Source organism: Coffea eugenioides, chromosome 2 (assembly GCF_003713205.1).
Source record: "Coffea eugenioides isolate CCC68of chromosome 2, Ceug_1.0, whole genome shotgun sequence".
In the NCBI taxonomy this organism is placed as follows: domain Eukaryota; kingdom Viridiplantae; phylum Streptophyta; class Magnoliopsida; order Gentianales; family Rubiaceae; genus Coffea; species Coffea eugenioides.
This window is the reverse complement of record NC_040036.1, coordinates 27,384,165-27,450,722: the sequence shown is the minus strand read 5'-3', so window position 1 is coordinate 27,450,722 and position 66,558 is coordinate 27,384,165. Positions and strand designations below refer to the sequence as shown.

Sequence of the window (66,558 nt, the reverse complement as noted above, 5' to 3'; positions counted from 1 at the left end):
TCCTTGTATCATTCTTGTAACAGAATGACAGACGGTTCAATTAATAGCTTATCCATGGCCAAGTGTTTGGTACAAATTACACGAGATAATGCAAAACTGAGCTCTCATGTTTACATGTCTGATGACTGCTTAGCAATAAGACAATGATAATGAACTCTTCAAATCCTAAATGCAGCAATTGTAAGTGAGATACACCACAATGGGACTAAATTAATTCACCATGCTTATGCCAGAAACCACTTAAAATTTGCTCATTCTAGTGGGAAGGTCAAGCCGCTCCAAATTAAACTTCCATGGCAGATTCTCAAAAAAATTCCACAATTGGACCATTGTTTTGTCCATAACTTAAGAGAGAGAGAGAGAGAGGGGATAAGGTAAAGATTTTGAAATGATACTTACCTCTTATCCACAAGGTCAGTTTTATTTCCAACAAGGACAATGATGACATCACTGCCTCTCTCAGTGCGAACCTCCTCAATCCACTTTGAAGTGTTCAGGAAGGACTGTCTGCCTAAACCCCCAAAACAGCCAAAACAGTTAGATAACATGACACAATGCAACAACAGTATACATATCTGCCAAAAACAATTTGACATAGGCGGTTTGGATTAAAAGTAAAGTGAATGAATAACCCATGTGCTTGGTAAAATTATTTTCCCATAATATTTGATTTGACATCAGGCTACCAATAAAGAAAAAGGAGCTCCAAATCTCTATAATCAACCCTTCTGTGCTAAAATCTAACACACAGCAATGTATTAAGCTCAGACAGCTAAAAAGTAAAACAAAAGAAAAGGCATACTTGCAACATCAAACACAATCACAGCAACTGAAGAGTCCCTAATATAGCTTGGAATGAGACTCCTAAATCTCTCTTGTCCAGCAGTATCCCTACACAAACATACAAGAAGAGATAACCCTTCAATTAGCAATTCAGTAAATGTTGGGGAAATAAAAAAGTCATTCCACTAGTCTTACTTTCAAACAGCACATAGCTCAAAATGAATTTCTCTAACCTTAAGCAAGTGAGTTTCAAATTGTATTTAATTACTATGCAGTATAAAAATGCAAATCCCCCCCCCCCAAACACACACACACACACAACTTGCACCAAAATTGCTGACCCTTTTTGAGTTGACAATGAAATTTTTCCAATATCCTTAGCACAATCCAGAAATTGCAGACAACCACTCTACGCACCAACCAAAATTTGACATGCAAATCATGAAAATTAGTATGAAACTAAGATGAAAAGTGTTATCTCAAAGCTTCACCACCCTTCCTTAGTACGTGAACAATTATTACCAGGAATTTATTACATTAGCAGAGCAAGAATGACAAAGCAACAGAACCATACTAATTTCATACAATTGCACACATGTGCAGGGTTTTTCCCCCTTCTCTCAGTTAAAACCACTTACCAGAGCTGCAGTCGAACAGTTCGATCTTCAAGATACATTGTCTTAGACAGAAAATCAATGCCAATTGTAGCCTGAATAGATATTTAAGATACAAATAAGAACCCATTTTAGAAATTTCAGGTTTGGAGGAAAGAATGTGAAACAGAATGAAGACTTCTATTTTAAGCAGAAATAGCAGACTTCAGATTGTGATTAAAAAGGCATTTCTATAACTTCTTCATGAGCTCAATACAATGGCAACCAAAAAATGCTTTCAAAAGAAAACTTGCGAGTAGGTAAATATCAAAATAACAAAGCAATAAAAGTATTGAATATCTAAAAGTTACTGTCTTCACAACTTAGTTCAAGGTAAGGGAACACTTTCTGAAGGGCTACATGGATACAAAGACTTGCCGAAAACAAAGCAAAAGATAAAGAGGAAGGTTCACAAGAATAAACTATACCAAAGTTATTTTAGAAAGTCCTACAACCGTAGGAGGTTATTTCCCGCCCACAAACGACCCCCCCCCCGGGGGGCCTGGGGTGAGAGCTCAAACTACGCCACTGCAGAGAATGTCTCTGCCCTTAGTGTGCAATTAGGCGGTCTGTGGACTTTTGTTGCTCTTTTCTTTTATCTACTCAACCTACGAAACATTGAGTTGCTATACTATTTTTTAAGAGTTTAAGTGATGGAACTTGCTATGACATGCAAATACAAGCCACCAAAATTTACAATCTCAAGTAGCCAAGACTTGTTGAGAGTCTATCTTGATAAAGGTGTACACAAATTAGCATTCTGTATTTTGGATGTAACATGCTTTTCAATTCATACTTGGTCCCACATTCCTAGCTCCACGTAAAATTCTTGGTAACAAAAGGTATGCCATGGCTTCAGATGTTAGGTGATCTCCTAATTCCTAGCTTTACATCAACTTACATCAGAAAAGCACAAAAATGCTTTTACAACCCCATGAGTTTGAAAAAAAGGAGCAAAATAAAAATGATAAGAAATGAATGAAACCTATAAACAAGGTTGACAGCACCAGTCAGAATGTGCAGTCCAAATATTGTACAGCAAGAAAATGGCACCACAAAACAGAAGGGCAAAAAGGAACCAGGGAAGCACTGCCGAAAATAGTAATGAAGAGTCTAATAAGAACAAAGGTTATCACAACGTGCAGATGATGAATAAAAAGAAAATCAACTGCAATAATAAGAAGACAATGCATGGTGTTCACAAACTCGTACAAGCCTGACTCCATGCAGTCTCACAATAGACAGATAGCCGAAAACTGAAATGTTTGACACAAGCAGGCAAAGAATGGATATGTTGTATCTATGTCAAAAACTATTCCATAGCAGCCCCAAACCTGATAAAGTAAAGTCAGCATAAATAATTAATCTAATACAACCAGTGTAACTGCAATTGTGCAAATCTTCAATTCAAGCATAACTGCTCAAGTGCTTGTTAGACTATCTCATCAGGCCTCCTCAAAAAAATCCAAAGAGTGTAACAGAGTGCCAATTCATATCGTAGTAATGATTGTTGCCATTGAAATCCTGAATCACACATCTAACAGCTTTGAAGACTAAGAAAGTACGACCAAAATTATGATATTACTTCAAGACCACTTCTACCTACAAGATTATCGAAATTCCAGTAGACTTGGCAATTCATGCATTATATTTTAGCAGTCGGATCCGATAAAGTTCTAATAATCTAACAAAAAAACATAATATAACTAAACCAGATCACGTATAAAGCTAATAAAACACGAGATCATCACTTTAATCATCAATTCCTGAAGTAAAAGAAAACCTTAACCAAGACAAAATATAATGCACTGCTTAAATCAGATCCAAAGAAAAAATTGATATACATGATAAGTCAGTTATTTAGGGAGAAAATAATTAGTACCTGATAGGTGTTATCGAACTTATCGTACATGAATCGAGTGATAATACTGGTTTTGCCGACGGATTGATCCCCTAGGAAAACTAGCTTGTACTTAGCCAAAGCCGAAACCGGAGCCATCAGTCTGATCTATGAAATTAATTAACCGAATCGGAAGACAGAGAACGGATCAGACGAAAATTTTCCGACGACTGAAGTTTGAGATCTCGCCGGAAAATGATCGGAGAAATCTGGCGGGATTCTAAGCTATAGGTTGTAGTAGGGGTTTGATAATAGGGGGACTCGGGAAGAGAGGAATTGGAGAAACTGGGGGAAAAAATGCACGGAGAAAGAAATCTTTCAATTGGAAGCTTTTGGGCTAAACAGAAACAAATGGTAAGGTGTTCCACATGACTTGACGACCATTAACGTGCTGGATTTTTCCTTTCAATTTTCCTTTTTTTTTTTTCTAGCAAACTCGTTAATCAAATTAAAATTATTAACTAATATCAGGGGTTGATGTGTTTTCTAGGAAACTTCAAGATCTAATTTGTTATAATGAGTTTGTAAAATTTTAGAGTTTGTGTAACGAGCGTCCATATCCGTTAACGTATATTTCAAATGTCATATTTTTAAAATTGTAAAATTAATTAAAGAAAGTAAATAAATACAATAGATGATAAATAAGATTAAATAGAGAAAGTATATAAACGTATGAGAAGATAATGATTGTTAGTATGTTTATATTAGATGGTACGTCAGGTAGGGATGTACGCGAGCCGAGCTACTCGCGAGTAGCTTGGTCAACGGCTTGGCTCGAATTCGAGTTGACCGAGTTCGAGTCGAGTTTCGAGTAGCTCGAATGACAATCGAGTCGAGTTTCGAGCCAAAATTTCCCGGCTCGAGGCTCGTCGAGTAGCTCAAAATTCACTTTACCAACCACTGACTCTGACTAATTTAGATTTAAACCCTCACTCCGTTACTCTCAGTCTCTCGTTCGTCGCCGACGCCGTTGCTCGCCGCATCTGTGAGACTCCATCACCATTGCCATCACCATCGCATCTGGTTACTGGTATGTCTACCTCTGCTCTAATGTAGTATGATTGATTACCGCATCTGGTTACTCTGAGTTTGTTAAAGGTTAAAGTTGGTGTCTTGGTAATTTTCGCCGCAACTCTTCTGGTATCCTTTGCTTGATAATTTGCTTTGTCGAACTTTCTTGGACTGTGCCTTGGTACTATAAAAATTATTTTTGAACTGTTCTCTAAATAGGGGTTTATTGACTGTTTATCCACCAAATGTTGCGTTAGATTTGTGTCGTTTTCTTCAAAACTTGGTATTCTGGCCGTAGTAAAACCAGCGTTAGTGTTAATTATTCTTAATCAAAAAGACGTTTTCTCACCACTGGTTCTGTCATGCTCATGGGGCCTCAGTGTTTAGCGTAGACATATTTCCCTGTGACAAAGTTGGGCGTACGTCCATGCTTCCATAGCAGTACTTAGCTACTTAAATAGTTTGTTTCTCTCCAGGACACTACATAAAATGGAATAAAACAGAGCATGATATGGTATAATTATTATTTAAGAAAAATTACAATGCTTTACTATTCTTGCTAAACTTACTGTAAATGCATATTATACAACCTCAATTTAGAAATGATATCACCAATTGTTCATGATTTTTTTTTTTTTAACAATATTCTGCCATTCATGAAGATAGTGTATTTTGCTTGCTAACAGGTCAGCTTTATTGTTTTACTACCAAACTTCTATATTTGAGTTATTGAGTATAAGTTAATTTATTCTTTTGGGAAGTTATGTAACTTTTTTTGTGTTTTTACCTCTATGCTTTTTGTAGGAAGCCAAGACAATCAAAGAATTCAACTTGCCAAAGCTTTGAAGATTTATGTTTCTAAATCTAGATTAGCTCATAATTTGGACCTTGTTAATTTATGAGACGTAACTTATTATGTATTGTGGAGTATGTTTATATTTTGAAGCCTTTTTCTTTCATTTGCCGAATGTATGACTATTGTGTGAGCAGGCTGGCCGCTGGCTATTGTGACATGCTAATGTGAGCAGGCTGGCCGCTGGCTAATGACATGCTAATGTGTAGGATAAATGTCTAGAAAACTTGTTTTTTGAGTGTGTCGTGTGTGGTATAAGGTTCAAAGGTTTTGCTTGTGGGTCCAGTTCTTTTGCTCTTTCCTCTGTGTAAAATGACAGCCTAATCAACAGCCTGGAAAGAGCTGTTGCAATTTGCTGTAAAAGGCTCCAGCCTCTGGGATTTCATTTTAATGGTGGTATTGAGGTCATCTTTGCTGGGTCAGGTTAGTGACAAGAGTTTTCAACTTCATTCTTCTATATCTTGTTCAAACACTTGTAATTCTGCTGGACTATGGTTCATTTCTAAACCAGGAATATATTTTTCTAACATGTTCTTGTTTAAAGCAGCTTTCTTTAGTTAGTAATTAGTGATATTTGTAGGGAAAATGAATTTCTGGATAGCTCTTGGCATTGGTTTCTTGAATTGAGCTTGTGGTAGTTGGGATATTGTGGCTGTTTGAGATATTGTGGTTGTTTGAGATAATTAGTGATATTGTGGTTGTTTGAGATAATTGTTTGTCTCTCAATTTGGTGGCTCAGCTCATGTTTTGCTGAGTTTTGGAATTTTGTGGGGAATTTTGGTTAGTTTGGGTACTTTCGCAGCTCACTTAGGAACTATGGTCAGAGGAATTAGAATTATCCATTTTTTGCTGCTCTTGTGGGCACCTACCGTTGATGGGTAATTGCTGAATTTGAAAGTTTCATGTCAAGCAATCCAGCAAGTGGGAATTTCCTTTTTTTCTTCTCTATTCTTCTTTGTGGTGAATCTAATTTTTAGGGGTGTTAAAGATGCTAACTGTGGGAGGTAGAATGTGGATACTTTTGGTTGTATTTGTATCGATGAATCATGGATTTTATGCCTTATTTACTCCAGCTGATAGCTACTTGCTTGCCTTTGAATCTTCCCAAAACGTCACCTTTGATCTCATTTTTTGGTCAAGTCGAGTAAAAAAACTTGATTAGACTCGACTTGATAAGGTTTGATTAAAGGTCGAGCCTTATCGAGTCGAGTATCGAGTCTAAAGGAAATTTCTCGAGTCAAGTTTCGAGTATCGATTTTTTGGACTCGATCGAGCTCGAGCCGAGTTCGAGCCTAGACATATATGAGTCGAGTCGATCTTGAGTATAGCAATACTCGAGCTTGACTTTGCTCGATTACATCCCTAATGTCAGGTGAATGTAGATATGTTAATAAATGCCTTGTGGACACCCGATGAAAAAGCTCATTTACTAATAGTTAAAATAGGATTGATGTGAGATAGGATTGATGAATGTGAGATAGTATAATTCTCATAATCAATGTGAGATAGGATTGATGAAACGGGAAGGGTAGAAGGCCTCTAAATTTTAAAATTTCAATCTTAACCAGATTACTTTTGTCACTTTATTTATTCATTATCTTATAAAAAAATCAAACATACCAAAACTAGTTAGTTTTACTAAATTCACATCTTGTAGTTTTGATGCAAAACTTTAGCTTAGAATTTAATTGCTTAACTTTCGATTTTATATTTAAGGAAATTTGTCAAATTGGTCCCTAATATTTTCACAAAATTTTTTAAAATTCCTAGCATTTAAAATCGGTCAGAATCGTCACTAACATATAAATTATGATCCATTTTGATCATAATACTTGTATTTGCTCATTTTCCGACTGAAAATAGCACGTCTCTCTCACTTAAGCATATTTTTAAAGGCAAAACCGAAAGACACCAGCACCTTAAATCCCTACAAGAACATCGGCTCCACTCCTTTCTCTATTGCCGGCACCACCTTAAATCGCCGTAGGACACTAGCAACCACCCTTTTCATCTGCAGGAAAGCCATCACCTTTCTAAAACAAATCCTTAGGTCAGCCTGAAATACAGGAGAGATGTACGAGTCCTTACCTACAAAGTTCCACTTTCCGCTCAATCCATCCCTCTCCAACCACCTATCTGGCCTGAATTCCGCCCAATCCGAACCCCACACCTCCTTTATTTGCATAGGGATGATAAGTCACACTGGTGCCCTTCCTAACAACTGTCCCATCGGGCAATACATCATCCTCTGTTACTTCTTTGGTATCTGTAGGAACCAATGGGTAGAGTCTCATGGTTTCGCAAAGTGAAGCATGCGTGTAAACCATGTCCTTAACTTCATCATATACTGGAGATTCAAACTTTTTTTTTTTTTTTTAATTTCTTCTATGATTTTCTTCTGAACATTTGGGTTGCCAAAGACTAACCAGAAGAATCATGTTAATGCGGCAGAGGTTGTGTCTCGGCCTGCCAAGATAAAGCTAATAACAATGTCAATGACGAATCTTCATCGGAGTGGCCTGAGCTTAAGAATCGTGACAAGAAATCAACTGAATCAATTGATGATTTTTCTTCCACTTCTACCTTATTTTCTTTAATGATCTGCTTGGCAAATTCCCGAACTTGATCAACAGCTTCCTTAAGTTCCCTCTCTGATCCAACATTCAGAGCCCGTTTAACCTTCCAAATAAAGGAAACAGGGGAATTGAATCTTTCAGTACTGATTCGCGTAGCATCTTCAAAAGCAACAGCAAATTCGGCCTTCGGCAGCTCAGTTTGCAGCTGAGTTTTGGATTTGCTGGTTGGTCTTTTAGGGGAAAAACTAAGGGTTTTTTGTGATTGTAATTTTAGGAGATGATGTTGAAAAGGGGTGTTTTTACTTTCAACCAAGAATGAATGATGTTTTTCGATTTTGTAATTAAAAATATGCCCACGTGAGAGAGGCGTGCTATTTTCAGTTGGAGAAATGAGCAAATACGAACATTACGATCAAAATAGATAATAATTTATATATTATGGATGATTTTGACTGATTTTAAATGTTAGGAACTAAAAATTTTTTTTATAAAAGTGTTAGGGACCAATTTGAAAAATTTCCCTTATATTTATGCTTGTTCACTTTCATACTTGTCACACAAAACCACAACATTGCTTAAAACTTGTTTCAACATTTATTTCTAAAAATGTAAATAGAAAATTAGTTGTAGTAAATAAGTCAAAATTTGATTTGGTGTATTTGTTAAAATGTGAGCTGTATCAGTCGGAGACTTGAAGTGATGATATACTCTCAATATGATAAACGAGGCCATTAACACATCTAAAGTCTTGCCTTTATGGATTTACTGTTTGATCATATTATTTATCATTTTATAGACCATAAGAAAATTTTCTCTTCATAACTACAAATATAAAAGAAGCCGATAACTCGAAGACAATAATGCTTAGGTGACAACAAAGCACAACATAATTGATAAAACGTTTGACTCCTAATTGATAGGTTATGGAATCCAAGGGGGTGATAAAGTTGAAATCTTAAAACTGAAATTTGAATTCTAAAATTTGAAGTCTAAATTTATTAAATTATTAAGTATTAGATCTGATATATTTGAGTGTATATTACATTAAGTGATAAATGAATAACTTATTACTTATTTTTTTGGAGTAAATTTTGCCTAAAAAATTCAGTATTACTTAATTAATTTAGATGTTCAATTATTTGTTGTCAAACGTATATAAACATGTTAAGATTTGAATTTATTAATTTTAAGTGTTAGATTAAATTATCAAACAAGGACAAATCTTATAAAAATGCTTTTTGGACAAATGATTGAGTGAAGCAATATCTGTACAAGTACAAAACATACAAAGATATATAAGTAATTAATGTAAAATAAAAATAACTAAAAATAACAGAACAAATTTTTTTTTGTATTTTTTGTGAATACGCTTTCATAATCACCTTTTTATCAAAACATACATTAAATTGTTACAATATATTTTTTTTAATAAAAATACTAAAAACTAGCAATTCAAACGGATAGTCAATTTACAGTCTGAGCCATAATAGACATCAGAAAACAGAACAAATTGACTATGCCACTAAAATTCTTATTACCAAAGAAAACCAAAATTCTAAGCCATTAAGATGTCTAACAGATTTCTTAATTTTTTGGTACCGGTTTATTCAATCACGGCGTAAATTTTCGGAACTTTCAAACAAACGCATAATACCAAAATAAAAAAAAGAAAATGTAAAAGAAAAAAGAAAAAGTTTTAAAAAAACAGAAATGAAACAAATTTGATTTTCCGATCCTTCGTATATAAGCAACTGAAAATTCAGTACCAGTCTCCAAACACGGAGAACGCGCCTTCCATTTTCTTCCTGCAGTACACAGAGTTCGCCATCCTCCGCCCTCCTCTCTCTCTCTCTCTCTGGAACGCTACCAGTAACAGGTACCATTACCACTCATATCTTTCTCTCTCTCTCTCTCTCCCTTATATCGTTCTCGGCTTCTCACGCCATTCCACGCTTTCACACAATCAAGCGCGCACTTTCTGTAATCGGTTCATGAACTCTAATTTTATCGGAATCGAATTTATTTGTGCAATGTACCTTAGTTAATCGTTGCGTTTTGTTGATTACTACTTTTTACGGTATTTGTGGTTGTTTTCCGAGGGAATGACGGAAAAGTAAGTGATTTTTTTTGTTCCGATTTTCTAATTTAGTGTTTCTGGCTTTTGCGATGATTAATTTTGGAACATAAGAATGATCAATTACTATCAGGATACTCCTTTATGTTTCGTATATTCTAAGGCTATCTGGTGTGAGAAGCTAGGTGATGACATATCTCGGAATAACTATTTTAGATGCTGATATTTTATTTATATATTTTTTGCGAGTTAATCAACGGTAGTGCACTATGTTGTCCTTGAATGTTTCTGCAATTTTTTAAAAACATCTTTAGCTATTAAATCAGCTTACTAATTGGCTGCTGATTCTAGCGGTTTGATTTTCAGGAACTATAAATTTAGTCTCTTAAATTGCTTGCTAATTGGTTGCTGTATTTCTGTTGTTTATTTTATTAAAAAGAAAACTAATAATTTATCCCCAAAATAATTGAGAAAACATAGAAATTTGTCATCTATACTCTGTAAAGCTTGTAGGAGGTTTTATGGGGTTACGTGTACTCGTGTATCTTCATATAGTATGTCCGACGACATCAGTGCAATTTTGTCGTTCTTTATAAATTAAAGTATGAGAAAATTGAAGAGTATATTAACAGATTAATAGGTTACCATTACAAGCATTGTCATTGTCTGCCTGATTCTTATCACGTAATGCATGGATTAATTGGTGGTCAGTTTTTGATTCCGAATGGGGATTGAAGCGGTGACTTTAGGGACTGTATAACCTAGAGCTATTTGCAAGCTCATGCTCATTAGAATTGTATATATTGGATTCCTTTGTGTAATTTGTTATTTCTTTTGTTATTTTTCTTGAAACTTTGTGTGGTTTCTGCAGCCAGAAGGAAGAAGTTGGTTGCTTAGCAAGATGGTGTCATTTGAAACAAGTGATTTGAGAAGTGAGTCAACAGAATATTCTATCTCCTTTCCATCTTGTTATAGTGATTGCTTTATGATTTGATACTGGTTTGAAGTATTTTTTTTCACATTGTGGTTCTTCATCATTTTTGGCTCTTGGACAGCATCAGTATGAGAGTTTTCTGTTATTCCTGCATTCATTGTAATCGGATTACCATTCTCCTGTGTGGCATAATTAATTCCATGCCTAAAATTTTGGTTGTGGTGGACAAAGAGAGTTATTTATTTTTACTCTAAACTAAACTTTTTTCAGATATTGTGTGAGTTGTATATTCTGAGGGGACAAAATATAGTTGCTTTATGGCCTCATTGTTCTTGCGAGAAGATATTTTTCTTTTCTCCTTGAGATTGTACATTCTGGTGAGCAACTGCCAGTTCACTCTTTTACTGGTAAGTAACTGGCTCTAAGAAGCGAAACTGTTGTTGAAGAATGTCAAAATACTTTATGTAAGCAAGACTTGTCCTTAGGGGGGTCACTTCAAGTGCAATGTTTCAATTTGCAGCAAGCTTGACCGTACTATTCAAAGACATGTGGTGCATGCTTTAAATGCAAGTTTTATTTGTTTTGGATCAGATTATGACCTGAAATTGGATATATTACAAGTTTGTTGATACAAAGGCCACCATAGGTGGAGCTTCATAATTGATTGGGATATTGAAAACAGAATATATATTTAAACACTTGGTAAAGCAAAGTGTATGCTGTTTGACTAGAAATATAATTTAATTCCTTGCATGTACTGTCTAACTGCGATTATAGTCTTTCACTTATTTGTGCTAACTAGACTAAAGTTTTATTTCAAACTTTGTGCTGTCAAGCTGTGAATCAATTCATTAATTGACAGATTGTTGATATTGCATTTGGCTTTTAATGGAGCTAGTGAGCTATTCAATATAACTTGTTTGCTAATCAAGAGGGTTGGGGGGGTGGGGGGAAGAGACCCCAGAGACAAAGATAGAGGTGGCAGACTGACTAGAAAACATAACATATATGGTTTGGGGAATTTGTCTTAATAGCAAATACAGGATTTAGAGGAAGAGCTCCTTGGTTATGTGGCATTTTTATTTTGAATCATAAACATAGATATCTAACTGAATTATTTGATGAAGGTTGTACATTCTGTTAATGCAGATTGGTTTTATGTTGGTTTTCATAACATTGATTGTTACCATCTTCCAATGATAATCATGACTTTTAAAAATTAATGACTTAAACTCTGAAGCCTCTGGAGGAGTTTATTGGCATTTTCTTTATGCTACTGCAGTACATTTGTTGGTTTATATTCTGATAAAGCTCTTTCCTTTTGTTGGTTTATATTCTGATAAAGCTCTTTCCTTTTGTTGGTTCTGGAACAAATTTTTGATCTGGATCATATTATTGAAGTGTAATCAGTTTGCATTAATAAGAATAACTTTTGATGGGCAGAAAGTTTAATTTGCAATTCTTCTCAGATTATGTTTTCATGCTACTTTTCTTCTGTCACTGATTACTTTTAACCTATTTTGCAATATTTCTTATGTTTACACCAATGGAACAGAAATTGGAATAGGATTGACTGGGTTTGGAGTGGTGTTCACTGCTGTTGGAGTATTGTACTTCTTTGACAAGGGACTTATTGCAATTGGAAATGTAAGAAAATCTCCCCTTTCAAACTTCTTTATCATGTTGATACTGCATTATGAACTTTTCAGTTTGTCTACCTCTACCTGCAGCTTTTCTAATGGTGGCCACTTTTCTCTGATGTTCAGATACTCTTCTTGTTAGGATTGACCTTGACCATTGGAGTTAAATCCACCCTATTATTTTTCACAAAGAGCCAAAATTTCAAGGTTACATCCTTTTTCCTCTCTCATTCTCTCCCCATCTCGTTCTTAGTATTCCTGGTCATAGTACTGATACTCTACATGCAAACAGGGTTCAATCTCATTTGGTGTTGGCTTCTTCTTTGTTATGATTGGGTGGCCTATGATTGGAATGATCGTGGAGACTTATGGTTTTTTTGTGCTCTTCAGGTATCAGTGATATACGATGCATGTTAGCTCACCTCAATCTTTAGTTTGGGTGCTGGGGAAGTTGATTAATAATTAATAATTTGAAAATCTTAATTTGCAGTGGTTTCTGGCCTACCCTTGCTATTTTCCTGCAGAGGTTACCAATTGTTGGTTGGTTCTTCAGTCAACCATTTGTGACATCGGTATGTTTAGCAACTTACAAATTGTTTGTGTTTCAACCCAGTAAGACCGGGTTGCAAAGCATATGCTTTTCCATGAATGTGTTTCCAAGCTTATTACGTGCCTCATATGCCAGAAAAGTTATATCTTCATGCATTATCTTCTATGTATCAGTTTGCCATTAATAGACTAAGAGTGAGGTTCATTTGACCAAATTTTTATGGTGCCATACTCTTGCGTTTGAATTTTCTCACAGTGTTATACTATCTGAAGTCAATTTTGAGATCAGAGGAACAAACGAAGTCGGGTTCTCAGAATGTATGTTCTCTTGCACTCGTATTTTCCTGGACTGAGGGCTAAGGACACTTTTTTTTATTTAATATCTGCAGTTCTTTGAACGTGGGAGACCTAAACGAGTGCCTGTTTGAAGATCCGAATCAAATGAATCATAAACATTGAATTGACTGGTTGCTGTATAGGGCTGCGTCTGCTGAAAATTCAACATCCTCCTAACTTTGTCCTTTCCAGTGCATTGTGGTTGACATGGCTGATTGACAAACTGGCTTTCACATGTAGAAAAAACTGTCAAAATCCTCCCTGGATTAGGGCCTTTGCTGTCTGATTTTGTATTTCACCATGGTTTGTCTGCATGCTTCAGCAGCGGTTAACTGGTAGAACTTGCTGTACAGTATTTGAGCGAAAATACTGGTTTTGTGGATGGATATAAAAACTGGCTTGTAATCTTTTTTGATTACAAAACAGGCAACTTATTGTGATTGTTTCATAGGGTAGAAATGCTTAGGGGATTGATTTTTGCAGATATGCGTAGAGGGTTAAAATGGAGAGGGGGGGGGGGGTTACGGCAAGTAATTTTGTCATATCCTTACACTGCATTAGTGCTTTTAGGTCCTGGTTTTACAAATAATAGCAGCATCATTTTCTTATCGTTTACACATTTTTATGTACCTATACATCACAAACATCTATCCACTAAAATGGAGAAAGGAAAATTATAAATATTGTTCTCGTTAGAGATCCAGTGCCCGACTACAATTTGTTCAGGCCACAATCGTGAAGAGTGACATGTCGAATTCGATATGTTTCCAACCTGAGATTCTACATAGCATCGCATACTTCAGCAAGTTGGCAAGCAGGCACTAGCAGTGCATTACGCCATTACTCGGGTAGGCTGCATGCAAAAGTCAAAAGAGCCGAAGAACTGGCTGAGATTTGCTTTTCATCTCACTTCTTTTTTGTTCGCTAATCTTGTTGAAATTGTTACACTTTCCTTTTTGAGAGTTGTTCCAAAATGTTTGCCACTTGTGATATGTAATTAATGTAAGTCCCACGTACTAAAAATGATGAGTCGTTTATCAAGTTAAAGAGAGAAGCGTGAGTTTCAACTTTCAATCAGGGGCGGATTTAAGTTGGGAACACTGGGGGCACGGGCCCCACTATCCTCCTTAAATTCTTATAATACTTATACAATTTTAATATAATTTCAAGTGTGCCCTCAGAGTTTTTTTAGAAAGGATGTGAAAGAATCACGTGATTTTTTAAGTTAGTTCATAAACTAAAATTCTAAAAAGATACGTGGGGCACAAATTCCATTTGAAACAAGCTAAAAAAAACCTTTTTCATTTTAACTAGTAAGTACTAATCATATCATTCACTCTCTTTGGGCTCCACTCCCCAATTTCCCTACCCTCCTCTGGTCCTCCATTTTTCCCCCACAACCAAGAGCCACTACCTTCTACAACCAAGCAGCTAGTTACTCTTTCTCTTGATCAATTCATTCAATCATATCATTCACTTCCTTTGTCCCCACATCCCAATTTTCCTTCCTTCCACTGGTCCCCCATTTTCCCTCCACAACTGAGAGTCATTCTTATTTCCACAACCAAATTAGTTATCAAAATATAAAAACTCGCAGTAAATTAGTTTATTTTTGAAATAAAATTATTATTACATTAATAATTTTGAATTTATCTTTTTATGTTTTTCATGGAATATATGCATCATTTGTATTTGTTGGTTTTTTTTTTTTTTTTGCTTAAAAAACTAGAAAAGGAGTAGGTAAAAAATTTTAGTGTTGCTTTTGCCCGCACTAAGAATTTTTTCTGGCTCCGCCCCTGGTAGGGATGGCAACGGGGCGGGGTTGGGGCGGGGGATCCCTCCCCCATCCCCCGCCCCGCTGCCTACAAACTCCCCCCGCCCCCACCCCGTCCCCTACCCCGCCCCGCTTCCCCCGCGGGGTTAATAAAATTTTTTCCCGTTGGGCTAATAAAATTTTATTATAGTTAAATTTTAATAAATAATCAAGTACTAAAATATCAACACATCATCAAGTTATTATTCATTTTAATTTTACAATTGAAACTCATAAAAACAATCAAACAAAAGTTATTTGAATACAATCCAACATGATGAAATAAATACAACTAAAATAGTTAAGTTTTCACTTTTGGTACAAATACAATCACTAATTCATTATTGTGTTTGTGCTTTTTTTTTGAGAAAAAAGTGTTATTCTATTAAGTGTAATTAGAAATTTAGTATAAATGTATTAGTAAATTTAGTATAACTAATTAATAAATTCTATTAGTAGACATGTCTAATTATTCGTATAATTGATAATATCAATTATATTACATACACTAATATACATTATATAATACATCTAACTAATAATATCATTATCATAAGTTTATAACTAATTAAATTACATATTATATATATTTTTTGCGGGTGGCGGGGCGGGGGCATACTCCCCCGCCCCCCGCCCCGTTTCTAAACGGGGGGATAAAATTCCCCCCTGCCCCCGCCCCCGCCCCACCCCCCGCCCTGAGAGCCCCCCGCGGGCGCTCGCCCCTATTGCCATCCCTAGCCCCTGGTCCCCGCCCCCCGCCCGGTTTCTAAACGGGGGGAAAAAATTCCCCCCCGCCCTGAGAGCCCCCCGCGGGGCGGTTGCCCGTGAGCACCCGCCCCTATTGCCATCCCTAGCCCCTGGTTTCAAATATGGACAACTCTTTGTACGTGCATGTAATGGCATGTGTAGTCATGCGTGCAAGGGAGTACAAGAACCTTACTGTCTCCTTGTAAAACTTTTTAATTCTAGCCACTAATTGAAAAAGACAAATATGAAAATTTGAGCAAATTTCTTTCCTTTTCATCAATCGTTGATAAAAAAAAAAACTCCAATTTCAAAACGCGTCAAACTTTTTGAGACGAAAGAAGTAACATTTAATAGCTATTGCTAATCACCTTGGCTGCACTAGTCGGCCAACTAGGAAAGTCTCCCTTCCAAATTACATCATCACGCAAGTTAACGTAAACTTGCCAGTGTATGACTAACTGCATTGCTTGTTCTCCTAAGCCATAGAAAAACAACGCATTCTAATTTGTGACTAGCTACATTACCAACTTGGTTGTGGCATGTTTGGTGGTTTAAAAAGTTCTTGAACCATTCTCGTTGCTAGATCGTTATCCTCGTATAGAGAAAAAGCTACATAGTTATCGATGCAACTCATTCCGAAAGTTAAAAATTGGTTAATTGCATGAACTCACCATTAAGCTGGGATGATTTTCTAGAGTACGTAGTTGTCCTTTTAATTACCTAGCGATTTAACAGTTCGATTTTATTAAACTAGCTAGGTTTTATAGTTTAAATTGAAATCACTAACAGATGTGACCTTACAAAGGTTCAACGAATGGACGGGTCTAGTCTCAAAATTGAAGTCACTGGACTCGATTTTCTTTAATGTGTATTGGCACTTTTAATTACATGTATTGAGTCTCAAATTTCATACATTCTTCTCCCCTAATATATATTTTTTTGGGTTTCCCTTCAAAACGTTCTCTTCAAATACTTATTCCAATCTTTTATTCCTTCGAGTCGTTATATTTCTTCTATTCAGCCTTGTATTTGAGAGATGTGACTAGGGATGGCAATGGCGGGTGCCCGCGAGGGGTAAAAATGGGGCGGGACGGGGGCAAAATATTTTCCCCCACCTTAAAACGGGGTGGGGGTGGGGCAACATACACCCGCCCCATCCCCCGCACAATTTTAAAAAAAAAATAAAAAAATATATATATATATATAACTCTAAATTTCCAATCTTGCATCCTCACTTACAAAGGCCAAAGCTGGTCTCACCGTCTCTGTACCAACAGGCAACACCGCAACAGCCGCACCACACCACCGCAAGCAACAAGCCAACAACTGAAAGAATTGGATCAGTTCCCTGCCTCCACAGTCCACACTTCAGCTTTCTCTTCAGTTTTTGTTTTTCCCTTTTGGTTTCCCCTCTACTTTTTAGAGTCAGCTGGAAATGCATACTTCTTCTCATACGTATGTTTGTATATGTTTCTCGTATGTTAAGATTTCTTTTGGACAGATGTCTTTCATTTCATTGATTCTTTTCCTTGTTGGATTTTGTCCTTATATTTCTGCCATATGGACCTTCTTTATTTATGTTTTTCCCAACGACGGCAGGCTTGCACAGCTCAATCTTCATGGAAAAGGAAAGACAACTACAGTCTAGTTCCATCAACGAGTCCAATTGATAAGCATTTCCATAAGCTGCGAGTATTCATAATTTAAGTTGTTAAATTGAACATTTATGATATGTCAACGCGGGGAAAACGGGACGGGAGTGGGGCAGAGGATGAGGGGCAAGGGGCGGGGGATGGGATTGGGGACAGGGAGAGTTATTTGATAATGGGGCGGTAGATGGGGGAAGGATCCCGCCCCATTGCCACCCCTAGATGTGACATTAAACATAAAAAAGAAGAACCAAAAAAGAAAAAAAAAAACACAGTTTGTGGATCAGTAAAAAAAAAAAGGAATTAAAACTGGTGTGGGTACAAAGTAAAAATATTATCTCGAAAATGTAGTAAGATGCAATAAAAGTTCTTCATACCCTGAAATTCCCAATTGGTCCTCGGCTCCCCATCACCCTCGCCTGAGCTCAAAATTCCCCGCAGTCAGCAACGAGAGTCCACAGTGTCGTCAGTGAGTGAGAGAAAAGCAGAGGAAGAAAAACTCACTTCCAGAAATGGCATCATCGGCATTGAGATCCAGCATTCTTCGTCACATCAGAATCCCAGTTTCACCAACCCTAACCCTAAATGGATCTACTAAACTCGGGTCCGTCCGATTTATGTCGTCGCACGACGATCACCTCGACAAGGAAGAAGTCATTGCTAGAGTCCTCGACGTTGTCAAGAGCTTCCCAAAAGTTGACCCTGCCAAGGTCTTTGTCCTCTCGTTTATTCTTCAATTTCTATCTTCCTTTGATGCTTTTAAGTTTCTCCTGAATTAGTGGTAACAGGCATAAAACGTGCAATGATTTATTTTATTGGCTATTAAGATGTTCCGGGTTTGACTTTGTTTAATCTAGTAACTGTTTTGTAAACATCTGTTTGTGGTGGTTGACAAATTTAAGGGATTTAAGGGTTGACAAATTTCATTGTTTATGGGTATCTGGGAGCTGGAATAGGATAGAGGAAGGTGGGTTTGGGAGATGTATACTTCTCATTCGTAGATAGCTATTTGCCGGTGTTGAATTGTTCTGGAATGTATACAGTTTATGACTACATATGGGCCTTATCAGGTTTAGTCTATGCAAGAATTTCTGTTATTTGAGTGGTGCTTCGTACGACGGCTTGAGAATGGCGAAAAAGTTTGTCGAAGCAATTAATTGTGAAGTTTGAAGTTTTTACATATAGCAAGTTCAGAAACTAGGCATTGAGGTGTTCTTTGTTAATGAAATGAAACAAGGACAGGCCGTTACAGACTCAGACACCGAGCTGGTTGCTCCTTTGGATAGATTTGCAGTAGTATAATAAGTTAGAAATTTCAACTTGGGATAATGAGTGTAGTATTGTGGGCTTTGAATTGGGATTCTTGAAACTTTGATTTTGAGCTGCTTTATCATTAATTGAAGTACAATCTTAACTATCATCTTCAGAAAAAATTTCTCTTCAATAGAATCTTCACGTGGTTTGATCTGCATTTGCTTGCTGCTAAATAGCGTGTCGTCAAAATCTGTATTGGGATAACATTTTGGCCTATACTCTTGGAGCTAATTTTTTGAAGATGTTTATTGAAATATCAGAAAAAAAAGGCTCCTACTTTAGCGATAATTGTAGAAAATCTGAATCAAGCATGGGCAGGGACTTGTAGCATTGGGAAAGCGAGTTTTGATATGCACTTGCACTGACAGTTGTTAGCGATATATTTTGGGTTTTTCTTCCCCTGCTACTTCGATTTGTGCTGAAATGACACTACAGGAATGTAACCCTCCCCCTCGGGTGGGCACCTAAGTAATGGCATTTAGATTAACCAGGTGTACATGAGTAGAAAGTTGCTGAACTTGAGGCTTCTTTAAGAAAGAGCAGTAGGCTCCCTGAAAGGGCTTGGGAGGTAGGAGTTTCGTGGTTCTTGGTTATGATATTTTTCTATGAGCAGCCTCTACTTGTCAGCTTTAGTGCATTGGGTGTGATTTGATGCAAGCTTATCCTTGCTGTTTATGCTGGGTTGCTTTTCCTGGTGAGAGGATCATACTCTAGCATGGGACTGCCTGTTGTTATTGTTGGGGATGTACTTCCTGTCTAATCCTTGGTGCTGCTAGTTGCTTTATAGTGCAACTATGAAACATCATTCCATCAGGTTTTTTATTATGAAGCGATCTGTTGTCTTTTATACTAAGAGTCAATTCAAAAGAATATCTATCAGCAACGTATTTGGATATGGGAGAACAAACAAAATTATCAGACTGCTGGTTTCTTTTTCTTCTTAATCTGTATGGTAAGCTGGTCATATGGCAACTTTTTGTGCTTGAGATGATGACATGGTAAGCTGGTCATAAGGTAGTTTGCTACCTTCTTGCTAGAAAGACGAGCATGTAATATTCAGATATATTGGGGCTTTTCTTTGTCTTAACACTGACATTTGTTTTGCTGATGTCCTTCACTTTAGTTCATCTACTACTATCTGTCGATCCTCTTGTATCTATCATTGAAAAGTATTGTTAAAACCTTCATAATTGGCTTAATTGTTCTTGTAACCAGTGTACATTCTGGGCTCCAATGAAGAAAGTTGTTTTCCTTGAAGCCCTCTAAACTAGTTTAAGACACCGGCACTCTATCAACTAAATGCTTTTGGGCGGTACAATTTGACGTAATTATAATGCATGATAGATGTACAGAACTCTTCTTCTTCATCAAAAGAAATGTCTATTTCAGTATTTGTAACGTCAATTGTGTGAAGTTTGATGTTTGTTGAGGAAATTGATTTTGCGCTGGCAAGAAGACAGGTCCTCTCAATAATAGGCTTCAATATAAAAGAATAAAGGAAACCAGTTTTCTGTTGGATCTAGAATGATGAATTGAAATTATGGCATATCTCATGCTGTTTCTTAAATTCATTGGAATAAGGAGCTGTTAATGTCAGATTTATGCATGTTGCTTGGAAAGTACACAGTCAATCTGTTGCAGGACCTTACATTATTGTCTCCATTCCTACGATTATCCATCAATTGTGTTTCCTGACAGCATATCATTTTATTTTGATTAGACAACAAAGGATTAGTTGAATGGAAATCGAAATAGTTGCTGACTTCTGCTTCTTGTGCTGCACCTGTACAGGTGACTCCTGATGTTCATTTTCAGAAAGATTTGGGATTAGATAGTTTAGACACTGTCGAGATCGTGATGGCACTGGAGGAAGAATTTAAGCTTGAGATCCCGGACAAGGAAGCCGATAAGATTGATTCCTGCCATCTTGCAATCGAATATGTCTATAACCACCCAATGGCTGGTTAAATTTTGCTACTTTCTTTTTGTTTTTGTCATTTTCTTTGAGAAGATGATGTTACATATTGCCCTCTCTTGGTTTGACTGGTTGGAATGTTGTAGAATTCTGTCACAGAACCGGTGGGGAATAAAGCAACTCTGATCAAACATAATTTCTTTTACAGGTTTGGGACTCCAACGTTTATTTTGAAACCAGATCGACCGGTCGAATCGCAAACCGGTCATGCGTTCGGTCCGATTTAATGAATAATTCAAAGATTCAATTGAATTGGTTAAATTCAATTAAGAACCGTTTGAACTAGTAAAAATGGGGAGGTTTAACCAGTTTTTATTAATTTTTTATTTTCTAAAACAAATTTTTTGGTTTTTTCAAAATTTTTAATACAAAAATAAATAAAAGTTATTAAACCTTTGAATCGGTTGAATTGTACATTAGAAAGTTTTTTTGGATCAACTTTTCGGTTCGAGTTTAAAGACATTGTTTAATTGGATCCACTCTTCAAGTCTAGAATGAGATGTGCCAGAGGCAACTTGTCAAATCTTAATGAATTTTGCAGTTGTCTTAGTACATTAATATGTTAGAAACACTCCCAACGATTTAATTGGCACTATTCCTTCTAAGGGTAGGTACGAATTCATGCTTTTACTTTTGGAAAATGATTTTTTTTACTAATTGTAAAAGGCTTCGAAGCAATAGATAGCACAATTTTTCTCCCAACCAAGAAATGCATATATGTTAAGTGCCCACCGCTAAAAATAGATTTTCATTACCAGTTTTATTTAACGATTTTCATTACCAGCTTTATTAGATGAATCAATTAGAATGGTAAGTTCCAATGCAATTCCAGCAAGCAAAGCATGTTAATATCGCATACTTCTATCCTCATCTTCATCATCTTGACGTGTTCTACAAGTGGTTTCTGTCAAACTGATTGAGGACACATATCTGCATTATGATAATTTTTCCAAAAAGTTCTGCTTTCTCTCTTTTATTTTCTCATTTCTTACTTCTATTCCTTTTTTTTCCATTAAAGCTTTTAATTATTTTTCAATTTGAATGAACTATTTCTAAACCATCATCATCAATCTCTATTGTCATCTATTGTTTTCCTAGACGATTGAAAAATCCCGAAGTTCTGAGACTAACACTCCATAATGCCCACATCACAAAATTAAAAGACTAGGCCTCCACTCCTCTCTTGCTTGAAAGGCTCTACCAGCGGCAGTGTTCAGTACCTAAAACTAAGACGACTTCAGTGGGGTTTTGTTTGGCTGAGGTTGACCAATATCCCTTTCGAATCAGAGCATGTGTTACAGTTGAAACTTTCCTAGAACTAAAGATACTACATTACTGTCTTCCAAGAACTTTATCAAATAGATCGTGGTGTGCTCCGGACAACCATTCTGCATCACTAAAGCTAGCTGTCAACGTTTAACCGATTTCCTCGTATTAATTTCGCCAAGTTTCGCAACTATGAATAAGTTCCTATAAACCACTGAGCTTTGGCTTAGTGGCACCGAAAAGGGATTAAGATTCTGTTTGATAATTCAATTCAACACTTAAATTTAATAGATTCAGATGTTAACACATTCAAATCGTTTGATAATAAAAATTTGAACATATGAATTAATTAATTGTCACTGAATTTTCTAGGCAAAATTTGCTCTCAAAATTAAGTGATAAACTATTCACTTATCACTGAATATGATATACACTTAAACGTATTAGATTCAATACTTAACAATTAATAACTTAATGAAATCAGATTTCAGCAGATTTCAGATTTCAGTTTTATCAAACACACCCTAAGTTAGGGTTCGAACTCCACCTGTAGTGAAAAATAATCCAAAACAGGTGTCAGAGCACACCTTTGGTCTAGTCAAGTTTGTATACCTGTTAGTCCTTTATACAGCTACAACCTCTTTAGGCTATTTTTTCCTACAGAATCTGATAGATTAGATTATACAAATGTTATCGTTGTTGGAAAAAAAGAATAGCTTCCTATAGCCGGATAAAATGAAGGGTAAATTATAAACAACCCTCCAATAGTTTGGTTTATTGTCATATGATTTTCCTAACGTTTCAAAATGCCCACTTCATCCATTTATGATTTCATGTAAAGTGAAAACTTGATATAAAATAACCTATGTAATATCATTGGTTAAAATACCAGTAGTATCCCTATCTAAATGCTAAATTAAACGACAATTTAAACACCTTGTATAAAACTATAGGGGAATTGTGTGGATAAATGCAAAAATCACAAGGGACTAAAGTGAATATTTATACAAAGTAAATATTTATGTAAATCATAGGAGGATTAAGTAGATATTATGATTTTATCACACACAGCTTTTTGCGACTAACGACATTAGTGAGGAACATTTAGGACTCCAGAATCAAATGAATTTGGATGTTAAGATTTCACTACTATGAGAGAGTACAATTAATTGACAAACTGTTTTTGCTATTTCGTGATAACTTTTTTGCCACCTCACTCAACAATACAAACATGCAATCATGTCATCTTATGCTTAGACAAAAGGTGCTTAGACATTACAGCAAAAATAAAATAGTACATTTTCATTATTTTGCATCATTATTTATCTCCTTAGTTTTGCCAACAATGTTAATGATTGTGACCATATAAATTAATGGTAATGCACTGAAAGTGGTAAAAAAAAGTTAAGAAATTGTAATTAGAACAAAATTGTACATTGTTATTAGTTTTCACCATCTTTTATCTCATTAATTTTGCAAATGTAATGATTTGATTTAAATGAGACACACTTGAGAATAAAGAGTACAAAGTGTTCAAAATTGAAGTTTGTAAAATTGAAGTTTAGGGTACAAAGTAAAAAAATGATATAAATTGAAGTGTGCAAAGTGAAGTTAGTCCAATTAATGGAGGTGCATCATTCTTTTTTAATTTATCTTACCTTCATGATCTATTTCATTTAAGTGAAATGATGTAAATATCCTTCATATTTCTAGAAAATCTCCTTTTGGTCCTTCACATACAGAATGGAGTAAATGGTCTCTCACGTATTCAGAGCATGCTAAGTTGTTTTCAAATCACATTTCTGACCATTTTTTAGATTTAAAAGTGCACACTTTAACCCACATGCAAATAAATGTAGAAGCAAAATGAGAACAATGGTAAGAAAACTTACATGAGCTTTCACACAACATGTGAGTTGAGCGTGGACTTTATAATCAAAAAGTGGCCGGAAATGGAATTTAGGACCAAAATTGTACACTTTGAATGTGTAAGAGACCATCTGGCTCCATTTCATATGTGAGAAATAAAAAAACAGACTTTTCAGAAATATGAGGGACCATTTAGGTCATTTTTCCTTTCATTTATTTATGGGTAAACAACAAAAAAATCCCCTGTGGTTAAGCAATCATACATAAAAGCCCCCTGTGGTTTCATATCATACCAGTCGATACCCCGTGATTTGAATTAACCTGAAAAGTGGACGGAAATCGTCAAATATTCGGTGTGTGTCTTAAACGAACTGCAAAGGCGCGTGCATATGCGAAAAATAGATTTCCACCACAAACTTTCACCTGATATGCCTATTTTACCCTTCACTCTTTAGTAATAAGAGACCAGCTTCTAAGTCTTCCGAGTCTTCATGTTCGGCCAAAATTGAAGATTGAAGGAAGCATTCGAAGCCTGTGCAAGTAATCAATCAAGCAGAGCTTGCAGGCTAGCAAAGGAATTGCAGGAAACAAAGCCTTAAGGTAAAAATGTGAACTATATCTGTATATATTCGGTCTGTAAATTCTGAAGGAAAAGTGCAGAAAGTACCCCAAGATGTCTTCCTCAAGCTCTCGACCAACAAGCGGGGGAAATGGAGGCAGAGGTCTTCGATACCAGTACAATGTATGTAATTGTCGAAGGAAGGCAAAGCTACAGTTTGTTGAGTCGGAAAAGCCATCGAAAGGATTGTTATATTTTGTGTGTGAAAAAGATGAATGTGGGTTCTTTTCATGGTGTAACCCAATTTACAGAGACGAGCCAGATCGAGATGCACCAGTTCCCGTAGTGAGCCAACCTGTTCAAGAAAATACATATTTGGGTGGCGTGCTCTCGAAACTGGAAAATTTGGACAATGAAATGAAGAATTTGAAATTGCTAGTTGGAGGTTGTGTTATGGTATCTATCTTTTCTATTTTACTGTTGTTGATGTCTATCAGATAAGATAATGGTAGGCTGTTGTTGATGATGTAGTTCTTCATCTATCAAATTGCTAGTTGGTAGGCTGCTGGTGATGTATAGAGTTTTGTTGCAGTGAAATTGAACAAAGTTGGTAATCGACATCTTGGAGTTTTGTTTTGGTAATCTGCATTTTGAAAACACCAAAAAATGAACGAAATAAGCTAGCTGGTGTTTTGTTTGCACATTAGTAGTCTTAGCTCAACTAGCTGCATTTCAGCAGGTAGTCTTAGCTCAACTAGTTGTGGAGTTTTGTTTGGTGTCTACCCCAACCGAATAATGGTCGGATTTGTTCTGGTGTTTCCACTACGAGTAAGAATTATACCTGCTGAAAATTAGACAACAACCGATACAGAAGACAAACAAAAGAAGATTGGAGAGCAAGTGATATAGAAGACAAACAAAAGAAGACAAAATTGAATCTAGTTGCCAGTTGCCATTCCGCATAACATTCATCTCAACTTGCCAAGAACATAGATTCAGAACTGTTTCCAGAACAAAGAGTGTAACTACAAAATCTGTTTCCAAAATATTCAGTAACTACAAAATTTGGTTGCCATTTCAGGGAACCAAAATCTGGTACCCAAGAACTTCATTCAGTCACCACAAAAATAGTAAATACATAAGCTAAGTGTATGCAGAACATAGATTCCATCACTGTTTCCAGAGTCATTCAGTAACTACAAAATCAGCTTGCTATTTCACACAACCAAAATCTAGTACTCAAGAACTTCATCCAGTCACCACAAAAATAGTAAATACATAAGTTAAGTGTATGCAGAACATAGATTCCATCACTGTTTCTAGAGTCATTCAGTAACTACAAAATCTGGTTGCCATTTCACACAACCAAAATTTGGTACCCAAGAACTTCATCCAGTCACCACAAAAATAGTAAATACATAAGCTAACTGTATGCAGATCAGTAGACATTACATTTTCATCGACAACCAATCATTGTACATTCCAGATAGTTGCAGACATCATTGCAACTACATGTAATATTCCAAAATGAAGGTCTAACTACAGCTAGACAACTATTAGGCAGGTAATTAAGGCTGGATAGCTTTTGATCTCTTTGGCCTTAACTTGCGCAAGACATCAGTAATAGTTGGAGCTGTGGTTGTGGTTGCTGTTGCAGTGGTGGCATCAGCACTGTTACCCCCACTCATATTCGTACCATGCACAGGCTGCAATTACATATATAAAGAGAACTTAGATGTATATCAGAACTCCGTTTGTTTTTATGAAACTCATTAAATCAATGTAAAAGCTTGGTTGAGTGTACACCTTCCTAGCCTGTTTGCTAGTCATTGTGGTACTTCGTGCAGCAGTCACTCCTTTACTAGTTGACTGTGGTTGAGTGGACGACTCAGCAATTGGTTCAGCTGCGCTTGCTTCAGGTGCCTATAAGAATGATATTTAACATTATTAATACATACAGATGCTATACAAATGACATTTAAGTGTACAAGGAAAATTACCTTATAAAATTTGGAGTTAGGGTGAATGAGATTCTTGCACGTCCGTGAGTTATGCCTTGGCTGAAAACATCTCTTGCAATGTACCACAAGCCCCTTTCTAGTTGATACTTGACCCTTCTTAGGCTCATCTTGTGCTCTCCGGCGTAGTTTCTTTGGTCTACCAGGCATTCTCCTAACCGCATGGGGGGTTTATGGACTCTTCTTCAGCTGTTATCCAGTAAATATCACTTGAAACAGGTGTGATAGTATATGCATATGTTTTCAGATATTCTGCTCTAGTGTAGCAAGCATGCACATAATTTTTAATAGGTAATCTACACACTCCTATCGCCGCACATGCATGGGCACAAGGATAACCTGTTAATTGAAAATATCCACAGGTACATGTCCACTCACGCAAGTCTACTACCACACATTTTCTCATACCACAGTCGACCTCATACTTGTGACCACCGTCCCAGGTCGCAACAAATGTCCTACTCAACCTCTGATTCTTGTCGATCTTTTCTGCTATATTAGGACAGATCTCTCCTTGAAACTTTTGCATTCCAGATCTCTTTGTTTGAATTCTCTGCATCAATCTCCTCCTTATCCATTCAAGCATCCCAATGATAGGTAACTCTCTTGCTTCTAATATATAGTTGTTGAATGACTCATTTAGGTTGTTTACCAGAATGTCACATTTACTATAACCTGTAAAATGTGATCTACTCCAAAGAGCTGGTGGAATTCTGCTCAACCATTCAGCAGCTTCTTTGTTTGCCTTTCTAGTTCAATCATTGCCATTTTTCATTCCCTTTCATTGCCAGCACTTGCAGCAGCCCAAAACATGTCTTTCATTTCCTTTCCTTTGAACTTTTGGTTAAAATTCTGGTACATATGCCTCAAGCAAAATCTATGCTCTGAATTTGGAAACAGTTCATTCACAGCATGCACAAGCCCTTTCTGTCTATCTGAGATAAAGGTCCAAGGAATGTTATTTCTTCTCATGCCCAAATCAGCCATTAGCAACTCCAAAAACCATTTTCAGGAGTCATACCGCTCTACCTCTACCACTGCAAATGCTATTGGCACCATGTTGTCGTTGCCATCTCTGCCAAGTGCTGATAATAATTGTCCACCAAATGCTGTCTTAAGGAAACAGCCATCTAGACCAATTATTGGTCTACAACCATCAAGAAAACCCTTCTTACAGGCATATAAGCAATAATATAACCTTTGAAATGTACCCCTTGAACCATCAGGAGGCTTGTCAATCTGCATTTTTACAGTACTTCCAGCATTTGTGTCTCGGACTGTGGCTGCATAACTCCAGAGTTTTTGATACTGCTCCATGTCCGTGCCTAGCATCATATCCTTTGCCTTACGTTTAGCTCTACCAACCTTAGCAATTGACACATTGATCATTAAATCTCTTCTGATGTCATTCTTCAACCCCATCAAATCAACTTTTGGATTATCCCTGATCTTCTCTTGATATTTGTTGCTCAGATATGAGGCTGTTGCATGCTTATTTTGATATTCTCGAGCACACACATGCTCACCCTTCAGTGACTTTATTTGGAAGGTCGATTCATTTTGAATTGGTGTTGCCCGAATCCTCCAACTACAACCTTTTGCACAGATGACAATAATTTTTTTGGAGTAGTTTTTCACCCAAGTAACTTCATAACCCTCTCTTACTAGCCATTCACACAACACAGATCTAAACACTCTAAAATTAGTAAACTTCTGCCCCACTTTCAGCTCAAAGTGTGGCTTCCCAAACTCAACTTCAGGATTGAAGTCAAGGCAGTCATCTTCTTCTCCACTACCAGATCCAAATCTGTCCAGCAAATCTTCATCTGGAACCACAGGTTCTTGCCAATCCTCTTCAGTCACCTCAGTATTCCCTACCCTTTCATCTTCTTCTCTCAAATCTGATTCTCTAAATGTTGCAGAAGATTTTTTGATGTTTGCAGCTTCATCTTCTGATGGCCCTTGAGATGAAACAGGTCCTTTTTCAATGCTTACATCTTCAACATCTGATGGCCTTTGAGATGAAACAGGGGGGTCAATTTGCCGAATCACATCTGGCCCTCTAGATTGTGAAGTTTTGCTGGCCCTTTTCTTTCTCACAGAACCCCTTTTAGGAGAACTTTTTTCATCTGTCTTTCCACCAAATGAGAATACATGCACTGGCAATTTTTTTATGTCTCCATCTGCCCCTGCCCCACCTTTTTTGTTATAGTTGCTGTGTCCAGCAGTATTTTTCTTGGGGCTAAAGATGTCTTCATCTTCTATTGTTTCCAACCCATCTTTTAATCATTCTGGCTCTTCATCATCTTCACATGCACCTGTCCCCGTAGTGTTAGTGACCCCACCATCTTCATGTCCACAGGTTGTATCAGGGCCTTCATTTTTTATTCCATTACTGACCCCACCATCTTCTGGCTCCTTTTCAAATGGCTCATCCCCACTACAAGCATAAATTAGCCTTTCCATTGGCAAGTTCCAGTAGCACTGCTTCATTAAATTAATATCATTATTGTCCCTAATTGGGTGTAGACCACCTTCTAAATCAACATCTGGGACACAAAACCAAAACGTTACTTTATTTGCTCATTCATCTACTTTTTTAAACATTCTGCACAGGCTCACTATCGATAACTGATCTTCAATTCTGTCTTTGAAAATAGCCATGTGGGTTCCTGTGTAGTGGAGCCTTGGTTTTTCTCTAAATCTCCCACCAAAATACATGTGTACGTCAACTTTGTCCTCAGATTTCTCCTCTGTGATACCATGACAAGCAATAAAGTTTTCAGAGTCTTTCACAAGTACACAAAAAACTAACATAATACAATCAGAACAAATAATTGGGGACCACATTGGACCACAACATGTGTCGATATAAGCGATATTAAAGATAATGACAGATTACAGAAACTGGCATGCTTGACTAGTCATGGCATTTAACAGTAGTAATTGATCAATAGAAGTAATACTGCACTTTGATAGTATAACTTCAAGCCAAAAGACGGAAGACTCAAAAAGACGGACTGTCAGACTCAACAATTGAGTCTGACCAAAAACAAGGGATGACCAGATTAGGACCTGAAACACGTAGCCTTATCATCCCAAACAATTGAGGCATTGGAACCAAAGCTGCTAAACGCGTTTTTGGAGGGACCTCTTCTATAAACTGTCTCTTTTTAAGCTTTCAAAAATTATCAAAACTTTACCAATTTGAAAGGGCGCTTAAACTATCTATCTATGCAGCTAGGTTTGCTGGCCATACGTAAAAAACCTTCATCTTCATTAACAACATTCGTAAATACGTCAAAAAATCTATCTTTGTTAAATAATGGCCTCCCAATTTAATCTGAAATCAGTAAATAACAATTTTTCTTGTACAACATACCCCAAAACCCGAATCGAAATAGATGAGAGATGATATACTAACCCATTTTTCTTTGATTTTTTACTGCAAATCTTCACTTCCTCGTATTCTCCGTCGATCTTGATATTTGATTGAAATAACAATCGAAAATTTTGCTAAAAATTGGGTAGAAAAGGGGCTGCTCTATCTCTCTTTAGGGTTTTCTATCTCTCTCTCTTCGTTGGTTTCGATAAAATGAAAGTGCAAAATTACTTCTGCAATTTTCGCTTATATCAAAAGGGTATTTTCGTCTATTCACTCAGCTCCGTCTGTTTTGACGATTTTCGTCCATTTTTCAGGTTAATTCAAACCACGGGGTATCGACTGGTATGATATGAAACCACAGGGGGCTTTTATGTATGATTGCTTAACCACAGGGGGTTTTTTGTTATTTACCCTTTATTTACCTGAACAAGAACATGGTGCCACTTATTTACTTAAAAGTTTTCGTCACTTTTGGTAACTCATGCGACTAATGCCAAACAGCACTTTTATTGGTCGAGAACCATGGAATGTTAACATATTCTACAGCATTGCTACTTTCAACATAAAATTTTCCTATTCTCCCTTGGTAAAGTAGGCAGAGAGATGAAAGGTGGAGTGAGTGAAGCAAATGGCGTGCGGCACTGCTGAAAGCCATTATAATGCACGGTTCAACACTTGCTTTTGACCAGGAAAGTTAGTTGATTCAATTCAACTAACTTGCTTCATTCAATTCAAATCTCAAATCACAAAGCTAATGTGACAAAAAATGTTTGTTGAATTGGCATGTTAAGTAGATTGAAAGACAACCTACAGAAAAATCAATTAGTCATTGCATTCTCAATTATCTGTCATCTATTTTTTTAAGGGTAAATTACTTATAATTCACCTGTAATTTTATATAATGCCAGATGACCCTTATAAAGTTTTAAAATAACCATATAACCATCATATGATTTTATGTAAAGTGAAAAATGGACGGAATGCACAATCAGTTTCGGCATTTATATCAAACGTGCTCTAAAAGTGCGTGTGATAAAATCTTAATCTCCATATAATCTCCTTATATTTTGTATAAATATCTACTTAGTTCTTGTGATTTTTATATTTATCCACGTAATCCCTCCACGCTTTTATACAAGGTAGTTAAGCCGTTGATTGATTTAGCATTTAAGTAAAGACACTATTAATATTTCAATTAACGATGTTATACAAGCTATTTTTCATCAAATTTCCACTTTACATAAAACTATAGAGAGTGAATTAGGCTTTTTGAAACATTAGAGGGGTCATATGGCAATAGATCGATGAAATCACGGGTGGTTTATATGTAATTTATCCATTTTTCAATTGTGGCTATAGTAAGGTGACTTCTTCAGAAAGAGTGACTTTGATACCATTGGTTACGCTTTAGTTAACATACATTTTTGAACTAAAAAAGATTACATCGTTTTTGGATCGTTGCTTTTGTTTTATTAGCAAAGGATTGTGAAATAGAACAAATGAAAAGTCGCCTGGACCATATGGTAGAAGTTAACGACAGAGGTGATGTACGTCTATTGTTCTTATTTGTGAAGAAAACTAAGGTTGAAAAATTAATGCAGGTTTTTGTATAGAAGTGGTTATTCAGCATCTTTCATACTTCAATTGTGGAATATTTTGCATTTTGTCCTATGCAATTATTGCTTTCAAATATTGGGATCTTTATTGTAAAGTTTAATATATTTTTAATAAATAACTAATTCGGTAACCAAGGAATGGCTCTCAACTTTTTGATGCCCATAATTAAGATCACCTTATGGAACAAAACGACACGATTTGACGAGAACACTCGGTTGATGATTGCTTAGGCTTCAGAAAGCAGTAACCGTAAAGCTTGTCTTTTTCAAAACCCTTCAACTATACCCATATATCTCTAGACTTTAGATGTAGGTTCTACCAAACCTAGTTCAAGCTTTCCTGCTAAGTTTACCTGTGAATTACCACCACTAAATTTTTCTAGAACTCCCTATTTTTGGTGCAGAAATGAAGGCGTACATGAAAGATTAAGTAGAAGTCACCCCTCAGTTGGACTTCGTTTCATTGACTTATGATATGATTATAAGGTGGTGCCTACCTTCTTGCTAAAATAGACGAGCATGCAAGATTCAGATTATTAATGGGCGCTTTTCTTTGTCCTAACACTGATTTTCTTTTTTTTGGGTCCTCACTTAGGTTCATCCATCACATCCTCTTGTATCTATTACTGGAAAATATTGTTGAAACCTTCATATTCTGCCTAATTGTTCTTTTAACTAGTGTACATTCTGGGCTAAAATAAACAAAAAGTTGTTTTCCTTGGAAGGGCTTTTCTCTGAACTAATTTTAAGATACTTGCACTCTATCAATTTGACGGAATTATACTGTACAATAGATGTACGAAACTCTTGTTCTTCGTCAAAAGAAATGTCTGCTGCTGCTTCCTCGGCTGGCAATTCATCTATTAAACGTTAACCATATGAAGCTTGATGTTTGTTGAGGAAAGAGAATTTGCACTGGCAATAAGGCAGGTCCTCTCAATCATAAAGAACTTTCATCCTGTTGGATCTAGAATGATTTGAGTAGAAAATTATGGCACATCTCATGCTGTTGTAACTTTATTGGACAATGAACCGTTAATGGCAGACTTGTGCATGTTGCTTGGAAAATACACAATGAAATCGTTACACAGCCTTACAACATTGTCTCCACTCCTACCAATTGCCATCAATTGCATCTCCTGAGAGAAAATCATGTTCATTTTGTTTAGACAACAAAGTATTAGTTGAATGGAGATCGAAATAGTTGCTGACTTCCGCTTCTTGTGCTACATCTGTACAGGTCATGACTCCTGATGTTCATTTTTCAGAAAGATTTGGGCTGAGATAGTTTAGACGCTGTGGAGACCGTGATGGCCCTGGAACTGGAAGAGGACTACTTTAAGCTTGAGATCCCGGACAAGGACAAGGAAGCCGATAAGATTTTGGTTCCTGCCCTCTTGCGGTTGAATATGTCTATAACCCACCCAATGGCTGGTTAAATTTTGCTAACGTTTGTTTTGTTTTTGTCATTTTCTTTGAAAAGATGATGTTAGCCCTTTTCTTGGTTTTGACTGGTCGGAATGTTGTAGGAATTCTGTCACACAGAACAGGTGGGAAATAAATCTAACTTTTTTCTAATCAAACAATTCTTGAGAGATTTGTGACTTCAATGGATAATTGGATCTACTTACGAAGTCTAGAGTCAGATCATTGCGTTGCTGTTTTGTCCTCTGGTTTGCTAATGTTCGCTTGTCTTGTGGGTTGGATATAGGACTGCGGCTCGAGGATGAGTTCGAGTTGATCAAGTCGAACTTGAGTTCAAAAATACTAAACTCGCAAACTCGATTATATATATATATATATATTATTTTTTATTTTAATAGTAAAATTACATATATATCCATAATATTTTATTATTTATTAGGAAACATTAATATTTTATTTATTTTTAAATATAAAATAATTATTTTTAAAAAATTTTTGAGCTCAAACTCGAGTTCGAATTCGAATTTCATAAATTAAGTTGAGAGTTGGATCGATTAGGTCAAAGGTCGACTCGACTCGACTCGTTTGCACTCATAGTTGGGTAAATTTGGGTGTCGTGTCATCTGTTACTAAATCCTCAGCCATGCTACTTGTAATTAGGACCTTATGTTAGGATAAGGTCCGGGTAATTATGAAAAAGTTAATTTGATAATCCATAAAAGTGATAACGAAGACTATAATAAAATGAGAAAAAAAATAATAAAAGATAATGACACAAGGATTTACGTCTTAATTAGACCGCAACGGATCTTCTGTCTCATATTCTGTATCACTCTCTGTTCCGTTTTTTATTATATTGCTATTTCTCCTACATAAATATCATGTTTTAGTTCTTTTTTATTTTCTTAAGATCCAATAACTATTAATTTTGTGTAGGAGACTATAAAACGGGACAGAGAGTGACACAGAGTATGAGACAGAAGATCTGTTGCGTAATTAGACTTACCGTTCACGGGAGGAGACAAGGAAAATCCACCATTATAATGAAGAAGAATGCAAAACTTGCGACAAAATTCCTATAACCCCAAGCCAAAAAAGAGACAAAACAAGAGAGTACTCGTTATGACACAAAAGGAAAGATTTCCCACATGAGCTCTCTTTTTTTTTTGCTAGCAACGATCTATTGTATAACCTACTCTATCCTAATTTAGGGAGGGGGAGTCTAAAGAGACTTTGTGTTAGGGGTTAGTGGGTATATAGACCTAACTAGACCAAAAGAGTGCTATGACATTACCCTTAGATTTTTTTACTGCAGGTGAGGTTGGAACCCTCACCTACAGCCCAAGGAGGGACTTAAATCCTTCTCTGGTGGCCACTAAGCTAAGCTCAGTGGTTTCCCACATGAGCTCTCGTCTCATGGAGCTGCGATGGTGCCCCAATATACCTCAAAGTAAGAAAGAGACTGAACAAGAAATCTCAGTGCAAGTAAGGGAGAGGATTCCCTAAATGAGTTTATGCCTCCGGTGGTAGGAGTGCCACACCAAATGCCTTCCCAAATCCCTCATTTATAGGGGAAAATTTTCAATATGAAACCACCATTTGAATTGAACATGAGTTGTTGGATTCAAAACAATTACAGAGCTATATATGTCATAATAGGACGGTAAATGGTTAAAAAGAAGAAAATGTCCATATAGCCCACAATGTTTGACAGCACCATAAATGATTTCACAAGGATGCCAAAGACATATTTCAACACCTTAGGACCTTGATTAGCGGGGTATCTCCATAGAGGTTTTGAACTTGAGGTGCATATGTGATATATGCTTAAAACGTTCCATTCTTAAAAGAATAGGGGCCCTAATGTATATAATGTCTTTGAAGAGGCTCCTTGTCAAAATTTAATGAATTTAGTAGTAGTATTAGTACGTCATTATCTCAGAGGAACTCCAGTTTTTTCATGGGTACTATGCCTTCTTCTAGTAGAAAATTTGATAACTTTTTGCTTTTGGAAAATTAATTTTTTAAAGGCCTCGAAACTATGGGCAGGACAAGTTTTCTCACAACCAAGAAATATGTTGAGTGCCTATGGTTGAAAATAGATAAATGTCACTAGCTTTATTAAATAACTCAATTCGAAGGGTAGGCTCCAGTTCAATTCCAGCAAACACATTATCATATACTTGTAAACTGAAGTTGCACTGCGTTATAGTCATTTTATCCAAAAAGTTCTGCTTTGTCTCTTTTTACTTTATCATTTCTGACCTCTGTTGCTTTTCTTTCCCCTTAAAAGCCTTGCTTTCTTGATTTGAATTTGATTCTAAGAATCAATCCAAAAAAATATCTTCCTGGTCGTGGACTGTCGAATTCGGAAGTTATCATCAATGTTACCCCATAATGCCTCCCATCACAAAATTAAAAAGATAAGGCCTCCATTCCTCTCTTTGGTTGAACGTCTCTATCAGCTCCCACCTTCAGTACCTGAAATTAAGACAACTTTATTGGCGATTAAATTCACTTGACTGTGAACCAATAATATCCCTCTTGAATCAGAGCATGTGTGGTGTTAGAGTTGAAACTTTGGTAGAACTACAGAGGCTATCTTGTAAGAACTTTATCACACTGATCGTGACCTGCTTCATACAACTATTCTGCATCATAATGGCTGTCGAAGGTTGAACCAATTTATTTAATCATAATTTTCTTTGTTTGTATGCCCTTTTTTTTTCAAAATTTTTTTACATTTTTCATAAATATATATTTTTAATTACCTTTTTATGTCGCATACATGAAATTGTTATAGTACATTTTTTTTTCTACAAAAACTCCAGAAAATAGCAATATAAAGGCTCTTAGTTTCGAACAAGATTAACAACTATGAATAGCCATCAATAGCCGGCTACAAGTTAATAAAGATATATCTCTTGCACTTGTAACCATTATACCAGCCAGTTTCAAAGAGAAATTTTGTTTCTTTTGGGATTTTACTCTTTATTTTTACCCTTAAACCCAAGTTTCTTTGGTGGAAGCATTTTTTGTTTGTCATTTGATTTTTGTTTTAGCTATGAGGAGGACGGGGTAACTAAGAAAATTGTTTGGAGCTCAATGTAAATATGACTTGCAGAAGAAAGCGTGCATATATACTTCACGAGCCTACTCACCCATTTTTGTACGGATGCCACATCCACATCAAAGTCTAAATGGCTATTGTTGTCTACAGAATTTCATGGTTTTTGGTTTTTACAGCATGACTAGGGAACTTTCTTGGATTTAGTAAATTAGAAGCATGATATCAATAAAGACTTAAATTGATCATTGCTTGCCCTTGTCCAGATTGATCTTGCTTATGTTTTATATTTCTCAACGGGACTTCCATCATCTGACGAGTAAATTTCCAAAATTTTGTTGAAAATTTCAGTTGGCGTTTAAACACAGGCTAGCTATATTATGTCCACTTTCTGCTGTACGAGTCCCGTACAGCTAGCTAGTAAGATCCAGAAGTTCAAGAAGATTATTATTATAGATGAATTAATAGCTATTTCCTGCAAGCTCTTTTTTCTAATCCATAACTTTTGGGAGGGAAAGAATCGAGGAGGACCCTTCACTTTGGTAGCTAGACAAAATCTAGTAGGCCTTGTTCTTGGTTACTTTACATTTTACAAAATCTGATTATAGAAACTGATTATCAGAATCATTAAAAACTATTCTTTAGATAATTATAAATTTTAGCTTTTTGATCATTAAAAAATCTATAATTAGAACACGAAAACAATAAATAACATCACAAAAACTGATTATTCAAAATTAGAATTATAATCAATTAAAATAATTAACCGAGAGCAAACCTGTGCTCACCAACATGATAGAATTGTAAGAAACAAAAGAGATTAACGAGGTATGATAAAGATTAGAGAATCAAACAAAGTTGATGTTATTATGAGAATAAAACGATATTGACGAGGTATAATTAATTAATAGCAATAGAGAACCAAACGAATTTGGGCGTTGAGATTTCAATGATTTGAGGAGTATACAATTAACAAAGTCTCTTCAGTATTGCGTTACAATACTTTTGCCACTTTTCATGCGACAATTATGCATGCAGGGAACAAAATTTGTGGTTTAGGAGTTGATCTTTTTTTGGGTCAATCCATATCAAAATAATGGGGGATCCGTCATTCTTTTTTTAATCTCTATGTTACATTCATGATTTATTTCATTCATTTGCACGAACGAAGAATATAGTGCAGAGTATTTACCCAACAGTCTTTTAATCACTTTTGGTAGCTGATGGTGCTAATGCAAAATAGCACTTTTACTGGTCGGGAACCATGGAATATTACTAGCTGTAACATATTCTACAACACTGATTACGCCAACACGGAATTTTCCTATTATCCCTTGGTAAAGTAGGCAGAGATAAAAGGTGAAGTGACTGAAGCAATGGTCTAGCTAGCAGGGCCGAAAGTCATTGTAATGCATTGTTTTTTGACGAGGAAAGACGAGGGATACAAGAGTCCGGGGTCCTCATTCTGTATCAGAAAGTGAGTTGATTCTCGAACACCAGACAAAAGATGGCTTTGATGAGTCTCCTCCATTCATCTCAAAGTCACAAGCTAACTAATTGGACAGAAAATGTTTGTTGAAGTGGCATTTTAAGTTGATGGAGAGACAAGCTACAGAAAAATCAATTAATTATTGCATTCTCAATTATCTGGTTAATTAATTTTTTTTCGCAATGTTTACTATAGTTAAGGTGACTTCTTCAGAGAGAGTGACTCTAATACCATTGGTTATGCATTACAGTCTTTACTTTGAATTTCTTTAACTAAAAAAGATTGCATCATAGTTGGATCATTAGTGCTTTTGTTTTGTTAATTAGCAAAAGATTGTGAACTATAACAAATGAAAAGTCTCATGGGCTAGCTGCCTGTGTTGTTCTTATTTGTCAAGAAAACTAAGGTTGAATTTGTATAGAAGTGCTTATTCAGCATGTTTCATACTTCAATTATTTGTAGGAATATTTTGCATTTTGTCCTATGCAATTATTGCTGTTAAATATAGGGATCTTTATTGTAATGTTTAATATTCTTAATAAATAAATAATTATGTGATCAAGGAATGGCTTTCAACTTTTTGATGCCCATAATTGAAGATTATCTTATGGAACTAAACGACATGATTTGACAAGATGACTAGGTTGCTGACTGCTTAGGCTTCACAAAGTAGTAACTGAAAAGCTTGTTTTTTCAAGAACCTTCAAATATACCCACATGTCTCTAGACCATATATCGATATAGATGCTACCAAACCTATTTCATGCTTTCCTGCTAAGTTTACCTGTGAATTACCACAACTGATTTTTTTTTTTTCTAAAAATCTCAACTTTGGTGTAGAAATGAAGCCTTATATGGAAGATTAAGTAGAAGTCACTCCTTAATTAGATCATTAACTTTAGTGTGATGCTTCTTCTTGATTTCCTGAAAACATTATTTCTGATTATCATGACGTAGACAAAAAACTTTGGAGCATGAAACAAGCATCTTGGATTTGAAATAGAATAAAACTAATAACATGATTCAGAAATAAGATCCCAAAGAAGAAAATGAAGATGTCAAAAAAAAAAGGGAATAACAAGAAAGAAACCCTGATAACTGGTAATATTACGCAGTAGTTCAATATTCCAGGAAGGTTAGTCTGACCGTGTCTGAAGAATACGCATGACATTAAGTGCTATTGCAGACAACTCGAAGGTGTCGTTATTTCTCTTTGTTAATGGTGAAACTACACCTTTTCTCTCATTGAAACCATCTTCACAAGTTGTTGCTGCATCCATAATCGAACTTATCTCTATATTAGCATCGGCGAATCTTTTAGTATTGTAAGCTTTCATGGCCTGCTTCATAGTGTCTATTGCATCTGAATAAAGCTCGAAGCAATCATTCAAGCACTGCCGGACATAAGGATCCAGCTTCTTGCCCTTGAGCAATTGTCTGATCATGCACCTTGTATCAGTAACGTTGTACCGGATCAGCCTGAAGGAAATCGTCCCCAGGCCGCGAAGAGCAGCACAGTGGCTAGCTGGTGCAGCTTGGAGAGAAGTTGTGCAGAAATTGAAGTTGATGTTTGGATCATCTTTGGCAAATGTTCTGCAACTTTCCCTGATCAGATTCTCTTGGCTGGTGGCTCCATGGATGAAACACAAGAGGAATAAAGTGATCAAGAGGGCAGAGGAGATGGAAGGCCTCATTTTTCTTGTTTAATATGGCATGTTTTTCCTGTTTTCACTTGCTCTGTTAATGAGGTGGTGATGATTTATAGCTGTCAAGGAGTGGGTTTGGTTTGGTAAGTACATTTGGAACAAATTCTTGAACAAAATTTGAAGGAAGGGATGGTTTGAAATAACTGTCTTGACTTTGGGTCCCAAGCCCTAAGCCGTGTTGCTTTATCAATTATCCATTTGTGTAGTGTTACAATCTAGGACTGTTAATGTGTCACTTTATATTGGTCGTGTGTCACATTTCTCGTTTCACACAGAGTTCTGTCTTTTTGGTCAAGAAAAGTGGAAAGCATGTCTAGATTAGATTATTGTCTAAATTCTATCTTAGTAGTATAAGCCAATGAAAGGTAGTAAATTTTTGGGAGGGGCTCTTGAAGGCTAGTGTACAAGACAGAAATTGATGAATGAAGGGAATTGAAGTTATATATATCCAGTTTCTTTATTTATTTATTTATTTATTTTTTTTGTCTTTCTTGTTTTGATAAAACACATCATAGTTACATATCCAGCTTCATGTCTACAATCAAATGAAATTGTTTTTGCTTGTTACTGGCAGCAGTTATAATGGAAGTCAAAACTCTATATGTCCTTTAATTGAGCAAGGGAAATGTTAATCGCACTCTCACCATTTACTTTATCATACAGTCTAATAAATAAAAATTGTACGATAAAAATGACAGTAAAAGAACAATTAACTAACAAAAAGAGGAATGCTACTTGAGCAAAATAGATGATAATTCCCTTTCGTGATCCCATGCACTTCTAAGGACTCCATGACTGATTTTCTATCCTTCCTCTATTTGTATGACATGAAGAGAAATTTATAAAAAGTTCAAACTTGGGTAATTATTAGTAAGGGCAAATTTGATATGTGCTGGGGAATATTGGAAATTTTCATTACATGAAATGGTAGGAATTAATGGTTCAAGTCAATTTGCATGTTTTTTTTTTATAATGATTTCAGACTGCTTATATGGTCCTTAATTGAACCTCTAATCAAATCGCTAGCCAGTAGTCATTAGAATAACATCTGTAAGAAGAAAAAGAAAAGAAGAATAAGCATGAATTTAAAGAAACTTGAGCTTTATTTAAAGAAATGGAGAGAAAAGTCAGCTACTGTTCTAAAAGAGTTAAAGACAGCTAACTACTCTTTATGCCTCCACCCAAGAACTGCCAGACAAATGTCCAAACTTGTAATAGGAGCTAACAAAGAGTTGATCATCATTACAAAAGAGCCACGAACTCATCACTTTTAAGGCATATTCCATATATGCTGGTTAAATTTGCCAGCCTCAAGGAATTTTTATTGTAATGAACCAGAACGCAGGAGCCAAATCCAATGACAAGGTTTTTCTTTTTTAAATTTGTACTGAGAAAATAGAAGACGCGTTTCTTTTTGAAAGGCTGGTGATATTTGTTTGGATATAGGATTGACAATTTGTTGGAATATAACCCACAGGAAAACAACATATAAATTTCACTCAATGAATTAATTAGACAATGAAGGATAAAGAATAAAAAATGATGAGCAATAGCCCTATGTATAACGAGGCAAAGCAACGAAACATGGTGCAGACTAACTCAACGTATATATAGGGCACTAAGTCTCCATATTGCTCAAGGATTTCATCCGCACCATCTAATGAATCAGAGATCACTTTGGAATTGGACAACCACTCTAGTTAGATTGGAACTCAACTAACCAAACGTAGACTTGGGCTATACTAATTCCAATCAACTACAATTAAGAAATTAACAAATAATAATATTGATTTAACTCCTATAACTTTTTTTTTGTTTGTTAATCGGCAACATCTACGTTACTTCTATTCCTACCCTAATTTATCTAGAGAAAAGCCCAAGTTTGTTTGAGGAATTAAAATCCTGAATTTATCTAGAGAAAAGCCCAAGTTTGTTTGAGGAATTAAAATCTCAAGAATTTGACATAGGTAGGGGGAGAGATTGATTGAATGATACGAGAGAATAGAGTGTAAGTGAGAGATCTCCGATTTGAGACCCCACTTATACTATAAAACAGCAAAAAGAATGGGACTTAGGTGGACAAATGGTGCTTGGATAACAAATTATCTCAAATAATATTTCGCTCGCATCATAAACACATTTCCCAATTCACCTTTTTATATTGCCAACCATCTTTTTATCTCACATACATCAAATCACAAAAAGTGCTACAGTAATTATTCCAAATAATATTTCAAATAATACTCTATAATCCCATAATAATACTCTTCAATTTCTTTTGGCACTCAGTTCGAGCATAATAATCCACGTATGACTGTATTAAACATTCCTTTTGGCACTCAGATCGAGCATAATAATCCATGTACGATTGCATTAAACATTAAATTAAGGATTAACTTTTTATGCACCGACAACGTATTAATTTTTTTCACAGTAGCAGCTACTGATGCATGTCACATGTTTATGATTTAAATTTCAAATTTAAATTCACATTATATGGCATATGATTTAAATATGCTAGTATACAATGATAGTATATAAAAAACTTACTCTTAGAAGGATAATTAATCAGTAATAAACAACTACATTATGTATTAAAATTATAAGACGTTATGACTATCCATGGCTATACTTCCTTAAATGTAGGTCTTTAGTTCAATTCTCAAACTTTAAATTTGTTTTTCGTTTTCTTGTATAAGCAACAGAGCCTCACTTCGTCCAAAAATAAAAAAAGGAAAAAATCCTAGCCCGCTGATATAAGCATCTTTATGAGAATGAAATAGATGAAGTCATTTTTGAGGTTAGTTATTAGGCATCTAAGGAAAGACAGAAACGCATTGACAAGCTTTGCCCATCCTTTTGAAAAAAAAGCCATCAAAGAGTATTCTTTATGAACGTCATGGATCAAGGAAAATGTGAATAAAATGATACTGCTGAATGTAATTTACAACCAAAGATCATGAAATCCATGTTGATCAAACTGCCCAAAAGTATTACCAACTAGTATAACATTTTCGAACACTTGAATTTCTCCATGTATTATTTAGTACCAAAAGTTTAAAGCCGATCCCTAAAGAGTTATTCACAACCAATTTTGAAGCTCACTATCCTTTCTCGTTGCCCTCCTATTGTTTTATTTCACTCTAAAACAGAATAATTTGTAAATTAGTACTCGCAAATGATAAGAATAGGATCTTTCAAAGTAATTCAAATCAAAAGAATAGGAGGATCTTTCAAGAAAACTATTCAAGAAAGCGAATTTGGAAACAATTGCCAAACTCTTAGCTTATTCAGGTACATCTCCAAAATAAAACAATTACCAAATTCAGATACATCTCCAAAATTCCTATTTGAGTGTATCACAAAATTGACAATATGGGTCGTCCCCAATCCCCATCCTTAATTGCTTATACGCATCTAAGTGCCATCATCGTGGCATCTTCTGTTCGTAAGAACAATAATAGAGATTAGATTATCGAAGAGTTTCATATTAAGTGACAACTTCTTACTTAGACAAAACATGATTTTTCTTCTTTTTTCTTTTCTTTTTTCTTTCTCCGTGATAGTTCTAATCGTCGGTTTCCTAAAACAAAAAAAAAAAAGGAAATGAATATAAAAGGGATATGCATGAAGGGCTCTAATGTTTTTAGGTTACTTGCAGCATTTGGTTTGTCTCTCCAAATTTAGTACTAAGCTACGCCACTTTTCAACCGTTACAACTTGATAAAGAACATCATCCAGTATGGGAATAGTATTATGACATTAGTTTCTGAAAAGAACTAAAAAGTCCTTTTATAAGACAGAAATTTTAACCTCATTAGTCCACTTTCTTAAAAGACATACTAAAGCATGGTGGTGTTTTAAGGTGTGGAGAAATGCTAATTTTATACAGGAGGCTTCAACCTTTTTCTTTTTCCCCTTTTTGTGTCAAACTTATGGTAAAGTAACAGAATAATCGATAGTGGTACTTACTCAAACCCTCTTTTCTACGCAAATAAAGAGGTTGGACTTGAATAATGATATTGTAACTCTAAAAGGATACTTTATCGAATAAACATACGCGACAATAAGACTGCATGGCAATATTTCGACTTTGTTTAGCAACAATTCTTAATTCTTGTGAAATGCACAGGAAATAATACAAGCTGAACCAAACTTCAAACTTGTATTATTGTTTCAGACCTTCAAACGGAACGGGTTGAAGTCATATAGATAGGATTAGCTTAAAAAGCGTTTCATCAACCTGCCTTGCACGGTTCCTTACCCAAACTTTTTTTCTTTCAGATTTTATTTTGGCATTAGATGTTAATGACGGTAGGGCTGCAAACGAGCCGACCCGAGTCGAGTTTTGGCCTAATCGAGCCGAGTCTCGATATAATTTCATTGAATTCGAACTCGAGCTCGAGCTCGAGCTCGAGCTCGACGAGCTGACAATTTCAAGCTCGAGCTCGAAAAAAATAAAAAATAATTATTTTATTTTTAAAAAAATAAATAAAATAATATTTTTTTCTTTATAAATAATAAAATATTAAGGATATATATGTAATTTTACTATTAAAATTAAAAATATATAAAATATATATACTTAAAATAAAAAAATAAAAAAAATATATATAAAAATATACTCTAGCTCGCGCGAGCCGGCTCGCGAGTTAACGAGCTTAATATTTTGAATTCGAGTTCGAGTTCGATTTCGACTCGAGCCAGTTCGAACTCGACTCGAGCTCGATATTGATCGAGCTTGACTCGAGCTCGCGAGCGGCTCGATTCGTTTGCATCCCTAATTATCACGGTCAAATAATAAAAATTCTACTCGAGACTATGTGCTAACAACCAACTCATCTAAATCGAGTTTGCTAACAATCAACTCACTTAAGTCAAGTTGACCACCGGATGTGAGCATGGAGTTCCAAGTGTGGAGCTATGTCTTCACTATTTCCTTGCTCAAGGGGATGTCCAAATCGCTTGGAAGAAAGAGATTATAGACCCAAATTTCCTACTCCAGTTTCATTAGTTTTATCTTTAGTTACGGCCGAATGTGTGGAGCTTATAGTGTCGTTAGCTTAGCTTAGTCATTAATTTAGTCGTTAGTATTAGTTATGAGTGGATTGAGTTGTTAGTTAATAAACAGACTAGATTAGCACCTTGGATCCGAGTTACTTAGTAGGGTTATGGGCTAGGTTTCAAGTTCCAATTAGTTGTGTTTTTGTTTGGCCTAGTCCGTTGGGAGTTTGTGTCAAGAAACATAAAAGCATCCTTTTTCTCTTTCAATAATAGTTACGACATTATACAAAAAATATTTCTTAAGAGTTTTCTCTCTTGGCTCTACGAGCTTTTCTTGAACGCTTAAAATTGTCTTCGTATTTATTATGTTTATCAATCAAATTCATCATTGTTGATTGTGGCGCCTATCATCAATTTCTAGAGTTCGTTAGTTCTTTTGATTATTGATAAAAAAAGATTCACAATTACGGGGTTTAGAGGGATTCAAATAGAATTTTCTGCCATTTAAACTTGTGTCAAGAAACATAAAAGCATCCTAGTCCGTTGGGATTCCAATTAGTTGTGTTTTTGTTTGGCCTAGTCCGTTGGGAGTTTGTGTCAAGAAACATAAAAGCATCCTTTTTCTCTTTCAATAATAGTTACGACATTATACAAAAAATATTTCTTAAGAGTTTTCTCTCTTGGCTCTACGAGCTTTTCTTGAACGCTTAAAATTGTCTTCGTATTTATTATGTTTATCAATCAAATTCATCATTGTTGATTGTGGCGCCTATCATCAATTTCTAGAGTTCGTTAGTTCTTTTGATTATTGATAAAAAAAGATTCACAATTACGGGGTTTAGAGGGATTCAAATAGAATTTTCTGCCATTTAAACTTGTGTCAATCACCATCAATTCGGAGTTTGGTTGTTTGCGAATTTCATCATCAACAAGGTTCGCATCGCTACCAGGTAAGGTATAAGATGTAGGTATGATTGCAAGTCAGAGATTCCAATCTTCTGCACCTACAGTACAAGTATAATCAGACTTGGAATATAATTCAAAGGTGTACACTAGTGTACATGCTAATAGCCAAGACCTACTATTAATACTTCATAATTACTCTCTCAAAAGTAGTTTACAGAAGGTTTAAGAGCTTCTATTAGTTCAACATTTTGTGCTATAACCAATTAACAGCATTTCTATAGTTTAAGAGCATAATTCTAAAATTAACTAATCTACAGTTGGTAGTTGATACATTTCCAAACGTAAAATAAAAGGATTATTTTAATCCATTCAAAGTTCAAGGACTAAGAGGCTGTTTGTTTGAACTGAAAATATTTTCCAAAAAATAGTTTTTGGATTTTCTGGTGTTTGGCAGCAAAAGATGTCGGGAAAATATTTTCCAGTGCAAAATCTTTTACGCTACAAGATGTAAAATGACTTACGGAGCAGGCATACAGAAGTTAATTTCCATCAAACTTAACGTATCAATCATTTCAGCGCTTACTTATCAAAATACTCATAACAAATAAGAAATACCAAACTGAGACCATCGTTAAAAATGCATCCTTACACCTGCAATGAAAAACACCATTGTCAGCCACCTTTCCCTCCTCCTCATCTTCGCCAATTCTATTCCTTTCCTCCCATGCCAGCATAAACAATGCATCCATGGAGATGTAGAAAATCTATACCAAGAGTGGGTCCTGATAAGTTTTTGGGTGAGAGAAATTTGGAAAAGTGAAGGAGAAATTTGGAAGACTATTGTGCAGAAAAGTTTGTACTAGAATTCAAGTACTACTTTTCCATATGATGTTTGATCAATTATAGTTTAATTACTGAAGCAATTTTCGTTGACATATTATGAATTTGAATCTTCATTGGTATGCTGTGTAATTGATTTGAGAAACTATGAATTCCCAATTCTAGAGTTGGATAGATTTGGAGATTGGATGAATCTCTGGGTTGAGATGGTAAATCCAATGTACATGGGATGGTGGTAATTGGAGGGACTCTATGGGGAATCCTTCTTGTAGGTTTTAGTTTTGTGGTACATTTTCATAAAACTGCACCAAACACCTGAAAATAAAGGGAAATGAAAATTTTTTCACGAAAATTATTTTCATTGAAAATGTTCTCTCGGGAAAAAATTTTACATTGAAACAATCAGACTCTAAATCGATATCCGTTTTAAATAATGGAGACACAAAATCATTGTTTTTTTTTTAAAAAAAAAAATAACATAGAAACCAAACCCCCAAAAGATCTTGGGAAAATTTGGAAGATAAGAAAGAATAATTGAAATTCATATATATAGGGTGTAACTTACAGGAAAATTTGTAGTCTAAAATCAAATTCCTGGTTTCAATTTAACTCACTTTTAAATTAATTTGTATTCTTGTCTTAATTCATGATTAGGAGCATCGTGTGATAATCAATTGTTTAGTGGGCAAAACATATACTAGTACTTTTGTTGACATTCATCTCAAAGAGGTCATCCCGAAGTCAAATGACAAGCAATTTTCTTTGTCATCATCCTTCTTGCAACAGTGGGGAGAGGCAAAAAAAAAAAAAAACTGCTATTTTAGGTCAATAGTTCAAATACTAAGGAGGGAATATAGAATCTTCCAACTTATCTTATAATGTTATAATGTGAGGGAAAATTTATTGGATACAAATAAATATTCTGACTAGTTCCAAATTCAAATGCTGAAAAAGTACTTTGTAGGATAATTCTAAAATTATCTAATCCATGGTTGATACATTTCCAAACATGAAATAAAAGAGAAAATTGGAAAATAGGATTAGGAAGATTTGAAATCCATAAGATTTCTATAAGTTTTAGGAATTTCGTAGATGAGGCATAAGTTATTGTTAAAAAATTACGAAAAAAAATTTTAACAGGGCAAATAAATTTATAAAATAACATGTATATGCACATACTACTTCATACATGCACACTTGAGTATACATATGTGAATTTATCGATTTAGATGTGCATATTCGATATAAGTATATGTTCCCCAAAGTGCATATTTTTATTGAATAACGTGCACAATGTTTAAAGGATAATTTAGTTATTTACTAATAAATTTATTAGTTATTTTAATCAGTGACCAACAACTCAATCCTCATTCACGAATTAAAAAAAAATTTCATCCAAGTTATGAATTTTGTATCTTCCGTATTTCAATTTCTCAAAATTCCTCTAAAATAAAAAAGACTATTCTAATTTACTATTAGAAGTTTAAGGACTAAATTGATCTCCGTTTTAAAGTTTAGGGACTACACAATCATTATTCCACCCAAGGAAGAGAAAATAGAAAAGAATAGACACCAAAACCCCCCAAAAATACCTTCAAATAGCTTCCCTCGCTCCCTTCCAAAACGAAGTCCTAATCAGATATAAGAGAACAAAAAAAACCCATCAAGAAAACACTCCTCAGCTGAGACTACCACCACCAACCACTAGCTGAGCCGGCCGGCCAGCAGCAAGATGGCGAACCTGAGAACAGCTATGGATGCGGGGTTTTGGGACCTCGACATTGCCACTCCACAATCCCTTGACGGGGTGGCCCGTTCAATCCCAGGTGACCCTATTCCATTAGACGGCGCCAGAGCGAGTAGAGCCCTCAGAATTCAGCAGCTGTCTTTACTGGGAAATGGGTTTCCGCTAGGAATCATTCCCACTTGGTCTCCAACTCCTCATAAAGAACTGGGTTCTTTTGCTCTTCATTCCCTCTTGCTCAGAGCTGCCCCGACCGCAAATTGGTAAGGAAACTCTCCTGCTAGTAGAATTATCTTTACACATTTAAGAGCTCGCTTGGAATTTTCCTCGTCGTTACTATAGCTTAATGAAGAAATACAAACTGTTGACAATTTGGATGAACAACAAAAAATTCTTTTACCATTTTTATGTATGTTTTTGGAAATGGGACAACTTGGTGTTTGTTGAAAGTGTAATTACTGGTTGTGTTAAGTTGCTGGATTGCTGGTTAAAGCTCCAGTAATCCTATTCTAGGTAATGCTATTCTATAGCATCTGGTTTAGAATGCCAGCCAAGGGCTGCGAACATTTGAATTCGAAAGCTGGGAGGAATAGAGTAAATCTATTGTAGGCTATCCTCAGGAAACCCTTGCAAATGGCCGGAAAGATAATTCAACTAAGAAATAGAAGTGGATGATACTATTCCGTGAATTTTAGCATAAACCTTGTTCTATTTGCCCCTTCATCAATAGTGATTTTTGCCCACGATGAAGTGGATGATACTATTCCTAGAATGTCATCTTCTCAAAAGTATCTGAGGCTGAATTCACTTGAACTCGTCTTATTGTTAACCTCCATTTGGTTGAATGTATAAGTTGGTGTCTGATTACAAGTTTCAGCAGTTGATTACAAACACATTCTCGATACTATGGAATTTTGCCTTTTTGATTATGGCATTTGTCTTCTTGAAGCCAAAACCAAAAAAGAAACTGCTTACTATATTGCAAATTCTTTATTTTAGTTTGACTTCAGGCAAAATTGTAAGAGTTGAAAAAATTATGATAAGTTTCCCTTGCAATAAATGGAAACATGCTAGAGAAACGGGGAAATAAGTAGGACGACAAGTATATGCAAAAAATATATCACTAGCTTGTTGGTTTTTTTATTTCCTTTCTTTCTGTATGAAGAATAAAATATGCCATTTAGATTGTCGCACATTATTATGAAATAGATGTTATTTCAGCCTTTTGTGTTTAAAAGCTGCTTCAATATGCATTCTCAAAGTTTGCATCTGGTTTGTGTCCTTCATAAATGTACATACAGGTGGCTTGGATTAATTGGGCAATTCCGTCCGAAAAAGTTGATTTCTTCCATTAAAGCTGAAGTATCTGCTGCAGATGAATGGGAATTACCTGCGTTCAGAGATGTTGCTAGACATTTCCTAAACAAATCACTTTATTCGATTGGTCTGTGCTCCCAGCTTGCTTTGACATCCTCAGCTTCCATTTTGTTGAGTTCAGAGAAGCATGGAGAGAGGAAAGGACGTCGATCTAGAGCCATGCTCTTTTATAAGGCAACAATCCAGAACTTGCTAGGTTTCTTGTATTTGAGTTGCTTATACTATGTTATTTCTGTGATTTGGACTGCTATTTTTGCTTCACCACTTCCAAATAGTCAGTTCTTTCTTTCTGATTTCGGTTTGGTTAGGCCAACCTCATTGGTCTCGTTACGCTTACATGTTTATTTTATGGGCTGCTGTTAAAAGCAGGTCTAGGGTTCAAACGTTTAGCTAGCATACATGTGAATGTATGGGTTGGGGATATCTGGCACTAGTATGTTTAAGTTGTGTAAGACATCATGAAGAAAACATAAATGCTATAATTATGGGGCCTGCTCTCCTTCCCTCTAAATTTCTAATATATCCAAGACTTCACTTGAAGCGTGTGTCTATAACACATTAACAAGCTGGCTTACACGCATACACCATCAGCTGTTATGCCATCTTTTGGTTGGCAAAGCCTTAACAACTGGTAAGTCATGGACAAATCAACTAGCCTCGTAATTATTCCCAAAATATATCGCTCCTAAATAATCAAAATTCTGCCCCTAATCAATTTCATGCCATCTTTTCCTTTTCTTTATACAGAATGTTCATTCTTATAGGTTCTTTGTTATTTACATGATAGGCCTAAAGAATCAGGTGAGTATAGGATTTTCTGTGTACTTTCCATTGTTAACATTCCATCGTATGGCAGTCGTGCATATATTTTTTCATTCATCTGCAATGAAATTTTGACTTTCAAATGCATTTAGACAAGGTAAATGCTGCTTTCTTTTGAATCATTGCTACTTGGCATCACCTTTTTGCTTTAGGATTTCTATTATTCATTTATTTTTGGGAAATTTTTTTAAGGAATTTTGGTCTTTTTGTTGTAGTTGTTGCTTATTAGATTGCTTTGAATGTGTTTGTGTGATGCTAATCATTTATTTGAGATTGTAGTCTTATGTTGCTCTGATGTCAGCTGACTTGTCTTATGAATTGATGTTCAAAGTTTGTTGAGTTCTGAAGTTCTTGTCATCATAAAATAATCAATTGCAAGTATGATGTTAAGCATGAAGGGAAAACAGGGCTTGATGGAGCCAACAAGACAAATACCAATCAAGTTTTGCTTTGAGTTGCATTTGACAGTGCTTATGTTGGGTTTAGATCGGGTCCAGATCTGGCCCCTTTTGCTTTACTTTTACTTTTGCTCCCTGTGACTGCTGCAAAATGCTTTTCTTTTCTTTTGATCCAGTAGTTTAATGTGTATTGTTGGTCAATACTTTGTTGTGAGTGGGGGCATCTATTACTGTTCTCTGCTTGTGTTATTTACATGCTTGAATGAGTTTGGGGCTGTTCTAAGACATGCATCAAAGTTTGAGGTTTACATGTTGATCTTTGTTGGGTTTCAGCTTCCCACTCATGACATCACCTTGGAAGCAGCATGGCCAGAGCTGTTTATAGACAATAGAGGAAGATACTGGAATGTTCCAGAATCTATATCTCTTGACTGTTTGTCCCTTGTTTCTGAATCTGGGTTGAGATATCGCTTTGGCATTCATAAAAATGGTGGCCTTCCCAGTTCTGTTGATTCCTCGAATGCTGCCGAGGCACCACTTGCTTTATTGCCAGGGTTTTGCGCAAAAGGTGCAGTTTCTTATGAGAAGAGCCAAGACCTGTGGAGGCAAAGAGAGACGAAAGAGGATCTCATAGTAGAGACACCTAATGGCAAGTTTTGGCGGCCTTCATATGATGTTCGTCTTAAGGAACCTCATTCAGCTATATCTGGAATAATTGGTAATGTTGTTTAATGTTCTTGTTCTTGTTCTGTTTTTGAACAACTAAGACTGTCTTTCTTTCCTTTTAACTATATTACTCTTTTCTGGTTCTAAAGGCAATTTGTTACCTTCATGAACGAAAAATAAATATTCATCTGTGTCAAAAATTTATTAGCATCTCCTGACTCCTGGTATGTGTTTGCCTTCTATTTTTCTGCCCAATGTACTTGGTTAGCATAATGAAGTTGGATGAATGTATCAACTATAATCAAAATATAAAGTTGAAGTGATGAATAAACAAAGATCCTATGTCCATTGTGCTCTATACTTGGATCATGAAAAAAATCTGTGTTCTGTCTCCCGTATGATGGTCTACTTTAGTGTTGTAAGGAACATACAGTAAGTGCATTCAAGTAATTGCGTTGGTTAGATACGATTCACTCTTGTCAATATTTGAAGCTTAAGCTGTTCTACCTCCCATGGCTGCTGGTCCTTGGCTTTCTTAGATATGAAAGTCTATCATCTTTATTGTTGTCCTTCTCCTTAGTTGCAACACTTAAGAATACAGGAGCCCTCTACTCCTGGTAGTTAGTGTAAGCCAATCCTGTCCCTTCAAGCTGTTAACTGGAGTAATCTTTTTGAATTTACTTTCATCAAGTTTTTGTGGCTACTAATGTACAGAGATTGAGCAATAAGCTCAAAATGCCACATGGTTATTATTTATACTGCCAAAGGAAGATCTCATCTCTGCTCCATCCACTCTCTTTGCTTGGTGGGAATATGCAGTGTCTTTTAAACTCAAGTGATGCCAAACTCTCCAACTGGTGTTCCATTTTTTGTGTCTACTGATTTTATAAATCTAGTTCTTTCTTACGGAGTAGAGTTTAAAAACAAATAGAGTGCCAGGATTAGCCAATGATCAAGGGCAGTGGATGTTTAAATTTTGGGCCTTGTCCGGCTTATGTTGCAGGGACTATTCTCAATTAGAGCACATGCTTATGATTGTTCTCTTCTGCATTTTCAGAACTTAAAAGTTTCTTGAATAAATGCAACATATTTTGCTAATATCTCTTGATTTATTTACTCCGACTTCAGCTTCTTAGTAACTATCAGCTCTAATACAATGTCTTGAGAATACTGTACGTTACAACTGCAGGTCTTGAGTCATGATAGCAGTTCATTAGTACAAAATTTTGCAGTCATACATTTGCTTTCAATATTTCTCTTCCTACTAAATAACAGTTCTTGTAACCTTCCTTTCTGCTTCAAACTTTTTTGTGCATATAGGTGCTACTTGTGCATCATGGTTTGGTAATGGGAAGAGTGTGGTTGCTGTTGAATCAAGGGAAGCAGGGGATGATGACATTCCTTATAATGCTAAGAGTAGAAGTCCTTTCAGTCTTGATATGTTTGGGTCATTTTGCTATACTTTCCAGCATGGAAAATTTAGAAAGTTGTTTGGGGACCTATCAAGGATAGATGCCCGATTGGATGTCGCTTCAGTTTCGGCATTAGCCAAGCAGATTTCAAATGTTGGGAATGCTTCTTACAGTAATGCAGAAAACTTTCCGTCTTTGCCGAGATTCAATGTTATATTGCAGCAGCAGGTAAACTTGTTTTAAACCTCCTTGTTTTCTGCTTATAGAATAAAATTGAGAATCTTGCTGAAAGAGAAGGTAATACTAGTAAAGAGAGAAGTTCAATGACTCTGATATCATGTTGTTTTCAAATTTGTACTTTTTGGGTGTATCATGGTTAAGTAGCATAGAAGTGCTTGAGGTCAGTCGCAATCATCGAGATGGTGCAAGTTTTGAATTGTAGGGTCATCTAGAATGTGAGTTATTTTTTTATTTTGAAATTCTTGAGGTGTAGGACATAAATTTGAGCTGCTGAATATGTTCATTTTTGTAGGTTGTAGGACCTATTGTTTTCCGAGTGGACTCTAGATTTGTGCTTGATTTGGCAAGGGGCAGCCGGGGTCCTCACTTTGAAGATGCTGTTTTCAGCCTGAACTATGCTTTGCGGCTCTTGCAATCTGGGAAAGTTGTAGCATGGTACTCTCCCAAAAGGAAGGAAGGGATGATCGAATTACGCTTGTTTGAGTTTTAATTTCTACCTCTAATTTGTTTCGGTAGTTGAGGCAATTTTGATTTCATTGTCCTTTTGTATTATACGCCTCGTAATAGCAACACCTTACTTTTCTTATAGTCAGTTGATTTTTGCCAGAAAATGTGCACCTTTCTGGAAATTTTTGGCTGAATGAAGAAGTTGGCAAACATGAAAATTTGAGCATCTTGATTGTTGCAATTGATATGTAGAGGGGGTAACTCAAAAAAGCACGAATAGTCAAAGGCTTTCCTACTACAAGCTTGACACGATTGAGAAGCGCATCTGCAGCCCAAAGCTGGTAACTCTTTTGATCTGTGAAATCAGATTGCACCTTGAGTAGTAATGCTGGTCGTTACACTTTCGATACAAAGGACGATTTTATTTGTCAGTTCTCCAGTTCTTCTTGGTTTCACTCGGTTCTACCACTCCATGATTATGTCTTCACCGATTGTTATTGTCAGTTTATATGGCTTGTTGATACTGATTGGAAGCCGTACTTTTGGTCTCTGTCGTTTCTTTTGCCCTCTTCTCTTGGCATAATTGAAAGATAAGTTTGTAGATTATAACCAGATATCAAACAAGACTGAAGCATATCCAGCATTCAGTTGCTGATCCTTCTTAATAATTGATATACTGACCTATCATTATAGTAACTTACCCCCATCTAAACTTTTGCAAGAAAGTGCATCATGACAAGGAAAATGGTTAACCCTAGTATGCTCACCTGTTGCCTTCAGGAAGACCCCTTAAGAGGTGAACATCAACAAAAGCCCAATATGATTCACCGGATGAACAATTTTGAACTGATTTATCACACAATACGACTAACTATAAATTTAGATAAGACTGCCAGCCTAAAATCAACAACACATCAATGTCAAAAGCAGAGTCAAATGGAAAACCAGAAATTTGATTTTAGGCAGGGAAATTTGAAGCATGTAACTTGTGATGAATTACAGTATTGCAACATCCCACAACACTGAGTTTTACATTATAATTGCACAATTGAAAGTAAGAGAAAAGCAACTTTAGACTTCAAATGAGCTCTCTACCAACCAAATCTGACAAAATGAATGCATCGTCGAAGCCAAATCTCCTTAATCAGAAGCCTCAGCCTTTGAAACGCTGAAATTATTCAACCACAGCAAGGAGGTCGCCAGCTTTACAAAAACAGTGTCTAGACTCTGTTCCCAAATCTACCTGATAGATTATCAAAGAAGAAAAAAAAAATCAATCATAAATACCTCAAAAAAGAAATATGTTTAAATGAGTATCCATTTCCTGCAGATCATGTAATCCTAGAAACTGCTTGCAAACATCTCGAGAACACATCTCAAGACATAGAAGTGACGTGTCATTGCATACCTCATAGGCATTTATGTCAGAAAAAAGCACCTGCAAAAAATAATATAGGGTCAAGACAACAATCACGTCAAACAACAAAGTCCAGCATCCCGGCTATGTATTTTGAGTAATCAAAAACAGGACTTCAAAGTTCTGCGTGCACAAATTTGTCAACAGACCTTCTTACCACTGTTCACTTCGCCAGCTTCGGTACCAACAGATATCACCTAGAGTAAATCACGCAATTAAGCAGCCAATAAATGAAATTCAGTCCAGTAGTGTTTACTTTAATAAAACATTTTTGATGTTTCACCTACCTCCCCCATTAGATAGCGCTCAAACTTTACTGCTGATTTTGGCAGCAAAACTCCCCCTGCTGATTTCTGCATTAAAAATATTTTGTATGTCAATCATAGCCCTAGGAAGGTATGTCTCTGTTTGCGCATGTCTGTCTAAAAGTATGTCTGTAGAGAATTCTATAGTATCCATTAGGACTAGAATTCCTCAAGTTCCTTTAACTATCCAGCATGACTGAAATAAGAGCATACTATAGGCAAAAGTTGGGCTAGAAAGAAAGTTTGTTATGGAATACAATAGTAATTTTCAGTGCTACAGCCTGGGACGGGGCAGCACTTGCAACAATACATTCCCATCATTATAACCGAAAAGACTCTGCCACGGAAGTATGAATGTCAACTTGCTCCTCCGCATTGCCACTATCACAAACTTCGAAGTAACTAATTGAAGTCTCACACATAAAATCAGGATCATACCATCTATAACCACACAATCAAAGGAATCACCATCTGCTAGTGTGTGAATTTTACATAGTCAACCCAGTATCAATATTATTGAAGTCTTTTATGTCCGCTTCAGAGTTCATAACACATAGACAGGCCCTGAATTTATAAGAAATAGGTCACCGTTCACTAAGTAACTACGATGGTTTAATTACTGTTTTTATTCACTGAAAGTTACTTTTCATAGTAGTCATCACTTTGCAAAAGATGCTTGTGGTTATTACAGAAACAAAAATTCTAACATTTTTTAGAATAATAATGAATGAAAAAAGACAACATTCTGATTCAACATTTTCCAATATCCAACAGAATTTTGACACGAAAATAATGCCTGGATACTCAATTGTTTCGTATTAAATTCATTACTTCAAATCTCACATATATAATCCCATTAAAAGTAAGTATTAACCCACCAAATACCCACGATAATATGAATGCAGAAGAACAAAATTCATAGCCAGAAAAATTTAATCTTGACAATGATAAAGTCTACGATGGAATACCTGTGGTAGCTCCTCTAACCTTATTAACACTCTATCTGCTTGAGGCACAACCTGTAAAACATAGAAATAATCAAATAAACCAAAACCCATCAGGAATTTTTCCCTTCCCAATTCCCCCATTCGTCCAACATAAGAGCTGGGAAAAATTATTGAAAATAAGTTGAAACAAAATTCTACTCTAAAATGTTGAAAAAGAAAAACAGGATGAAGAACGAGTGAAAACCTTAGTGGGTTCGAACTTCTTGGCAATTGCACTGACTCTGAGGGAGTTATTTCTGGGCAAAACTGATGAGAACAGAAAATGAACTATATATGTTAACAAAGCTGAGGCCTAATTGGAAATTGAAAAAAAAATTCAACAGGGCAACCAAGAAAAGGAAGTTAGAATTACCTCTGGGTCTTTGGGTGGGCAAAAATTGGAGGTTTGTGTTTTGAGAAGTGAAGGGTTTTGCTGCTAATGTAACAAGGGTAGACGCCATGGATAAGGGGAAAGAGCTACAGACTTGAGCTTTGAGCTGGGAGGAAGAGCAGCTTTTGTTAATGTTAATTTTGAAATGATACGCTTATGGGCCCTTTTATTGGTTATAAAAGCTTTGCCTTCTAGAGAGTTCGTCGGAGCTCTCACCCAGGTTTTGTGACCTAATCACAGATTTTTGGGTCGCCTACAGTTGAGGCCCATTTAATTGGGCATTTTGGCAGTTGTCAAGTCAGACGCACGCTTCAGTTAAGCCCATCGCTACGATTATTATGTTTTTTAAAAAAAATTCTGGAAACCATGTAACGTAAAAAAAAAAAAAAAAAGTCTATACCATCATAGCAGCACAAAATAGTAAAAAAAAAAAAAAAAAATCATTATGCAAACAAAAATTTTCAATGTTATTTGTAATCACGTGTAATGTACCAGTATTTAGTTATCTTTGTCTTGAGGTATTAAGATGGTAGTACTGTATCTTTTTTTTAATCCTTCTTAGAAATTAACATTAACAGATATTATTCTAATCATATGCATTTGGATAAAATCCAATAAACTTCTCTATCGTTTATGCACAAGTCAAAGGATCCCTTATCGATTAGAAATATCCACATAACCCCTATACTTTTGATCAAACTCTAGAAACTACTTAAAAATCACTGAATGATCGATTGGTAAATAACTTACGACTCAAAAATTGATGAATGACCGATAAATAACATCCATGCAAGTTAAAAATGCGAATGGCAATTGAAAATTCATGTGTTGTTCTAAAACATAATATTTTTTTGTTAAATTATTGGGTTGCTGGACTGACTAGACCCGACAGCTAGTTGGGAATTTTCCTGAAAAGCTGGCAAGTTATCAGTCTTGAGTGCTAAATTGAGTGTTTGGATAAAGTATTATTTAAAATAATTACTGTAGTACTTTTTTGTAACGCGATGTATGTGAGATAAAAAAGTAATTGAAAATATATAAATGTGGGTTAAAAAATGTATTTATGATGCAAGTGAAATATTATGTGAAATAATTCAACTATCCAAGAAGAACTGGATTGTCAAGAAAAAGAATGAAACGGAGAAAAGAGGAAAAAGAGAGGAAAAAATGGAAAGAAAAGGGAAAAAAGGTCTCTAGTTTGACCAAAAATAAAAAAGGAAAGTAAAAATAAAAGGAAAAAAGAAAAAAAAAAAAAAAAAAAAGAAGAAAGATTGCAAGTCTTTGGTTTGATTGACAATATAAATAGAGGGCAAAGTTGAAAAAAAAAGTTGTAAATTATTTAACAATGTTTGGATATCCCATTAGTTGAAAATAATTATTTGGCTTCCATCATAAATATATTTTAACTACTTTTTTTGTCTTTTTAATTACTTTTTTATATCATATAATACATCATATCACAGACAAAGTACTTCAGTGTCAAAATGAATAATTTTTTCAAATAACAGGTATACAAACACTTCTTGGCCTCAGCATTTCAAGTAACTTCAATCTATTCTCTGGTTTGCAAGGTCTAACTGGTTACTATGTTCCACTGTTGAATTTGGCATTAGAATCCCAAGTATTAATAGTTGCAATAAATCTTCATAAGTGATCAACTAACTGAAATACTTAGAAGAGTAGTGGGGAAACAAACATTAGGAATAGCCTGTTGTTATTCGGCTAATTGGCTGGAAGCAACTGGAGAGGTATTTCCCAAAAAAAAAGAAATCAATTAACGGCTACTTGGGACCCCTACGCCATCTTTTCCACCCCCAATCTCTGCAAAAACTCGTCCTCTGTCCACTTTTCTCAAAACCCAAAGCTCACTTTTTCTTTCCAATGTTCATTTGACTTCTCCAGTAATGTGCAAGAAATGCTATCTATAGTCTTAAGTTTAAACGCTAAGCAGACCCCTTTGTCTGAGCTTTACCTTTCTTTCATCTCTCTCTCTCATATTTTTTTTCATTTCCACCGAGAAAGAAAGTGAGTGAAAACTAGCTCTTTCACTCACTTTCTGAATTTGGCATATCGGACTCTTTTGAGAGGAAGGCATAATGTTGAAGACATTTGTTAACCTCATTGTTCTTTGCAGCCTTTTCTTGGCAGCTGTTGTATCCTCAAAGCACCACGGTAGGTAGATTCTGAGTCTAGAGCTCCTTATCTCATTCTGCTCCTCTGCCTTTCCTTCACGACTACTGGGATGTATATAACCCGTCTAGTTTTTGCTTGATTTCTGTAGTTTTCCAATATTGTATGATGTAATAACAAGCTTGATGAGCTACCTTCAATTTTTTTTTTCTCTGTCTAAAATATTTTGTGTTATGTTTCTGGCATAAATGGGATTATTAATGGAGAAAGATCTTGTATAAAAAGTCAATTTCAGTAGCTTTGATTCTTTTTTTGGTCATAGAATTTTTCTGGGGAAATAACTTCTATATTGTCTGATGAAAGAAACAGTCGAAAATCTGGAAAAAAAAACTATGTGCATTTTGAAAAAAAACATCCTTTAGATTCCATTTCCGGTTAATTTCGAATTGCCCATTTATTTCGGTCAAATAAAGGACTTATTGTGCCTTGATGCAATTGATTCATAGAAGAGCTTATGACTGAAACTTAATCGAATTTATTCTCCCATTTTTTCCTCCATTTCTCTTAGCCCATCTCTCTACCACTATTGTTATGAATACATTTCTATCACAAGTGATGTTCTTGTTATTCTACTTTGATTATCAAAGCTTATGTATCGATCGTTGTGACACAAGAGAACATAAACAAATACCAAAACTGTGATTCAAACAAATATTAAGTTAGCTCATAAGACTGCACTCTGTAAATTCTTTGACGCGGTTGTTTTTGGCTTAAATTATCTAACCTGCAACCAAATAGAACGTCATTCTTTGCTGTATCGGAATAATGTGCTTTATTCTTTGGGGGAATTTTTACCCCTGTATCATTTTCTATGACCAAGAGCTAAGGAGGAAATGTAAAAAAAATTTATTGTTATGATATGCATTTTGTACTAAACCCGCTCGTAGTTGGAATAGGAAGTCCAGCTGCAGATAATGAGCAGGGGACAAGCAACCACTAATGGCTTAAAGGCTAAAACTCCCTTCTTCAACCCTTCATCACAAATTTCTTTAAGAGGAAAGAAAGGAAACTTAGTCTCTTATTATAAAGGAGGACAGGAGAAATGCATGTATGATCGGCCATCACACTGACATGAAATTTCGGAGATGATGAACTAGAAGGGGCTAGTTACAATAAGGACATGAAATGGCATGCCCAATAGACTTTGGTTGTATTTTCTATGACTTACTTTTCTGATGATGTTTGCTCAGCTGATTCTCATGCTTTACCTGAGGGATCTTCAAAAACCAACCCCTTAATTAGAGTGTCTTCACAGATTAGATAGGAAAATATACGACTTGTATTGACTTGGAAGTACCTATATTCGAATAAAAAGAAAATTTTTCCTCCACCTCACCATTAGTCTTGTGGCCAGATACACCTGTTGGAGCAGTCGCTGCATTTGTACCTTAATTGTGATGTTAAATAAGAAATGTCTTAGATTGAAAGGTAAGGAATCAGAAGCGCTGAGATTGACTTAGAAAGGCAATTTGCTATGTCTTATTTATTCTCGGTAATCTGAATTTACACTAACACTCAGGCAGCAAGAATACATTTCTGTCTCATTGATATCTGCTCATGTTCAAAAGGCATGGCAGTTCTGGATTTCTTTTGTCTTGTTAGTTTCAGGTTTGTGTTACATGATTTTTTTCAAACACTGTCATCTGACTGCAAGATCTACCCTTGTGTATTGTACTGTATTTTGCTACAGGGAACCCAGCAGATGATCTTGTTGAACTCATCAACATGAACCGAACAGCTCATAAGCTTCCTGAATTAAGTAATAGTCCTGGCCTGGGGTGCGTTGCCCTGCAGTGTGCAGAGGAATGTCAAGCTAACTGCACTAGTGATAATGCCATAAATTGTCACCCTTCCGCAGATGATTTTACTGAAATCTTTGCTCCCAATTGTGGTGTGGAGCTGCCAACTTTTGGAACCATAACTGGCCATGTTGTTGGCTGTCATCACAAAGATCTCACGCCTTCAGAAGCCTTCTCAAAAGTGCTTTTCCGAGACAAAAAATCTTTCTCCCTTTTGGGAAACAGATCACATAACGAAGTAGGAATTGGCATATTTCGAGCCCATAAGCACAAAGGTCCCTATTTGTGGTGTGTTTTATTTAGCAGTAGTCAAACAAATACCACGTTTGTTCTTGATGATCTTGGGAGAGGGATCAAGCAGAAAAAAGGATGTTACAGCGGACTAAGCGATGCTTGCAGCAGACAAAATCGAAATACTGATCAAGCTTCATATGTCAACATCTGTGTCATGTTATTCATCATATTTTTTCTGTCAACAAGCGTACGATAATTTTCATTAAGAGATGCTGATAATTGTGATACTTGTTTTGGATGAATTAGAACCTAAAAGTAGTTGCTTTTCTCGACTTTAATGTGTGTTTGTGTGTGTACACATACCATGCAATAGCGATCAATGGCCCTAGGCTAGCACCACCACTCCAAACCGTAGTTATGTGCAAAATACGATGAGTAAACGGGAGGCTAGAACAAGGAGGGGTAGTGGAGAATGGAGGAATGGTAGTGGCAATTCTGGAACTTTGGTTTCACGATGGCATAAAATCATCGGCTTGTTTTTTTTCTAATTGGTTTTTAGTTGCTTTGAGTAATATGTTCTGAATCTGATAGAACAATTCCGTTTGGATTAACTGTTTTTTGGGATGTTTTTGAAATATTTTACTGTAATAATGTAGGTGAAATGCTTTTACTATGGATGAGGTTGTTTTTTAAGTTGTTTTTAGTGTATTTGAGGTTGCTTTTTTAATAACTCTTAACAATATAATAACTTATTGGATTCACAATTCAGATTTAATATTTCAATTTTTAGATTTTAGTTTTATCAAACTTACCTTAGTTTTTAAATACACTGAGCACTTTAGGACACGTAGAATCATATCACAAACATGAACATGTTAATGTTCTAAATTAGTTTTACAAGCTAGCATGCTACAGTCGTGTTTATCCCGATTTTCATGAGTGTTTTAGAAAATTAACCTAAATTGTCATATTATCCCATCTCTACACTTATGTAGATGAGTCTATCAAAAATACTCCATGACTAAGACACCTTACTCATATGGGCTATAAAACTCGTCAAAAGATATTAAAATTTTCAACCTCACTCATATGCATTTATACCATATGGATAGACAAGCTTTTTTGATAATACATCATACATCATATAATGCATGCCAATCGCTCAAGCCACTCTATGATTTGTTTATTTCTAATCTAGTTTTTGGAATCTTTAGTTTCAGTTATATACTCATAAATAGTTTTAATCTATATCAAATTATGTCTTATCCGCTCAATGTACATCTTATCTTTAACTCAAACTTGAGATTTAATTTTTGTCATACAATATACAATAGCAAAGATATGATACTGTGACATTCATGTCAAAGAAGTCTCTAAATTACCCAAGTATATTGCACCAAATATTTGGTGAAGAAAATTTTCGTTCATTTTCAATTGCTAATACACATAGACACTTATCCACATCTTTTTTGTATTTTCACTCTAGTAGCCAGTAACCATACTATTAGGAACTATCTATTTAGGTGACTAATGGCCTGCCACTAAGATCCATTTAAATTTCTCATGTGTATAGACATCTCAATTTCTTTCTAACAACTAGCAATCTAGTAACCTATTAAGAACCATTTATAAGTTCACCACTCATTTCAGGCTTCAAACTTCAAACTTCCAGTAGCATCTTCTACATCTTCTTCTTCTTTTTTTTTTTTATTATCTACATAGTTTTTTCTTCTTTTTTGTATCATTTGAAGAAGGCACTTTATTTCTAACTCTGGGTTCGTTGGGATATGGTAATTTGGAAAATATTTTAATTATTTGCAAAATATAATTTTTAATTATCTTTTTATTTCATATACATCACATAAAAAAGTGCTTTAATAAATAATATTAAAAAAAATTTCAAATAATCTTCAATTGATACAAAACCATAATTTTTACTCTAATCAAACCTTTTGTACTCGCTAAACAAATTTAATTACAACAGTGCAATCAATGATTTAAATTGGTTAATAGTTTGAACATGCTAGCTGATAGGTCATAATTTGTTATTAAATTTATAATTATTCTCCCCCTGATTTTAGCCAAATATTATTTTAATCGTCGGATTCTACTTATATTTGGTATTTTGTGCTTATTTCAGGAAAAAGAATGAAAAGTGCTTAAAATCAAATTTCAGAGAACTTCTTGATGAGTAGGTGTGCCCACGCCTAACTCCAGCCTTCTTGGCCGGACCTTCGGGATTATGTGCACGTAGAAAGCTTCCTAGAATGAGTGGAATAGCTGGCTTCAAACCAGGAAATCACAAGACTCGTGGGCCGCAGAGGTGCAGAGGATAAAAACTCTAATCCTACAAAACGTCAAGGACTTGGAAGCTTACTTTTCTTTTCAGCGGCCAATAGGAACAAAGCCAGAATCACGTATGAATTAGACTAGCTTGAGTTTCCTTTTTCTAGCGGTCAGACGTCTTCTTTTAGGAGGACAATTCCTATCTTTTTATTCGGACTCCTTAGCCGGCTTTTGGGAGAGGAGAAAAGGGATGAAAAAGCTTCGGTCAACCTTTTCTCAATGGCTTTGCACGGCTTGTTCTCCATTAATGGAGAACTAAGTTCTTATTTCTAGTCAATGGACAACTGAAGATTTGGTTCTGTAATTACTGTGAGATCGAATTTATTTTAATCGCTTCCTCATTTATTGGTATTTATATGATTCCTGCTTTTAATTGTTATAGCTCTTGTGTATGATTGATTAGTGCGCAATAATTAATTATTCATATAGGCTATTTTGCTAAATAGGGGTAATTGAATAATTGTTCGTTACCTCTATCCCAGTAGCAACTGGCGTAATTGGGTTTATGTCAGGGAAACATACGATCTAATTTAAACAAACCCTCTTAGCGTGTTTGTTAGTTAGGATTGGGCCTTTCTAATTCTTAATGCAATCTAGAAATTAAATCCTACGGTCGTACCTAGGGTTGTTTTTGGGTTAGAGAAATAGTTAATGGTCATACCTTAGCTATCGATAAATTAAGGAAGGGTTGGTTGTTTATCGCGTGCATGACAATTATAACTAATCTATTAATAAATGTTGGAATTACCTTGAATCGATGATCAGTTGCATGAACCATTTCTGAAGTGTACCCTTGGCTAGAGTTTCTCTTAGTTATTTCTTTTAATTAATTATTTTCTGCATTTAATTTATTTAGTTAGCATTTAAGCCAAAACCCCCCATACTTTGGATTCTAGAAGAAACGAATTATCCCCAATCCCTATGGATTCGACCCTACTCACCGCTATATACAAAATCTGTATTTTTCTCGAGTAGGTATTTATTATTGCACAGGTTCGACATCCTGTCAATTTTTGGCGCCGTTGTCGGGGACTGGTGCCAAATTAATTTGTTTCTTTTTGAGTTCATCTTGTTTTTATTTTTATTTATTTATTTTTCTCTTATTTTTTATTATATAGTTTATGGCTTCTAACACTCCGTATTTTGGTGATTTACTGGATTTTGTTTCCGAGGAAGGCAATGAGACTGATTTTTTTTCTAAGTTTGCATATTTAGAGGCACTAAACTCTATTAGAGAAAGGATGGCTGCTGCAACCTGTGAAATTTGTTATGCCAGGGATCATTCGACCGGTATGTGCCCCGAATATCAAGATAATCTGAGTGTCCCACTCAATAATTATGGAGATTTTTCACCATGGTCTCAAACGTGGTATAACTCTAATCCAAACGGGTATGATCAAGGATGGTGGGATAACTCCAGTTATAATTATACAACAGGGCCACTAGATTTTCAACAGCTAGAGTCTCAAGAACCGTCATCCATGTCAGGTATGTCTCTTGAAGAAATAGTTGAATTAATAGCTACTAACACATATCAAATTCAACAGGAGGTACATCAACTTCAACAGGAGACACAAAAGATGAGTGAAGAGATGAAAGAAGGAAGGCGTGAATGGGCATCTAAAATGAGCAAATTGATTTCTCCAGTTTATGAAGAATTGCCCTCATCGACTATTATCGACCATGAGGAAGATGAGAGTGCAATTATCCTGACGAATGACATGGTACTGCAAGAGTCTCAAGAAGAAGAATCTAAAGATGCAGATGAAAAGAAAGTTGAAGCACAAGAATTGAGACCTCGACATCAAATGGTTCAAGTGAATGAATCCAGTGAACCATCTCCAAATGCGGTGACATCTCCTCCATTCCTTGATCAATATTTTCCTGACTCTTATTCTTTAATTCCTGTTAGTGAGATTGATTTAATTATACCAGAAAATTTTGAGTTTCATGACAGGAACAAGTTAAGAGTCACGATGGCAAAATATCTCAAACCAGTAAGTGCTTGTGATGGAGGAGTGAATGAAGATTTAAGGTCATTACTTGATTGTTTGGTGCCATTTACTAGTCCATGGAAGCCCGTAGCTCGTGTGCTCAAGAATTACTCCATTTACGAGGGCTATCAGGATTACATAGAAGATGAAACACTGAAGCGAGCTACGCGATTTTATCCTCCATGAATAAACAGGACAATGTCTAGCCAAAGACATTAAAGAAAGGCGCTACTTGGGAGGCAACCCAAGACTATTTGTTTCAATTTTCATACATTTTTTTTTCGTTTTAGTTAAGTGTTAGTGTCAATTAATAGTTTGTTGCTTGGTGGCAGGAAAGTGGCAGTTAGACGTGCCCACGCCAGGTGGTCACGCCTGAGGAAAGAAATTTTCGTTCAGGATCTGCGGACTCTATAGCAGTTAGACGTGCCCACGCCAGGTGGTCACGCCTGAGGGAAAGAAATTTTCGTTCAGGATCTGCGGACTCTATAGCAGTTAGACGTGCCCACGCTAGGCGGTCACGCTAACGGATCGAGAATTTTCGACGGATGGTCAAATGACTAAGGGCAGTTAGGCGTGTCCACGCCTGAGACAGGGGTTGCTGGTTCATCTTAAAAAAAAAAAAAAAATATTTATTTTATTAAAAAAAAAACATTTTTTTTAACGTAATTTCCAATTCGAACGATTCACGTTGGAGTAATTTTGAAAAAAAAAAAAAAACATTTCCCTTTTCTCTTTTCTTCTTTTTCCTTCTTTTTTTTTTCTTTCTTTCTTTCCTTCTTTTCTTCTTTCTTTCTTTCTTTCCTTTTCTTCTTCTTCTCCGCCGCTCCCCTGTTTCCCACTGTTTCTTTTTTTTCTTTCACGCCGCTGCCGTAGCTCACGCTCGTCCCTCCACCTCACTCACCCTCGCCCGCCTCCAGCGTCATCCGCAACCAGAGCCGCCGCTGGCCCCAAGCCCCAGTGACCGCCAAGAGCCTGGCCATCGCCACCACCTAGCGAGCAATAGCCGCGCGTCGCGCCTCATCCTCCCTGCAGCTTGTCGACGCCTACCACCAGCTCCACCTGCGCACTCGCGCTCTCCCTTCTCCCTTGTCACTCCGCCAGCGAGCAGCCTGAGTAGCCGCGACAGCCACCGCCGTCGAAGACCCGCGGCCGCGACACAGTCGCCGCGCTCCCTCGCGTGACAGTCGCCTCCGTCCGCCACTGCTCCCCTGCCCACAGCCGTCCATCCACAGCGGCTACCCACACGAGCGACCCTCGCCGCCGCGCCTCCAACCGAGCCTCCAAGCTTCGCGACAGCCACCAGTGCGCGCCGCCGAAGCAACGCCGCCGCCGCCTAGCCCCAGCTCACGTGCACCTCCACCTCGCGCAGCTCAAGCTCCACTCCAGCAGCTCCATCGCCACCTCCAGCCCGCGGCAACTGCTGACTAGCAGCCATCCACCAGCGGCTACCCACACGAGCGACCCTCGCCGCCGCGCCTCCAACCGAGCCCAGCAGGTGCGCGACCTCCTTTGCCCCTTCTCAAGGACTTCACCAGCCGAGCCGAGCCGAGCAGCAGCAGTCGAGCGCCCTTGTGCGCGTTAGCCACCGGCGTGAGCCCCACACGCGTCGCTTCTGCCTCTTCCACTGTACCTGTTGTTGTTGCCAAAACCCCTCCGGTGAATTCTTTCTTTATTTTTCTGTCTCTAAGTAGCTGAGGCCAGATTACTAGCTTTTATTAGCTAATGCCAGATTTTAATTTCTTAGCTGAGGTCAGATTTTTGATTTGCTAGCTGAGGACAGAAAATTTGTGCTTGTTTGGGTGCTGTGGCATATCTGTGGATTGATTGTTGATT

The 66,558-nt window shown here is 36.1% G+C and overlaps 7 protein-coding genes and 1 pseudogene across 7 annotated transcripts; 4 read left to right on the top strand and 4 right to left on the bottom strand.

Annotated features, from left to right (window-relative positions):
• Positions 1-371: 371 nt before the first annotated feature.
• Positions 372-3,692, bottom strand: LOC113761781 (ras-related protein RABH1b-like). Its single transcript, XM_027304911.1, has 4 exons — positions 3,319-3,692; positions 1,422-1,492; positions 803-891; positions 372-511 (listed from the first exon to the last, which is right to left on the bottom strand). Exons 1-4 carry the CDS (start codon positions 3,433-3,435, stop codon positions 396-398), a joined length of 393 nt encoding a protein of 130 aa, XP_027160712.1. The 5' UTR covers positions 3,436-3,692; the 3' UTR covers positions 372-395.
• A 3,435-nt stretch (positions 3,693-7,127) lies between these two features.
• On the bottom strand, positions 7,128-9,659 carry LOC113759366 (annotated as a pseudogene).
• On the top strand, positions 9,564-13,670 carry LOC113763896 (vesicle transport protein GOT1-like). Its single transcript, XM_027307882.1, has 7 exons — positions 9,564-9,652; positions 10,722-10,782; positions 12,340-12,431; positions 12,551-12,631; positions 12,717-12,814; positions 12,915-12,996; positions 13,363-13,670. Exons 2-7 carry the CDS (start codon positions 10,752-10,754, stop codon positions 13,399-13,401), a joined length of 423 nt encoding a protein of 140 aa, XP_027163683.1. The 5' UTR covers positions 9,564-9,652; positions 10,722-10,751; the 3' UTR covers positions 13,402-13,670.
• Positions 13,671-17,931: 4,261 nt separating this feature from the next.
• Positions 17,932-20,952, top strand: LOC113761947 (acyl carrier protein 1, mitochondrial-like). Its single transcript, XM_027305148.1, has 2 exons — positions 17,932-18,228; positions 20,624-20,952. Exons 1-2 carry the CDS (start codon positions 18,031-18,033, stop codon positions 20,798-20,800), a joined length of 375 nt encoding a protein of 124 aa, XP_027160949.1. The 5' UTR covers positions 17,932-18,030; the 3' UTR covers positions 20,801-20,952.
• Positions 20,953-38,520: 17,568 nt separating this feature from the next.
• Positions 38,521-39,275, bottom strand: LOC113762812 (putative invertase inhibitor). Its single transcript, XM_027306415.1, has one exon. The coding sequence runs from the start codon at positions 39,193-39,195 to the stop codon at positions 38,638-38,640; it is 558 nt and encodes a 185-aa protein (XP_027162216.1). The 5' UTR covers positions 39,196-39,275; the 3' UTR covers positions 38,521-38,637.
• An 8,331-nt stretch (positions 39,276-47,606) lies between these two features.
• LOC113763709 (protein TRIGALACTOSYLDIACYLGLYCEROL 4, chloroplastic) lies at positions 47,607-53,289 on the top strand. The gene is made up of 5 exons (XM_027307610.1): positions 47,607-47,964; positions 49,003-49,252; positions 50,632-51,016; positions 52,285-52,604; positions 52,909-53,289. The coding sequence occupies exons 1-5, from the start codon at positions 47,690-47,692 to the stop codon at positions 53,104-53,106; spliced, it is 1,428 nt and encodes a 475-aa protein (XP_027163411.1). The 5' UTR covers positions 47,607-47,689; the 3' UTR covers positions 53,107-53,289.
• A 624-nt stretch (positions 53,290-53,913) lies between these two features.
• LOC113761052 (10 kDa chaperonin 1, chloroplastic-like) lies at positions 53,914-56,311 on the bottom strand. The gene is made up of 7 exons (XM_027303867.1): positions 56,145-56,311; positions 55,977-56,038; positions 55,754-55,804; positions 54,768-54,833; positions 54,630-54,677; positions 54,472-54,501; positions 53,914-54,306 (listed from the first exon to the last, which is right to left on the bottom strand). Exons 1-7 carry the CDS (start codon positions 56,230-56,232, stop codon positions 54,238-54,240), a joined length of 414 nt encoding a protein of 137 aa, XP_027159668.1. The 5' UTR covers positions 56,233-56,311; the 3' UTR covers positions 53,914-54,237.
• Positions 56,312-58,014: 1,703 nt separating this feature from the next.
• Positions 58,015-60,723, top strand: LOC113763132. The gene is made up of 2 exons (XM_027306861.1): positions 58,015-58,334; positions 60,043-60,723. Exons 1-2 carry the CDS (start codon positions 58,259-58,261, stop codon positions 60,639-60,641), a joined length of 675 nt encoding a protein of 224 aa, XP_027162662.1. The 5' UTR covers positions 58,015-58,258; the 3' UTR covers positions 60,642-60,723.
• The last annotated feature ends 5,835 nt before the right edge of the window (positions 60,724-66,558 follow it).

Coding starts and splice junctions, on each gene's coding strand:
- LOC113761781 (XM_027304911.1), bottom strand. CDS start 3,435: ATGGCTCCGGTTTCGGCTTTGGCTAAGTACAAGCTAGTTTTCCTAGGG. Junction 1,493..3,318: donor AGTTCGATAACACCTATCAG/GTACTAATTATT, acceptor ATATCTATTCAG/GCTACAATTGGCATTGATTT. Junction 512..802: donor GATTGTGTTTGATGTTGCAA/GTATGCCTTTTC, acceptor TTGGGGGTTTAG/GCAGACAGTCCTTCCTGAAC.
- LOC113763896 (XM_027307882.1), top strand. CDS start 10,752: ATGGTGTCATTTGAAACAAGTGATTTGAGAA. Junction 12,432..12,550: donor GACTTATTGCAATTGGAAAT/GTAAGAAAATCT, acceptor TCTGATGTTCAG/ATACTCTTCTTGTTAGGATT. Junction 12,632..12,716: donor CAAAGAGCCAAAATTTCAAG/GTTACATCCTTT, acceptor ACATGCAAACAG/GGTTCAATCTCATTTGGTGT.
- LOC113763132 (XM_027306861.1), top strand. CDS start 58,259: ATGTTGAAGACATTTGTTAACCTCATTGTTCTTTGCAGCCTTTTCTTG. Junction 58,335..60,042: donor TGTATCCTCAAAGCACCACG/GTAGGTAGATTC, acceptor ATTTTGCTACAG/GGAACCCAGCAGATGATCTT.
- LOC113763709 (XM_027307610.1), top strand. CDS start 47,690: ATGGCGAACCTGAGAACAGCTATGGATGCGGGGTTTTGGGACCTCGAC. Junction 47,965..49,002: donor GCTGCCCCGACCGCAAATTG/GTAAGGAAACTC, acceptor ATGTACATACAG/GTGGCTTGGATTAATTGGGC. Junction 51,017..52,284: donor AGCTATATCTGGAATAATTG/GTAATGTTGTTT, acceptor TTGTGCATATAG/GTGCTACTTGTGCATCATGG.
- LOC113762812 (XM_027306415.1), bottom strand. CDS start 39,195: ATGAGGCCTTCCATCTCCTCTGCCCTCTTGATCACTTTATTCCTCTTG.
- LOC113761052 (XM_027303867.1), bottom strand. CDS start 56,232: ATGGCGTCTACCCTTGTTACATTAGCAGCAAAACCCTTCACTTCTCAA. Junction 55,805..55,976: donor AGAAGTTCGAACCCACTAAG/GTTTTCACTCGT, acceptor TATGTTTTACAG/GTTGTGCCTCAAGCAGATAG. Junction 54,834..55,753: donor GGTTAGAGGAGCTACCACAG/GTATTCCATCGT, acceptor TTTTTAATGCAG/AAATCAGCAGGGGGAGTTTT.
- LOC113761947 (XM_027305148.1), top strand. CDS start 18,031: ATGGCATCATCGGCATTGAGATCCAGCATTCTTCGTCACATCAGAATC. Junction 18,229..20,623: donor CAAAAGTTGACCCTGCCAAG/GTCTTTGTCCTC, acceptor GCACCTGTACAG/GTGACTCCTGATGTTCATTT.